The following is a 72089-nucleotide window of genomic DNA, read 5'->3' as shown; positions in this document are numbered from 1 at the left end:
AAAGAAAAACCCTTGAATTAGTAGGTGTGTCCAAACTTTTGACTGGTAGGTTCATTTGCATAGTGTAGTGGAATTTCGTTAGTCATCATGTATCTTATTTATCTCACACTGCTATCACAGGCACACACAGCATATACAGAGCCTTTTTTTGTGGGATTTCTCCTGCAGCTCCTCAGCTGGTTTCTGCTGGACTAAAACATGTGTTTTTATGAGCCCATTCATTGAGCAACAATTCTAAATGCAATGTTAAAAACAATGTTGGTGCACGACTAAAAATAGCTACTATTTTTATTTCTCCACTGGTAATTGAAGCGCGCCTCCTATTCACAATTGAATTGCAGGCAACAGGCTATCTATCAGCGAGTCACCCACCACTTTACAATGAGCTGGAGGCAGTATGCATTTTGAAAACATACAGTATTTAATTGTTTGAAACCTGAATGTTTTATTTCATATTATGATGCATGTCTTACCTTGCTTCAAAGTAGACTATAGGCAAAATCCGACCATGGAAATGTGGAGGCAATTATTTTATAAAGACTTCAGATGCAGCGCGTAAGTTTCAAGTTTGGGGAATCTAATGTATCCTACCATCGATCTGCCTGCCAGTTATGTTTTTCATATGCACGTTTTTGTGGAACAGTTTCATTTAATGTTTTCATCTCTCAAAATCATTGTCACGTGGTTAATCATAAAAATCTGAATTAAAATGATGAAAATTGTAAAGTTAAAAGTCAGCTGTGAGATCACCAGCCTCTGCCATACGAACACATTAATACATCGTGATCCATTGGCAGCTAAAGAAATGAGCGCATGAAACTCATAGGCTATAGGTCAATGCAACAGTAGACCTATAACTTCCATTGCTCTTTCACACAGATGATTGGGGATTATCGAGGGGGAGATTGTTGTAAATATTTTTCAAATAGTTTACTGTGAGGAACTATAGTTTTAATATATTGTCATTCGCAATGGATGTTAAAAAAACATTTTCCTACATTTCCGCACAGCAGGCCAGGTACTTCTATGCGTGCCCAGGCGGCCAGGTACTTCTATGCGTGCTCAGGCGGCCAGGTATTTCTATGACTGCTCAGCCGCGCACGCGCGCACGCTCCCTCAACATTATCAGGACAGAGAAACCACACACGTGCTCATTGCTCACGTGGAGCACTCCAAACAAAAGACAATGAAAAATTTTACAAATCTCATAAATGATGGTTATGAAATGAACCAAAACGTGTTTCTCACAAATGTAGCAGGTTGTGAACTCTGCCAAAAACGTTTCCACTCCGAGAATGATAATCCCGTCATTTACCATTAACGGTACATTTACTACTGGTGGCATACGTAATGGGGAATTGAAAAATGTGAAAATAAAAGGCCCAACAATTCCCAAATAGGCATAGGCTTATGAACTTGTGATTTGCAATTTTTTCAAAGAGGCTAATGATCCTCGATTCCTCTGTGGCTAAATCATGCTTTTTGGTGAAGTATTTTGAAGATTTTATTTATTTCTGTATAGACAGGAGTAATTATATAATTTTGGCAAATTTATTTCCATGTACTTTCCCTATTGGACCCACCACTATGCTATTTCTCCTTTCACCTTTCTTTCGAGTGTCCAGAAGCCAAAGACAAAATCCTAGGAATTTTAGCAACCCATCCTATTTGTTGGATCTTTAGATTCCCCCTCTTTCTACGTTTATAACATTTTGTCACATATGGAACCGCTATCAGGTGTTCTCCCGCGAATTGCATTTTGGCAAATGTTTGAAAAATACGTGTTATTGGCTGCTTCATTACATGAGTTGCATGTTCTGTTATGCATTACCATAACCTAACCTAATGTGATTTTGGTCATTCTGAGCACCGTGGGTGGACACCCTAATGGGTTATGCACCCAATGCATATGGGCTCGGTAAATTTCTCAAATGGCCGGTAAATTAAAATCTTCCCGTTCACCCTGGCGCAAAGCATAGTTCTGACATATTGAGCATCAAAGTTTTCACATTCCAGATCTCAGAAATGTTTTGTAGTGAATTCTTATTTTCATAACACATTAAGGTCCTCAACTAAAAGGGATACTTCGGGATTATGGCCCTGAATCTATTTACACAGAGTCAGAATTTGTGGAAATAATCTATGTCGATTATGAAGGAAGTTAGAGGAAGTTTCCCGAGCCACTGCTAACAAGAGTTAGCAACTTCCTTCAAACCGCACGCAGAGAAATAAAAAATGGTATCCATGAGTTAATCTGACTCTGGGGAAGTATCCTGAGTTATCCCTTTAAGGGTACCTAATGTTCAGAGTATATTTAAAAAAAAAAAAAAAAAAAAAAGTTAATCGCTATCTGACACTTCCGAATACATAAATTATACAATAACATTATTTTACCAAGATAGAACACATAATAAAATACATGAAGACAATGTTATTTGTCACATGCGCCGAATACAACTAGTGTATACTTTACCGTGAAATGCTTGCTTACGAGCCCTTCCCATTGAAAAAATAGTAACACCAGAGGAATAAAATAAAATACACAAGAATGGAGTTATGTTCAGTGAGTACCAGTACCAGATCAATGTGCAGAGGTATGAGATACACTATATATACAAAAGTATGTTGACACCGCTTCTAATTAGTGGACTCGGCTATTTCAGCCACACCCGTTGCTGACAGGTGTATAAAATCGAGCACACCGCCATGCAATCTCCATAGACAAACGTTGGCAGTAGAATGGCCTTAGTGAGTTAGCTCTGACTTTCAACGTGGCACCGTCATAGGATGCCACCTTTCCAACAAGTCAGTAAGTCAAATTTCTGCCCTGCTAGAGCTGCCCCGGTCAACTGCAAATGCTGTTATTGTGAAGTGGAAATGTCTAGGAGCAACAATGGCTCAGCCGCGAAGTGGTAGGCCACACAAGCTCACAGAACGGGACCACCGAGTGCTAAAGTGCATAGCGCGTAAAAAACGTCTATCCTCAGTTGCAACACTCACTACCTAGTTCCGAACTTCCTCTGGAAGCAATGTCAGCACAAGAACTGAGCAGCCGCACACAAGCCTAAGATCCCCATGCGCAATTCCAAGTGTCGACTGGCGTGGTGTAAAGCTTGCCGCCATTGGATTCTGGAGCAGTGGAAACGCGTTCTCAGGAGCGATGAATCACGCTTCACCATCTGTGATAGACAAATCTGGGTTTGGGAGAACGCTACCTGCCCCAATGCATAGTGCCAACTGTAAAGTTTGGTGGATGAGGAATAATGGTCTGGGGTTGTTTTTCATGGTTCGGGCTAGGCACCTTGGATCCAGGGAAGGGAAATCTTAACTCTACATTATACAATGGCATTCTAGATGATTCTGTGCTTCCAACTTTGTGGAAACAGTTTGGGGAAGGCCTTTTCCTGTTTCAACATGACAATGCCCCTGTGCACAAAACGAGGTCCATACAGAAATGGTTTATTGAGATCAGTGTGGAAGAACTTGACTGGCCTGCACAGAGCCCTGACCTCAACCCCATCAAACACCTTTGGGATTAATTGGAACGCTGACTGCCAGCCAGGCCTAATCGCCCAACACCAGTGCCCAACCTCACTAATGCTCTTGTGGATGAATGGAAGCAAGTCTCCACAGCAATGTTCCAACATCTGGTGGAAAGCTTTCCCAGAAGAGTGGAGGCAATTATAGCAGCAAAGCGGGGACCAACTCCATATTAATGCCCATGATTTTGGAATGAGATGTTCGATGAGTAGGTGTCCCCATACTTTTGGTCATGTAGTGTAGTTGAGGTTGATATGTAGAGGAAGGCAGGGTAAAGTGACTAGGTATCAGGATAAGTAATAATATGAGTAAAATAAAGAACATACTAGCAGCAACAAATGATGATAAAAAAATGTATAATGATTATTAGGATCCCCATTAGCTAACGCCAATGGCGACAGCTAGTTTTACTGGCGTCCGACAATGAAAAATGACATTACAGACAAAATACTTTACAATTGACATGAATTTAAAAACATTAACATGTAGTGTGGGTGCATCTATCAGTTACACATACATGTCAGTACATACACACAACAAGTAGGTCACATGGGGGAGAGGTGTTGTGCAGTGAGATGTTGCTGTATTTGTTTTTTGAAACCATGTTTGCTATACACTTGCACTATGTGAGATGGGAGTTTACCTTTTGTTCTGGATCTGGGGACTGTGAAAAGACCCCACCAGGGGGTCTGGTGGGGTAAGTGTGTGTGTCAGTGTTGTGTGTAAGTTGACTATGCAAACCATTTGGAATTTCCAACACATTCATATTTCTTATTCCTCAACTCTTAGCCAAGAGAGACTGGCATGCATAGTTCATTACAATGAAGAGCAAGACGTTCCGCTCTGTTCTGTGCCCGCTGCAGCTTAACCAGTGGTGTGAAGTACTTAAGTAAAAATATTTTAAAGTACTACTTAATATTTTAAAGTACTTAAGTAGTACTTTAAAGTATTTGGTGTATCTGAACTTTACCTTACTATTTACATTTTTACAACTTTTACTTTTACTTCATTAAATTCCAAAATAATATATTGTACTTTTTACTATATTTTCCCTGACACCCACAAGTACTCGTTACATTTCGAATGCTGAGCAGGACAGGAAAATTATCCAATTCACACACTTATCAAGAGCACATCTGTGGTCATCCCTACTGCCTCTGATCTTGTGGACTCACTAAACACACATGCTTCATTTGTAAATGATGTCTGAGTGTTGGAGTGTGCCCCTGGCTATCCATTAATTTAAAAAACAAGAAAATTGTGCGGTCTGATTTGCTTAATATAAGGAATGTGAAATTATTTATACTTTTACTTTTGCTACTTAAGTATAATTAAAACAAAATACTTTTAGACTTTTAATCAAGTAGTATTTTACTGGGTGACTTTCACTTTTACTTGAGGAATTTTATATTAAGGTATCTTTACTGTTACTCAAGTATGCAAATTGGGTAGCTTTTCCACCACTGAGCTTAACTAGGTCTTTATTTGCAGCACTTGACCATATGACTGGACAATAGTCAAGATAAAACTAGAGCCTGCAGGACTTGCTTTGTGGACTGTGGTGTTAAAAAAGCAGAGCATCTCTTTATTACGGACAGACCTCTCCCCATTCTTACAACCATTGAATCTATATACTTTGACCATGACAGTTTACAATCTAAGGTAACACCAAGTAATTTAGTCTCCTCAACTTGTTCAACAGCCACACCATTCATTACCAGATCCAGCTGAGGTCTAGAACTTTGTCAAGAGTTTCAATGACTTCACTAGCTGTAGTTGCTGACTCATATATGGTTGAATCATCAGCATACATGGACACACATGCTTTGTTTAATGTCAGTGGCAGGTCATTGGTAAAAATAGAAAATAGTAGAGGGCCTAGAGAGCTGCCCTGCTGTACACCACACTTTACATGTTTGACATTAGAGAAGCTTCCATTAAAGAAAACCCTCTGAGTTCTGTTAGATAGATAGCTCTGAATCCATTATTTGTCAGAGGTTGAAAAACCATAACACATAGGTTTTCTCAACAACAGGTTATGGTCAATAATATCAAAGGCGGCAATGAAATCTAACAGTACAGCTCCCACAAACTTCTTATTATCAATTTATTTCAACGAATCATCAGCCATTTGTGTCAGTGCAATACATGTTGAGTGCCCTTCTCTATAAGCATGCTGAAAGTCTGTTGTTAATTTGTTTACAGAGAAATAGCATTTGGTCAAACACAATTTTTACCAACAGTTTGCTAAGAGCTGGCAGGTCTGCTGTTAGAACCAGTAACTTACCACTCTTTGGTAGCGGAATGACTTTGGCTTCCCTCCAGGCCTGAGGACAAATACTTTCCTCTAGGCTCAGATTAAATATATGACCGATATGAGTGGCAATAGAGTCAACTACCATCCTCAGTAGCTTTCCATCTAAGTTCTCAATGCCAGGTTTGTTATTATTGATTGATAACAATACCTTTTCCACCTCTCCCACACTAACTTTACAAAATTCGAACTTTTTCTAACTTTTCTATTCATTATGTTTTTTTTTATGCATGAATGTGATTTCGCTGTTGGTATTTCCTGCTAAGTGTACCCACTTTGCCAATGAAGTAATCATTGAAATAGTTGGCAACATCAAATGGTTTTGTGAATAATAAGCCATCTGATTCTGGCCAAAATTTTATTTGATGTACTCAAGTTTTTTTCCCCATCATTCTTTATATCATTGATCTTGGCTTTATAATACAGTTTCTTCTTTTTGTTGAATTTAGTCACATCATTTTTCAATTTGCAGTATTTAGCCTGTTAGATTTACAGCCAGACTTATTACAGCCATCCTTTCCCCCATCTCTTTCAACCATGCAATTTTTCAATTCCTCATCAATCCATGGAGCCTTAACAGTTCGTTTCTTAACAGGTGCATGTTTATCAATAATTGGAAGAAGCAATTTCATAAATTCATGAAGTGCAACGTCTCAATGCTCCTTATAAATCAAATATTTTTTACATCCTCCACATAAGTCACAGCATAATATTTTGTATGATCTCTTATATTAGGCCCAGATTGTCGAACTTTGGCCTTCCTGGATATAGCCACAATATTGTGATCACTGCATCCAATGGGTAGGGATACAGCTTTAGAACAAAGTTCTACAGTATTAGTAAAAAGTTGATCAATACATGTGGATGATCTTGTTCCTGTAGTGTTTGTAAATACCCTGGTAGGTTGATTAATAATCTGAAAAAGTTTAGAGACACTGGTTACAGTGAGAAGCTTCCTCTTCAGTGTACAGCTTGATGAAAACCAGTCAATATTCAGGTCCCCAAGAAAGTAGACCTCTCTGTTTGTATCACATACACTATCAAGCATTTCACACATATTATTTAGATACTGACTGTTAGAACTTGGTGGCCTATAGCAACACCCCAAAAGAAAAGGCTTTAGATGTGCCAAGTGAACCTGCAACCACAACACTTCAATAACACTTGACATAAGATCTTCTTTAAGCATTACAGGGATTGGGCTCTGAATATATACAGCAACACCTCCCCCATAAGCAAGTCTGTGTCTTCTATAGATGTTATATACTTGTATTGCTACTGGTGTATCATCAAAGGAATTATCTAAGTGAGTCTCAGAAATGGCTAATATATGAATGTTATCTGATGTTAGCAAGTTATTGATTTCATTAACCTTATTTCTAAGGCTACGTACTGAATATTCATATGGGCTGTTTTCAACCCTTTCCTGGGTAGCTTATCAGAGATAGACATAATATGGAGTCCATTAATCAGTTGGTGTGTGTGTGTGTGTGTGCTGCGGGGTTGAAGCTACGAACCCATTCGGAGGGAGGGAGGGTGGACAATGAGCCTGTCATAGCGGATGTAAGCAATGAGTTTAAAAGTGTGTGGGTAAGGTGTATGTGTGTTTGTGTGTGTATGTGTGTGTGTGCGTATGTAGTGTGTGTGGGAGTGTCAAAGTAGTGTGTGAGTGAGTGTGTGTGTGTGTATACAGTATAGTCTAGTAAATGTACGTAGGGTCAGTGTAGATAGTTCAGGTATCATTTATTGGCTATTTAGCAGTCTGGCGGCTTGGTGGTAGAAACTGTCTCGGTGCCTGTTGGTCCGGCAGCCGATACTCCGGTACTATTTTCCGGACGGTACCAGAGTGAACAGTCTATGGCTTGGGGGTAGAAACTGTCTCGGTGCCTGTTGGTCCGACACCGTAGCTTGGGTGGCTGGAGGTCCTGGATCTCTATATCAGTTTATCAGACTAATTACTCTCATCCCTGAACAATGATGTGACAACATCATTTACTTTACGATTTCTGAGAGTGTTGTTTTTTTGTTTGCGTGCCATTATTGCTGGCTAGACTAGCCTAGACCATATTTAGAGGGAGATGGCAAAGACGTGTTCTGAATGGTCCGTCTGTATTTGTTCAGGCTTGCGATTGGATTGCAGATAGAATCTTATAACGCTAAGTTCAAATGGGTTGATGCAGATATAACTTTCTAGTTACAAATTCATTTAACTTAGATTTTTTTAAAGTACATTTTAACTTCAAAGACATATGAAGAACCATCTAAATATCAATTATATGTGACTAACTCATTCTTGACAAAAATGTCAGATAGAACCTTATAGTCCCAAGGTCTGGCGTTATTGATAACCAGAGTAACAAGTTGAATGGCGTGTTGTGTAGTTCCCGGCCAAGGCTTAGTCCATGTGTGGAACCTGACCACCAGGAGAGCTGACAGGGTTCTAGAAGGTCAATCTGGAGCCTCTGTCATCTGGCTCAACACTCTTCACTCCAGAGACACCCTCATCAGGTAACAAACTAACTACCTCTCTGACAATACCAGGCCTCAGGTCTTTTCACTATGTGGACATTGTTGAAGCAACAGGTGCCACATCAACTTAATTCTCTCTGATGAACCACCTGTAATCTCCTCATAGAGCAAGCCAGTATATTTATGTCTGTGCATTGTTTTGTCAGTCAGGGGCGGAACATGCAGGTGTGCCTGTAGGATCTGGCTGAGGGGCGCAGTGCTGTCAGACAGGCAGTATGGGGTTCTGTCACTGTTCCCTGCTAGAGACTGGGCCAGTGAGATGGCTGCTGGCCCACACTGGAGAAGGCATGGAGGAGGTGAGATGGAGGGATGTGTCATGACGTGGCCCTCTTTGGGTATAGCGTGCCTTCCTCCTCTCTCTCTCTCTCGCCTACACCCAGGCTGCTGTTATCTCAGGTCGTAAATTCCTTGAGGAGTTCTCTCCTCATGGCCAGAGTATAAGAGAGAGTGAGTTTTCATAGAGAGAACAAAGGAACTTCTTCCACCTCACAGAACTTGAGAACTGAACAATATTCATGTTCTGGAGAATGTATAAACGGTCGGTGAAGTAGCCAGCTACGAACTGGTTAGTTTTGTACAATTTTGTGAAACTCATGAGAGACAATACAGCCACATTACCATAACTCTGTTTATACAACTGAGTCTCAGTTGTGAGGCTTGCATCTAATTGTTGTATAAAATGAATGAGTAAAGATGAAACTATTTGTGAAATTATGTAATGTGATTTTAAACTGTTTAATGAAGGAAACTCCAATTCCCTTTGGAATTTAACTAAATCATTGGCCCGCCCCATGAGCACAGACATTGATCTGGCGTCATGGGACAGCCCTTTCTGCTGTTACAAATATAACCCCCACCGGGAGGAATTCCCGTCAGACCAGCTTACCTCGATAACCACGAGAGGGCTAAGGTTTCAGACCAGTACCTCATCACGGAGGGAGTTAAGGTTTGAGTAGATTGCTGAATCTTTTAACCATACGTGGTTAAACTCTGAGACTATCGATCCGACAAAATAAGAGCTACTCTTCGATACTAATTACTAGTCTGCAGCTAGAAATTATGTACCCGTGAATGCGAGGACCGACAACCACCGAAACATCTATTCTATAACATCATTGCTGAATGTTACTCTGAACTATCCATTCTAACCACGGCAGAGAGAGAGAGGGCGGACAAACTCTCCAACAGAAACAAACCTTCCAACAGAGATCACGACGACACACTGAGCGTAAATATATAAATTGATTGTAATTATTCCCGAATGAGTGAGCGTTCATGTGCAAAGGATTAGCATTTCAATTGTTATAATTATCAACTTTGTAGTGTCTTTTATCTTTCGCGCCCTTCTGTCACTTTGTCTACAATGCCCGGTTTAGCCCACTAGGACACATCCACTATCATTTCCTTGTAACTATATCTACTGTTTGTTTGTTTCTGTGATTATTTAGTTAGTAAATAAATGATTTAAGACAATTGATGTATGGATGATTCATAGTGAAGACTGGGTTTGTGCAGATAACCAACAATTTACGACATTTGGAATGAGACTAACGTGAGGTAAAGAATAATTCATTAATTAGAAGACTAATTGATCAGATATTAAAATATCTGAAAGTTATATTTGGAAAATTATAACTTTGTAATCTGAATATGTTCCTTGGTGCCCCGACTTCCTAGTTAAATACATTTACATGATTAAGTTAGTTTAATCACATAATAATAATTACAGAGAATTTATTTGATAAAAATAAGTCTTCAGTTTAATGATGCCAAAGACACGACAGATGGGAGTGGGGGAGAGAGGGAGGGGAGGGGGTGAGAAATGAAGGGGATGGAGAGAGGTGAGAGAGGGAGGGGGTGGGAGAGGGAGGGGAGGAGGTGAAAGGGAGGGGAGGAGATGAGAGAGGGAGGGGGAGGCGGTAAGAGAGGGAGATGATGTCCTGGATATTTGCTGTTTGTTCATGAGTTACAGTGCAACTTTTGATAATACACCTGTGAACACATAACAATGTAGGTTCGTGGAAGTGCTGTATTTTGTCACTCATCTCCTCATGATCTGTCTGATAGAAACTTGTGAGTAGGCATGGTTTAGAGTGCATCAGCCAATGACAGACAAATTATTACACATTTCACCTTCCCCCTTGCTTTAATGTGTGTTTGTTAGGGTATGAGACAGTAGTGGAAAGCCATAGCCCAGTCCAGTCAGTGTGCAGTGAAGCAGGGCTGGGAGGCGACAGGCAGCTTTTCAGGCACCTTCATTGCCTCCAGATTCATGTTACTCACCCTGCTCTAATGAAGCCTCACATGAAAGCAACAGGCTAGTCACTCAATCCAGCCAAACGTGCCACCACTATAGAGACAGGCTGGACGAGGCAACGGGACGCCTTCAAGCCCAACACCCTCAATAATGCCATTGTGACTACACGCAGGTACACACACACACACACACACACACACACACACACACACACACACACACACACACACACACACACACACACACACACACACACACACACACACACACACACATTCTCTCTTATCACTGTCCCGTTCTCCTGTCCCCCCACTGGCTGCCCCACAGTCAGCCATGCCTTTCCCAGGGGATCCTAATCATAGATTTAGACCCATGCCTCCACACACACAGCCACAAAGCATGGTGTAGATCTGAGCCAGAGGGGGATTGAAAGGAAGGAGCAGCACCATCAATTTAGGAGGCAGGTAGGTTTAATGTTTATCCCTCGCTGCCAGCGGATTGCTGCCATTGCAAAAGCATTAATTAATAGAGTGGGTGTTTTATTTATGGATGGGCATAAGTGTGTGTGTGCCACACAACAACACTCCACCTGAGGCACAGCGAGAGAGAGACCTCTTTGTCTGGCTAGCAGCTCAGGGGTAAACATGGCACAGATGTGGCACCCCGATAAAATACAGATTGCTTCCTTAAACAGATGTTTGTTCTGATTGGCTGGTTAGATGGGATGTGTAATCTGATTGGTCCTTTAAACAGGATATTTAATCTGATTGGTTTGTTAAACAGGATGTTTATTCTCAGCCTTAATGAGGATGTATCTCTCTCTCTCTGGATCAGTCAGAGAGACTGAGTAGTGTAGCCATAGGGATCGGCTCTCTCATTAGATTGTGTATCTAGGTAGACTGAGTAGTGTAGCCATAGGGAAGTCAGACAGAGAGAGACTCTGAGTAGCTGTAGCTAATAGGGTCTCTCTCTCGCTCGCCCTTTCCCTCATGCTAACTAACGTTCTCTCTCCCTCTCTCCCTCACACTCTCTTCCTTTTCTCTTTCTTTCTCTCTCTCTGTCTCTCTCCCTCTCTCTCTAATGAGCTTTCATTAGACTGTGTGTATTTTATCAGAGTCAGTGCCGGTGTGTCTAGGTCAGGAAAACGACACTTGCGTCAGGAGGTCAGGTCTTATTAGGATTTATTACAGACTGTAGTACAGCTCTGTCTGCCTGATGGATCAGAGCCTAGTAGTGGTTGAAAGTAGTAAGACGTAAGCCCATAAAGTGTAAAGCTGTTATGTCCTCCCATTGTGTTTTACTACATACGTTTTCTTGTAGTTTCCTGTTGTGCACTGAAACGAGGGATTCAAGTTTGAACTTGATTAATGAAAATAAAAGACACAAAAAAAATGACTGGCACCCGGCCTAAAGTTTGCCTTGCCTCTGTTCTTCACTGTTGGTTGCAAGAACGATGCCCAGCTGTAGCTTATTTTTTTCTATTTTTTTATTTAACTTTTATTTAACTAGGCAAGTCAGTTAAGAACAAGTTCTTATTTACAATGATGGACTATCCCGGCCAAACCCAGACGATGCTTCGCCATTGTGCGCCGCCCGAAGGGACTCCCAATCACGGCCGGATGTGATACAGCCTGGAATCAAACCAGGGACTGTTGTGACGCCTCTTGCACTCAGATGCAGTGCCTTAGACCACTGCGCCACTAGGGAGGCTGTGATTGTGCGTTGTGTGTGACTGGGGTCTAGGGTGGAGTAGGCATTTATAGCCTAGGTGGGATAGTTAGTTATTTAGTTTGAATGTAATAACCGTTAAAAAATGTAAATCAGCTTTTTAGTGTTTGACTGTCCCTCTTCCTACAGGTGAAGATAATTGACCTGCCCAGCAAGAGCCCAGTCAGCTCCCTCATGCCACAAGCCAAGCTGGGGATGGATATGTGTATCAAGCTATGGCAGGTTAGGAGTAGCGAATACACTTTCCTATTCTCCCAGTAGCAAGTCACCGTGTGCATCCCAAAAGGCACACTATCCCCCATATAGTGCTTTACTTTTTTCTGGTCAAAAGTAGTGCACTATAAAGGGAATAGGGTGCCATTTGGGACACATTCTAGCTTACAGCAACCTGTATCTACAGTAAGCTAACAGTACTATCCTCACCTCACTGCATGGCACTGTAATGTTCAGTCAGTTCACTTTACGGCCATAAAATAAAAAAGTTGTAGTATTTTCCCTTCCTCTCTTTCTTCCTCCTAAATGTTTCTATTTTACTGGTTATAAACAGATTGTTCGAGAGCCCTCGACAAGACGCACACATAAAAGATATGTCAACAAATAATTGCGAAGACTCCTCTTGGCGCGATGATTTATAGCTATACGTTGTCCCGGGCCATTTTTCCAGCGCCTTTTTTGATTCAGGATGTTGAGTCCCAACACTGTAATTACAATGTGTGGAAGGGCTGGGGTTCAACAGAGATATATCAGCCACCCAACCAGCCCTCGCTCTACCCGCCAGCCAGCTGTGCATCGCATCTAAAGATCCCTCGCCCTCCTCCTCTGTTTTGTAAATACTGTCAAAAGTTTTATTCCCCCCCTATTAAAGAGACCTGTAATTATTTTCACAGTTAATTCATATCTTTTGCTTTGCGGTATTTCTGCTTATGCAAGACGTTTAATGAATTGCTGCTGGTTGGTTGACGACAGTTGGTGGTTTGGGTCTGCGTGGGGAGTTTAGTGTCAACATGAATCTATGTTTGTGTGTGTGTGTATGTGTGCATGCGTGTATGTTGACCCTGGGCGGTATGGGGTGGATCACCAGACATCAATGCTAATTGTCCCTCTGTTGCCTAATACTGTTTGTTTTCTTTGGTTTCGTAGAGTTGGGTCCTTTTACTCTATCCTTTCATCTTATGTTGGAAGCCAATCCAGTTTCAGGGTTGACTGCCAGAAAACAGAACTATTCATTCTGACACTATTAATTCTGACAAGCACAAGACCCAGGTGATATTACATCATTCCAGTCTGATCATCTCATCACCAGGCAAGGAATCGTCTTGGAACTGTCACAGAGCTAGTCGGAAACTTGCTGCAATGTGTAGATGGGACCAACTTGCTGCAATGTGGTCCCGTGTGGCTCAGTTGGTAGAGCATGGCGCTTGCAACGCCAGGGTTGTGGGTTCATTCCCCACGGGGGGACCAGGATGAATATGTATGAACTTTCCAATTTGTAAGTCGCTCTGGATAAGAGCGTCTGCTAAATGACTTAAATGTTAAATGTAGATAGTGGAGATAGACGTAAAAGCTTACTCACCAAAGGGGGATGCAGAGGTGGGTTTTAAACAATGTAGGTCTGTGTTAGTTTGTGTGCATGCGAGAGGAACTGTATGTGTGTTTGTCTTCATGGGTGGAGGGGATAATGTATTAACCAAGTGTTGTGGACTACAGTAGGCTCAGCCACTTCACACATTCTGTCAATCAATCTCAAGACTGTCGCCTCGTTATACACATGATCCTTGCTGGTGCAGCCCGCTGTTTCCTCAACCTTTCACACACACGGGGGGGGGGGGGAGACACTGAGTTTTCCCTCTCTCTGTTTCTCTCCCTCTCTCTCTCCCACTTTCTCTCTCTCCCTCCCTCTCTCTCCATCTCCTCTCTCCTCTCCTCCCTATATCTTGTAACTGAGAGTGAGAGCAGGGATCCTCCATCATACTGACTGAGAGCTGAGAACAGATTTATTGCCAGCCTTTAAACGCTCACCGCTGGAAGTTTGGAAAAGGTTAAATGCCATATTAAGTAGCACTTTCTTTTGGTTTAGGCCTCCCCTATTTTAGGTTTTCGGTCTGCGTTTCTTCCCCCTCTCCCCTCCCCAGCCTTTGTCTAAAGTAAGCATGCAGAACAAGGTCTGGAAGGTAAACAAGCTCAATCTGCAATCTGATTTGCTATGAGGCTGTCAAGTGGTAGAGAAGCAGAAGGAGAAAGTGTCTCCATATGTATTCCGGAGCAGAGAGGAGGGGAGATGTGAGATGTGGGCTCGGGGAGGGATGCCGGTAGACGGTGATGTATGATGTGCAAGGCTTTTAACATGAACAGAGGCTGCGGGCCAGGAGGAAATGTTCCTATACAGATATCCATCACTCTCAGCTCATCGCCCCAGAGCCATGATGTCATGACGCTGTGCAGAGGGACTGGATGGATAGACGGGAATCGGGATGGGATTGGTTCCGTATGTGTTGATGCGGTGTGGAGCCCACCTTTCCTTTTCCCTGATCAGTCACTTCACTGTGCCTCTCCCTCTCTCTCTCCTTCTCCCTCTCTCTCTCCTTCTCCCTCTCTCTCCTTCTCCCTCTCTCTCCTTCTCCCTCTCTCTCCTTCTCCCTCTCCTTCTCTCTTTCTTGCTCTCTCCCGCTCTCTCTCTCAATTCAATTCAATTTAATTCAAAGGGCTTTATTGGCATGGGAAACATATGTTTACATTGCCAGAGCAAGTGAAACAGATAATAAACAAAAGTGAAATAAACAATCAGAAAAAAAATGTTAACATTACACTCACAAAAGTTGCAAAGGAATAAAGACATTTCAAATGTCATATTATGGCTATATACAGTAATAATGTAGATGTTGTAATGTAGATAATGTTGTAATGATGTAGAAATAGGTAAAGTACAAAAGGGAAAATAAATACAAATAAATATGAGTTGTTTTCACAATGGTGTTTGTTCTTTACTAGTTGCCCTTTTCTTGTGGCAACAGGTCAGAAATCTTGCTGCTGTGATGGCACACTGTGGTATTTCACCCAATAGATATGGAAGTTTATCAAAATTGAATTCCTTTTCAAATTCTTTGTGTGTCTGTAGTCTGAGGGAATTGTGTGTCTCTATTATGGTCTCTCTCGCTCTCTCGCTCTCTCGCTCTCTCCCCCCCTCCCTCCCACCACTGGGTTGGGACATACTGTAGTATGGGCCATGTGAGTCCTGGGACTGATTGTTGATTAGCATGTTGCGTATGGTGTGCTTATACACATGCCATACAGTAGATCGGTAGAGCATGTGTGACCTGCATTGGTTATTAGAAGAACACATTCAAAATCCCAAGACCTCTTCTTCTGGTCAAGTCTGACCCTCTACTCAGTGAGGCAAAGCTTAAGAGTGCTGAAAGAGGCCAGGCTAGGTCTGTACAGAAGACTAAGAGGTAACAATGGCCGCGTCACAAATTGCACCCAATGTATAAATGCACTGACCTGGTCAAAAGTAGTGCACTATAGCACTATATAGGGTATAGGGTGCCATTTGGGACACAGCCTAGGAGATGGGGTTGAATGGGGAATAACAGTCCCACTTTTCTTCTCACTCTCTCTGGGTACACCGTTCAGTGTTCATCTATCTTGCCAGCTGTGCTTTATATTGATTAATCTTTTCTTCAAGCATCAGTCCTACTTCAGCAGAGAGCCCTCTTTTAGAGGGGAAACAGAGGATATAATGAATTAGGTGTCTACCCAGGGTTCCCCGACCTTCGCCCTGTGACATCATCAATCAAGGAGCTCCTACACTTAACGTGAAGTGCAAGGGCTGAGGGGCAGCAGGAGGTAATGCTTAACAATCAACATAGCCCAGCCAGCAGGCAGGAAAAACGCTGATTTTCACTTGTTTTTATTTGTTTTCATAAATCTCATAATATCGTTCATTAGTGATGTGTTTATAAGGAATACATGGATCTGTCTATAATTTGTTTAAGGCTTGAAAAGAGAAATATACCGTTAAGTGAGAAGAGGACTTGGGGAGGAGGGAAAAAGTGTATTTCGGCTCTCTTGGCCCCTTACACATATGAAAAAGTGTCTCCTTCAGCCATGCCTCTATGCAGGGCACACTATCGCTAGGGGCCTGATGGTATGCTCTGCCTCTAATGGGTTCAAAGAAGAGTAAAAACAATACAAGAAGCAGCATAGATGCTATTTGAATATTTTGTTATGGTTATGGAGATACCCCCCCTCTAAACTTTTTGGGTTGCGATACCTGCCAGCATTCTATTTTTCTTTCCACTTGACTACCCTGAAGACATAATGATAGGTTGTTGTATCCCTGATTTGCATACATCAGGTGGAGGTGCATAAAGGGGCAGAGCTTGCAGACTGAGGGAGCTGTGCCTTTACTTGCCGAGAAAGATGAATGGTGGGCCTGTGGGAAGGGTTGGAGAGGGAAAGGGAGAAGAGGGGAGGATAGAAGGAGAGCAGGGGAGAGAAGCTCTCCTCCTCCCCCTCACCCCCCCAGCGGTGAGGTGATATATGGAGCCCTCTGTTTTTATCAGCTCACCTTTATGTTTTCATCCACTCAACTGATTTAGGAGCACACCATATTCCTCCATATAACACCTCTCCTCTTCCCTGTCTCAGGTAATACCGGGGATCCTTCTCAGGCAGACAGTAAAGGCATAGTAAAAGGATCATGGGGGTAGACTCTTATCTGGGTGTGCACTAGTATACTGTAGTATATATACTGACTATACAAAACATTAGGAACTTGACAGATTGACCAGGTGAAAGCTATGATCCCTTGTTGATGTCACTTGATAAATCCACTTCAATCAGTGTAGATGAGACAATTGAGACATGGATTGTGTATGTGTGCCATTCAGAGAGTGAATGGGCAAGACAAAAGATTTAAGTGCCTTTGAACGGGGTAGTAAGTGCCAGGCACCCCGGTTTGAGTGTGTCAAGAACTGCAACGCTGCTGGGTTTTTCACGCTCAACAGTTTCCCGTGTGTATCAAGAATGGTCCAGCACCCAAAGGACATCCAGCCAACTTGAAACAACTGTGGGAAGCATTAGAGTCAACATGGGCCAGCATCCCTGTGGAACGCTTTCAACACCTTGTAGAGTCCATGCCCAGACGAATTGAGGGTGTTCTGAGGGCAAAGGGGGCTGCAACTCAATATTAGGAAGGTGTTCCTAATGTTTTGTACACTCAGTGTATAGAGAATGTCTGTGAAATCAAATAAAATGTTATTTGTCACATGCTTCGTAAACAACAGGTGTAGACTAACAGTGAAATGCTTACTTACTGGCCTTTCCCAACAATGCAGAGAGAAAGAATATGAAATAATAGAAACATAATAACATGAGAAATAAATACACAATTAGTAACGATAACTTGGCTATAAACACGAGGTACCAGTACCAAGTCGATGTGCAGGGGTACGAGGTAATTGAGGTAGATATGTAATTTCTCTTCATAAAGTATTCATACCCCTTGACTTATTCCACATGTTGTGTTACAGCCTGAATTCAAATCGATTAAATAAATAAATCTCACCTATCTACACACAATACCCCATAATGACAAAGTGTTGGTCTTGGTAAGCAACTCCAGTGTATATTTGGCCTTGTGTTTTAGATTATTGTCCTGCTGAAAGGTGAATTTGTCTCCCAGTGTCTGTTGGAATGCATACAGAACCAGGTTTTCCTCTAGGATTGTGACTGTGCTTTATTCCGTTTCTTTTTATCCTAAAACAATTTCAGATGACAAGCATAACCGTAGCATGATACAGACACCAAGATGCTTGAAAATATTAAGTGTGGTACTCAGTGATGTGTTGGATTTGCCCCAAACATAATGCTTTGTATTCAGGACATAAAGTTAATTTCTTTGACACATTGTTTGCTGTTTTACTTTAGTGCCTTGTTGCAAACAGGATGCATGTTTTGGAATATTTTTTATTCTGTACAGGCTTCCTTCTTTTCACTCTGTCATTAAGGTTAGTATTGTGGAGTAACTACAATGTTGTTGATCCATCCTCAGTTTTCTCCTATCACAGTCATTAACAGTTTTCTCCTATCACAGTCATTAACAGATTTCTCGTATCACAGCCGTTAAACTGTTTTAAAGTCACCATTGGCCTCATGGTGAAATCCCTGAGCGGTTTCCTTCCTCTCCGGCAACTTAGGAAGAAGTTAGGGAGGATGCCTGTATCTTTGTAGTGACTGGGTGTAATTAATTAACTTCACCATGCTCAAATGGAAATTCAATGTCTGCTTTTTCTTTGAGGGGCATTGGAAAACCTCTCTGGTCTTTGTTGTTTAATCTCTTTTTGAAATTCACTGCTCGTCTGAGGCACCGTACAGATAAATAATTGTATATGTGGGGTACAAAGATGAGGTAGTCATTCGATTTTTTTACTCCTGAACTTATTTAGGCTTGCCATAACAAAGGGGTTGAATACTTATTGACTCAAGACATTTCAGCTTTTCATTTTTAATTCATTTTTATGAAAAAAATTATACACTGAAAAAAAGAGACTTTTCTGAGTTATGGTTTATATTAGGAAATCAGTCAATTGAAAGATACCTTAAAAAATAGTAGGGGCGTGGATCCGAAAACCAGTCAGTATCTGGTGTGACCACCATTTGCCTCATGCAGAACGACACATCTCCTTCGCATAGAGTTGATCAGGCTGTTGATTGTGGCCTGTGGAATGTTGTCCTACTCCTCTTCAATGGCTGTGCGAAGTTGCTGGATATTGGCGGGAACTACAACATGCCGGCGTACACGTCGATTCAGAGCATCCCAAACATGCTCAATGGGTGACATGTCTGGTGAGTATGCAGGCCATGATCTGGGACATTTTCAACATCCAGGAATTGTGTACAGATCCTTGCGACATGGGTGATGGTGGCGGATTAATGGCACGACAATGGGCCTCAGGATCTCGCCCCCATGGGGCACTCTGTTCACAACATTGACATCAGCAAACCGCTCGCCCATACGACGCCATCACGCTGTCTGTCATTTGCCCGGTACAGTTGTAACCAGGATTCATCAGTGAAGAGCGCACTTCTCCAGCGTGCCAGTGGCCATCGAAGGTGAGCATTTGCCCACTGAAGTCAGTTAAGACACCGAACTGCAGTCAGGTCAAGACCCTGGTGAGAGTCTATATGCAGCAGCAGCAGGTCTGATCCTACAGGGAGGGATACAGATGAGGAGTAAAGTGACGAGCACTGTAATAGTCTGTCTGCCAGGCCAGTGAGAGAGTAATGGTCCCACAGTGTCAGTGTGCTCTCATACAGATAACCCCTGCTCCTTCTGCACAGCCCTGTGGCTTCTGTAGTAACTTATCTCTCCCTCTCTCTTCATATTCCCTTTTTCTCCCCCCTCCTTCCCCTCTCACTCTTTCTCATATGCGATTTGTCCATTGCTCCTTCTCTCTCTCTCCCTTTCTCTCCCTCTCTCTCTCCCTTCCTGTCTCTCTCTTGCCTTTCTCCTCAACCCCCCCCCCCCCCCCCCTCGCTACCTGGCGCTGTGGGACGTATCACAAAGGTCCGTGCTGAGCCATGCAGCTGTCCACCATGAGCCCGTCATGTGTCTGGACTTTGACCCCGCCAGGCAGAGTGCTGTCTCTGGCTCCTCAGAGGAGGGCCTACAGAAAAAGGAGGACCTTTCAAAGACTTTGAGCGTTTGCTCTACCCTGCCTGGTGTTCCAGGTGGGCGGGGTATGCACTTTTGAGACTTTTCTGTTGGTTCCATCGCAGCAGGTAAGCTCAATCAATCACATATACAGTATTTAAAATTTGTTTAAATAGTATTTGAACCCAGGTAGGTCTGCTCTCTCCAGGCTCTCCCTGGCTCTCTTCTCTCAGTGGGAAAACATACTATCCATCATAAATCAGCATTGCAGGTCCCTGTGCTGGGCTGTCACTGCCACGCACATACAACCACGCATACGTACAGTACCTGTCTCACATACATACATACTCTCTCATACGTACCTTTCTCACATACATACATACTCTCTCATACACTCTTTCTCACATACATACATACTCTCTCATACACTCTTTCTCACATACATACATACTCTCTCATACGTACCTTTCTCACATACATACATACTCTCTCATACACTCTTTCTCACATACATACTCTCTCATACACTCTTTCTCACATACATACATACTCTCTCATACACTCTTTCTCACATACATACATACTCTCTCATACACTCTTTCTCACATACATACATACTCTCTCATACACTCTTTCTCACATACATACATACTCTCTCATACGTACCTTTCTCACATACATACATACTCTCTCACACTCTTTCTCACATACATACATACTGTCTCATACGTACCTTTCTCACATACACTCTTTCTCACATACATACATACTGTCTCATACACTCTTTCTCACATACATACATACTCTCTCATACACTCTTTCTCACATACATACATACTCTCTCATACGTACCTTTCTCACATACATACATACTCTCTCATACACTCTTTCTCACATACATACATACTCTCTCATACACTCTTTCTCACATACATACATACTCTCTCATACACTCTTTCTCACATACATACATACTCTCTCATACACTCTTTCTCACATACATACATACTCTCTCATACATTCTTTCTCACATACATACATACTCTCTCATACACTCTTTCTCACACACACAGACACACGTGTCCTCAGTCCTCAGACCAGAACCGTCCTAATGCTGTAGTCTAGCTGCTTTAGTGATGCTGAAAAAAAGAACATCTCATCACTCTTCTGCCATATATTATCTTACGTAACAACCGAGCGCATCTGAGCCGCAACACCTCATTTGACGCTATGTTTTCTGTTGATTTCATGAGCGAAAGAAACGGCCCAATATTTGACGTCTACTCCATGAATCAGTGTAGAGGGGAACCTGAGACGTGATATACTACACTCCTGTACTGTGGAGGGGTGTTATTCTTTCCAGGCCTTTTTACAAATGAACGCTTGAATTAGAAATATTTGCAAACACTCTGTTTTTTTTGCTGCAAACGCGTCTACAATAACACTAGAAAGGGTTTGATTCAATATACTGAAAATATGAGCTCTGGTTATTCGGTTTATTTTGTAGAAGTGCAAAATATTGATTTAATATGTCATTCTGGAGAATATTTTAAAAAGCGAGCTGGGGGAGATCCAACCAGGGTTTTTAAATGATCCTGAAGTGCAGTGCAGTGTGACTCCCAGACAGCCATCTCCACTTCTTCCCACAAAAGTATTTTTGTGTGGACGGCAGTATAGCAAGGCCAAGGGCTGGGGTATCTGCCTTCCGGGTGACTGCTCTGCTTGGGGCTCTGTCTTGCCTGATGAACGACCCGCGAGAGGTAATAAAAATATAAAAACTTGGAGGTCGTTAACCAAACAGAAAACACATGCAATAAAGGAACAGTCGTTCACAGTGGGAGGCTACAATAAAGGAACAGTCGTTCACAGTGGGAGGCTACAATAAAGGAACAGTCGTTCACAGTGGGAGGCTACAATAAAGGAACAGTCGTTCACAGTGGGAGGCTACAATAAAGGAACAGTCGTTCACAGTGGGAGGCTACAATAAAGAAACAGTCGTTCACAGTGGGAGGCTATAATAAAGGAACAGTCGTTCACAGTGGGAGGCTATAATAAAGGAGCAGTCGTTCACAGTGGGAGGCTACAATAAAGCAACAGGTGTTCACAGTGGGAGGCTACAATAAAGGCTGAGGAGCTGTAAGTGCCATAGGACCCCAGTCCACAAATCACCCCAAACCACCCAGTGCGATGGAATCCCCCCCACACCACCCATTGCAGTGGAATCACTCCACACCACCCAGAGGAGTGGAATCACCCTCAAACCAGCCAGTGCAGTGATCCCCCCACCCCCTAACACCACCCAGCGCAGTGGAATCACCTCCACACCACTTAATGCAGTGGAATCAATGCAGTTGAATCACCTCCACACCACCCAGCGCAGTGGAATCACCCATACACCAGCCTGTGCAGTGGAATCACCCCCACACAACCCAGTGCAGTGGAATCATCCCCACACCACGTAGTGCAGTGGAATCACCCCGACACCACCCAGAGCAGTGGAATCACCCCGACACCACTGAGAACAGTGGAATCACCCCGACACCACCCAGTGCAGTGGAATCACCCCCACACAAACAGGGCAGTGGAATCACCCCCACACCACCCATGGCAGTGGAACAGGCAGAGCTGGGGGAGGGAAGGAGTTGACTCTGAGGTGGAGGGGAAACTGAGTTTGACAGAACACAGTGGGGTGCTGTCCTGATGGTAGTTCTGCTCTGCTCTGCTCCTCAGTAGAAGTGAAGGGCTGTGAAATGAGCTTATCAACCTCAGATAAGGACAGAACTTAATTTATTACACATGGCTTCTAGAGGGCCATTATCTTCGGCTGAGCTGAGCTTTGGTAACCTTCATATCTATGACTTAGGAATGAACATTCTTTGAACTTTTTTGTAAGTTACATATTTGTGAGGATATTGGTACGTGTGTGTTTTGAACGAGTGTCATAGATATGGATTTTGTAGTGAGCCAAAGGTTGTGGCTCACTACTGACAGACACGGAGAGACGGGTTCCTCCAGTCAGATATAGATAGACAGATGGAGAGACAGACACAACAGAAACACACATACACATTACACACACTCACACACTTTTACACTCATAATTTTCTGCTGCTACTCTGTTCTTTATTTTACTCTTATTATTATCTATCCTGATGCCTAGTCACTTTACCCTGCCTTCATGTACATATCTACCTCAAATACCTTATTATTATCTATCCTGATGCCTAGTGACTTTACCCTGCCTTCATGTACATATATACCTCAAATACCTTATTATTATCTATCCTGATGCCTAGTGACTTTACCCTGCCTTCATGTACATATATACCTCAAATACCTTATTATTATCTATCCTGATGTCTAGTCACTTTACCCTGCCTTCATGTACATATCTACCTCAAATACCTTATTATTATCTATCCTGATGCCTAGTCACTTTACCCTGCCTTCATGTACATATCTACCTCAAATACCTTATTATTATCTATCCTGATGCCTAGTGACTTTACCCTGCCTTCATGTACATATATACCTCAAATACCTTATTATTATCTATCCTGATGCCTAGTGACTTTACCCTGCCTTCATGTACATATATACCTCAAATACCTTATTATTATCTATCCTGATGCCTAGTCACTTTACCCTGCCTTCATGTACATATATACCTCAAATACCTTATTATTATCTATCCTGATGCCTAGTGACTTTACCCTGCCTTCATGTACATATATACCTCAAATACCTTATTATTATCTATCCTGATGCCTAGTCACTTTACCCTGCCTTCATGTACATATCTACCTCAAATACCTTATTATTATCTATCCTGATGCCTAGTGACTTTACCCTGCCTTCATGTACATATATACCTCAAATACCTTATACCTCTGCACATTGATCTGGTACTGGTACTGACTGTATATCAAATCAAATCAAATTGTATCTGTCACATGCGCCGAATACATGCGCAACCTGTCAGGAGGCTCTCGATGGTGCAGCTGTGGAACTTTTTGAGGATCTGTGGACCCATGCGAAATCTTTTCAGTCTCCTGAGGGGAAAGAAGCATTGTCATGCCCTCTTCACTATTGTCTTGGTGTGTTTGGACCATGATAGTTTGATGGTGATGTGGACACCAAGGAACTTGAAGCTCTCAACCTGCTCCACTACAGCCCCTTGGATGAGAATGGGGGCGTGCTCGGTCCTCCTTTTTCTGTAGTCCACAATCATCTCCTTTGTCTTGATCACGTTGAGGGAGAGGTTGTTATCTTGGCACCACACTGCCAGGTCTCTGACTTCCTCCCTATAGGCTGTCTCATCGTTGTCGGTGATCAGGCCTACCACTGTTGTGTCGTCGGCAAACTTAATGATGGTATTGGAATCGTGCTTGGCCATTTAGTCTTGGGTGAACAGGGAGTACAGGAGGGGACTGAGCATGCACCCCTGAGGTGCCCCTGTGTTGAGGATCAGCCTACCCTTACCACCTGGGGGCGGCTTGTCAGGAAGTCCAGGATCCAGTTGCAGAGGGAGATGTTTAGTCCCAGGGCCCTTAGCTTAGTGATGAGCTTTGTGGGCATTATGGTGTTGAACTCTGAGCTGTAGTCAATGAATAGCATTCTCACGTAGGTGTTCCTTTTGCTCCATTCTTGTGTATTTAATTTTTTTCCTTGCGTTACTAATTCACGGCAAAGTCTACACCCGTTGTATTCGGTGCATGTGACAAATGAAAATTGTATTTCAATCTAAACCAGTTCTTTAAATATTGGCTAAACTAAGTTTTGAATTTTGTGTTCCGTATTTAGTTCAAGATAGGTTAAAACTAGGCCTGGTGTAAAATAAATATCATTAGCCTATTGCTGTCATTTTTTGGGTAGGCTTACGGTAGGAATTCGCCTTTGTTGGAAGTTGCTGAACTATAGGCCTAGCCTGTTCAAAACTTCTAACATTTTGTGAAGGTTTAAATATGCAACAAGTGGTTTGTTTCATTCTGGTGAGCCATTTTCTTTGGCCAAATGAAGTTCCAACTGTAATGTTGTGTTTCCCGCTATATAATAGAATTACTGGTAGGCTTATATGGCTACTCACACTGGGGCGGCAGGTAGCCTAGTGGTTAGAGCGTTGAGCCAGTAACCGAAAGGTTGCTGGATTGAATCCCCGAGCTGACAAGATAAAAATCTGTCGTTCTGCCCCTGAACAAGGCAGTTAACCCACTGTTCCATGGTAGGCTATCATTGTAAATAAGAATTTGTTCTTAACTGACATGCCTAGTTAAATAAAGGTTACATTTAAAAAGTAAATTAAAAAAACATTCAAAGGAAAGAACAATTTAAAATGTAATTTAATGGCGCAATATTTTAACCTGTTCATATTTTCCCTATAAACAATGACTTCACATACTTTTGCTATTACCCTACTAAAGTTAAGAAACTTTTGTGAGGGTTTTGTGTGATATGGCTTAGCTATGCAGGCCTATTAAGACAGAACGCACCGGCACTCCAACTCTGTCCGACAGTTGAGGTGAGGAAGAATGTTTCAGGCCTACTAGAGTTACTCCTTTAATCTAACAATATAATGCTTATCTTTATAAAAGGTATTCTGATAACAAAATTATGAATTAGCCTCCTTCTGTACGCCTATCTGTATAATAGCCTATCTGAAAAGGATAAAGAATGCATGTTAGTGTCAGGAACATGGCGCCGGCATATCTCTATATTTCTCTCGGCCTCTCTAGGGGTAGGCCTAAGCTTCTCTTCCTTTATATACACTACCTTTCAAAAGTTTGGGGTCACATAGAAATGTCCTTGTTTTTGAAAGAAAAGCACATTTTTTGTCCATTAAAATGACATCAAATTTATCAGAAATACAGTGTCGACATTGTTAATGTTGTAAATGACTATTGTAGCTGGAAACGGCAGATTTTTTAAATGGAATATCTACATAGGCTTACAGAGGCCCATTATCAGCAACCATCACTCCTGTGTTCCAATGGCACGTTGTGTTGGCTAATCCAAGTTTATCAATTTAAAAGGCTAATTGATCATTAGAAAACCCTTTTGCAATTATGTTAGCACAGCTGAAAACTGTTGTAAAGAAGCTATAAAACTGGCCTTCTTTAGACTAGTTGAGTATCTGGAGCATCAGCATTTGTGGGTTCAATTACAGGCTCAAAATGGCCAGAAACAAAGAACTTTCTTCTGAAACTCGTCAGTCTATTCTTGTTCTGAGAAATGAAGGCTATTCCATTCGATAAATTGTCAAGAAACTCGTACAACTCGTACAATGCTGTGTACTACTCCCTTCACAGAACAGCGCAAACTGGCTCTAACCAGAATAGAAAGAAGAGTGGGAGGCCCCGGTGCACAACTGAGCAAGAGGACAAGTACATTAGAGTGTCTAGTTTGAGAAACAGACGCTTCACAAGTCCTCAACTGGCAGCTTCATTAAATAGTACCCGCAAAACACCAGTCTCAACGTCAACAGTGAAGAGGTGACTCCGGCATGCTGGCCTGAGTCGGCATGCTGGTTTAAGTGACCTCAAACTTTTGAACGGTAGTGTATATATTTTTTATATTAATATACAGGGGATGCCTAGGCTTATGGCTTGGTGCAATGCTCTGGTTGATTTAACGCTCAAATCTCTGACAGCTGAATCGTGAGCTTGACAATTATTGTTTTAGGAAAGTAAAAACCAATAAAACAATAGGCTATGATGTTTTTTTAATGCTACACATCGAAACAAAACAAGTGGTTTAAAAAAAAAAAAGTGTCCTAGGCTGTTTTTAAGGACATGTAAGTAACTGTGGATCAATTGTCCAATATCACTAGTTCATTGATGGTGCTGGCAGTGCCCAGTTTGAGTTTTCTTTCTCTCTTTCGTCTCTCAGATCCGAACCGATACATGTCTGTTTGGGTCTGTTTTTCCACAGGCCTTTTCAGAATGGGTCTGAATGTTCTCGGGTCCATTCGGAACAGGTCTCTGATTTCTTTTAAATTAATTGATGCATATCAGGTCGGGTGGGAAAGCCACGGATCCATTTTGGAATGGGTCCAACCTTTTTGACCCGTGAAGGCCTCTAGTCTAATTCAGTTATGGCTGACTCTTGTGAGACAATGCTGGTTGAGACATGATGACAGCTCTCACAGGTGGAGCTCCACATCACTCAATCATAACAATCTCATAACCACATCCCCAACACATACCTGCATAGTGTAAGTCATTTCACATACTTTAGCTGTGCTTGAGTGAGCTTGTCCTTTGCAAGAACAATTGGAACCAATAGAAAACTCCCAAAAGTGTAAATTCCGTCCGCCTGGCATTCCAGGCAGGCTAAAGCAAACACTCATACTATTTCAAATAGTATTTGAACCCAGGTCAGCTCCTGTGTACCAGGAATACTAGTGAGGCCTACATCAATCAGCTGACAGGGAGCATAGGTCAGGTCATTACAGACCCATGCCTAATATGGGATGGGGGTGATGGACTTATGGACGGATGACTTGAATCCCTTCTCTCACATTTCATCTGAGGAATGGCCAAACCGTCCATTGTCAAAAAATATTCTGGTTCGTGTTTTTTTTTAAAGGTTTTGAAGGGGCAGGTACATTTGTAGCTCTTACTTGTCTGTCTGTTTGTCACGTCCATCTCTTCTACTGTCTCTGAGACGTGGCCCCTGACACCCTGATAGTCCTGCCAGGTGACAACAGGCTGTAATCTCCTTCACCGACCAACGCCCACAGTGTGATTTAGACCTGGGTGGGGTGTCAGAAATACTTTTGAGAGAAAAAACTCCCTTCCCCACACGGAACGGTGTGATGATGGGACGTTTCAATAGATCAGCGTGAAACTCAGAGCTCCATGCCAAGAGCTGGTCCTCCTGAGCGAGCTGCGCCGAGGAGCACAGCAGACACTCCTTTGAATTTCTGTCTCATCTGTCTGTATTGCCAAGAACAGGATCTCGACGTGTGAGTTATTATAGGACCAGACCCTTTAACCCAGGGAAAGGAAAGGCTGTTGGGACGGCACAGGTGTAGAAAAGAACAAAGCAGAGCAGGAGGTAGCCTAGTCGTGACTGACTGCTGGGATCAGTGGCATTTAGACAGCAGGCCAGGTGTGTGTGTACCCAAGCCAGGAAGGAATGCTCAAACAGAAAAATGAAGCCAAAAGATTGATTTTCATGATGATGACAATTTTATAGTATAGGGAGGAGAGGAGAGGAGGAGAGTAGGGGGTGTAATGATGGAGGCCCTATTCGAATCCCAGGATTGAGCTAATGGAGTTTATTTCTGACGGAGCTGGGGCTAATGACACTGCTAGAAGATCACTACTCTCACTGGAGGAAGTGCCTGATGTAGGACCAAGGGAGGGAGAGAGGGATGAGGGAGGTATATGTGAGAGGCAGAACCATCTAGACTAGAAAAGGTTCTGCTAGAGGACAGCCCTACAGCCATTTTCACTGCAGCATTTCTCAGATTGGAGAAAGTATAGGGAAAATAATTAGGATTACAACCTAACAGTGGATGGACACTTACTTACTTTTTGGACCAGCCATTTGGGACTACTACTTACAACTGACCCCTTAATATAATAAATACCTTTTCCTGACACAAACTATGGGAAGCAAAACAAACAAAAATAGACAGTTTAACCTGTCATTATCAGGCCCGTAATAACAACCAGATGGAGAGGAGTTCAGGCATACCAAATTCTTGAGGTAATAATGGGCTTCCATGATCCATCTATCACCCCTCACCCAGCCTCACTTTGTTGGATGGTTGGTTTTGTACATGGAGTAGTAAGTCTAGTCAGGCTAAGTTAGTTAGTATTAGCGTGATCTAAAGTCTAGTGAGAACTTGGATTAATCCTACAAGTTATCAAAGGTTATTTTTATATTTTGTATGCATGTTCGTTGGTTGTGTTTTGATCAATGACATTCCACTTCTGTAGTCTTTCCCCATTGCATTCCACTCTATCCACTGGAGTTAGGACTGGGAGTACCTGGCTTATATCTTCCACATGCTGCACTGAACGCCTCTTGATTTTCCCGTACGGAACAGGAGCACGCAGATAAATTCTTAGCCGTCTCGTCCTGCACGAGGCCATTAGTCTCCGAGGACACAGCTTATGAAGTCAATTTTACGCTGTCCAGTTTGATTCCTTCTTCCAGGGCCAGATGTGGACGTCCCATCCAAACACACCAGTGTTACGCTGTGTAGTCAAAGAACTAGGAAGAGCACGTACGTTCCCCCTCTTGGAATGTCAGAGGCAGTAGGCACATAGATATTGATCTAAGTGCCATCCGTTATAATGTGTCACAATGTTGCCCCTTTACAGAGATGAATTCAGAGAATGGAGTGGAGAGTAATCTGGAGCAGGCAGCCGTTACAACTGTGTATTTTTCGGTCTCTTCTGCTGTTGACCAGACCTTTCAATGCACATGTAATTCATCAGAGGTTCTTAAAGAAACACCATTCATGTTATTTAGAGACTGTAAATTCCTGACCCATTACCTTTAGCAGCCAGCCTACAATGTAATACCCACATTGGTGTGCATTGCTGTGCTTTCCTTGTGTTGACCAGTGTGTGTGTGTGCGTGTGTGCCTGCGTGTGCGTGCGTTAGTGAATAAGACTCTCTGAGAGTGTATGGTTTATGAATAATTCTTATGGCCGCTCTTCCTTGCTTGCTCTCTTTGTGGCCTTTGCTGTTCAACCCGTAGCCCTGGTGAATCCTGGGATCTCGCAGCTGTGTATCCGGGGGGACAGTAAGATTGCGGCGTCGGCTGTCTGGGACCTCCGTGTCCAGGCGTTTGGCTGGATGAATCTCCGGTCTCTGGCTGTGCTCCAGCACCACCCAGACATGGTGCTCAGCCTGGCCCTTCTCAGACCACCAGGACTTCAAGGACCAAGGCATCAGCATCTGGTCCATAATAAACCAGAGCTCAGATTCAGACATTGGGTGAACCACTGGGCTCTGTGTATTCTGTGGGAACCCCAACTCTGTGACTGACTCTATGTACTGTATGTCTCATACTACACGCTTAGAAAAAAGGGTTCCAAAAGGGTTATTTTGAGTTCCATGTAGAACCCTCTTTGGAAAGGGTTCTACATGGAACCCAAAAAGTTTCTACATGGAACCAAAACGGTTCTACCTGGAACTGAAAAGGGATATTCAAAGGGTTCTCTTATGGGGACAGCCGAAGAACCCTTTTTTTCTATGAGTGTATGGAGGGAGTCCTCTCCTCAGTAATCATGCGAACTGTTTTACAGTTAAGACTCCTTATACTCTCCCCAGTCTGTATCTGAAATAATAATAATTTAATAATTTGGTGGGTACTTATATTTGTCCTATTTCACACTTGTCCATGTATTAATACCAATGTGCAAATTGGAAATGTGTTTTTTTGCATATGCCAACTCTCCCTGAGACAGCAAAGTACTGTACTTACTACAGGTGGATTGTGTGGATTACTGGGCAGGATCTTCTGGCTCGGAGTGTGAAGACATTTCCGATCATGGCCTTACCTTCCTGGAAGTACCACCTCTAGAGATTTCCCCTCTCCAATAGTTTATTTCTACATAGCCAAGATGGATCAGGTCAGGATGAGGTCTTTGTGCTTCCAAACAAAAGCTGTAAATAACTCAAGATGGCGGGTTAGTTCTTCTGCTTACAATTCATTGAGACTCAACTTGAGGAATTTTAACACATTATTTTGTCAAATCCAACTGTTTTATTGTGTTTACTAATCTGGTACGAGATTTGCTTGAGCGGACTTGAATTTGAAGGTATAAATCGCACATAAAGTGCTGTGTAATCCAGTGTTGTGGTTCTAGCAGTCAAACAGGGTTAACCACAGGACTGGGACAGAGGAAACAAAGCTGTTTGTTAAGTAGAGCCACTGAACAAGTGGCCCTCAACAATAGGGACCTGTCGGGATATGGACTAAAGTTAGAGGTTAGACTTTTATTCTCAGTTTGGTCTTAAATGTCTATCTGTTTCTCTTCTTTGTAAATGTAGTATGTTGCCTATCTATAGGGGAAATTATTGGTGTGTCAAATTCAAATATTTAGAAACATTTTTTATGTAAGTAAATGCTATGCTTTTTTCTGTTTTATTTCCTGGTAGACCTAATAAATATGTATTTTTCTGTACATCCACAAAGCATTATGTATCACTGCACTGTAGAATCTAAACTAGTCCTCCTTGGTCAGGGTAATTGAGAAGCCGCCATACTTGTTGTCAAACGACCAGAGAAAACAGAGAAGTCTTGTTTTTTTACCGGGTTTAAATGGTGTCTAATAATATCCCAGTGAGTCAATGAGCAGCATGGGATCTCACGTGTTACATGGCCGTGCTGCAGACACCGCTAGGACTTCAAATAGACGTTCACACAGACGCTCTGCTTCATAAAGCCCCCTCTCCTGGGATGACCTAGACAGGAGTAGCTCGTCAGACTACAGGAAAAGGCCAGAGAAATCAAAGGCTCCAGACGTTCATAATAGCAGCGAGCTATTCCTCTTTTCCAAGTAAGAGGAAAGAGCAACCCGTTCATTACATGAAACTAACTCCCCTGTGGCGTGCTCAGTCCTTGTCTTCCCTCCACTCTGCTCTGACTTCTCTCTCCGTACCTTTGTCCGTGACCTCTACAGGTCTCTCCATACCTTTGTCTGTGACCTCTGCTGCGACTTCTTCAATCTCTAATAGCTTCCTACTTCTCCTCTAGACTTTGAACAAACAACAGAAGTGGCATGGGGCGGCTTCCGTCCATTCTCTGATAAATCAAATGCTGCTTCATTGCTGCAGATGTGTGCTGAATGGAGGAGCGACCAACAAGCTAAGGGAGGGAGGAGGGGAGGGGGCCGTCGTAAATCACCTCATAATAGATTATTTAGGAAGTCAATAAATGGAGAAAGGAGAGGACCCCACAACAGGGCCGACGGCCGGACGCACAATAATACCTTAGAAATAATTTGCACTGACTACCCACACATCCAACCCTTATACTCAAACTTACTTGTACACACACACATACACACACACACACACACACACACACACACACACAAGCACACACACTCAGAACTCGTACACACACTGCTGTTCTATTATATACTATTGATTCCACTGCCCACTTTATATTTGTAAATCCAGTCCATTATTACGATGCATACTACCTCTTCTATCACTTCTTCTACTTGTTATTTTTGACTAGACTCTTTTCATTGTTATTATTGATTCATGTTCTGCATTGTTGAGGGAGCTAGCACCTTTTATACCTGCTGTAAACTGTGTATGTGGCACACATTTAGTATTTATTTGATATTTTTATTTATTGACCTGGCCTCACTTATCACTTAGCTGTGTCCATCATGGCCTTGGAGGGCAAGGGTCAGCGGGTCATTGTGACTGGATATTTTCTCTGCTCAGTCCAGAGTCTTGAGCTTAGTTTAGGCCTCTGCTATTACAGCACAGGGCTGAATAGACCTTGGCGGATTAATGGTGGGTTGTATTACTGGTTGTTGATGATGACGTGAGATCAACTGATCTTGAATGTTTATAAAATAGAAAATGAATAGGGCTATGATTGTAAGAAAATAATCATTCTCTGCCTGAGAGTAGGTAAAATGCTATGCTTTGTGGGCCAAGCTGTTTTTATTTCTCGTATGCACACTAATATGAATGTATCACGGATCTCGCTCTCTCTCTAGTGATGATGGGGTTTTATATTCACCATAAAATGTCCATCAGTGATGGCAAATGGAACATAAACTGTAGTACCTTCGCTTGCTGAAAAGCTTTGAGAAAATAAACGACTCCAGTAGGGAAACGATTCCAGTAGATCTACCTTGGCTTATTTTCAATATCTGTCCCCAGATATGCCAAGCTACCTGGGTGTGGCAGGAGAAATGTACACAAAGGTAGAACAAACTGAGCACCGCTCTGATAGGCCTGTCACAACAGATGGGCCTGATGCAGATGTATGTCAAACCATGCCTCTGGTTGCATTATCATTCATTATCCTGAGACTCCTCATACCTCAATCTGTGTGCATAGCTAGGCTGTACAGAAATACCACAGAATTTCACTCTTATCAAGTTGTATTTGTCTGTCTGATTGGGGTTAGGCTATTTTCCACATACCCACTCATGATATTAGATAGTGGGGCAACACTGGAAATCATGTCACTAGAAATCGTGTTTACTTGAGCTGAATGTGCAGAAAAATAATTAACATCTATTGCCCTAATTTTAGAAATGTAACATAAAAAAAGACAAGCATCATGGTGATAACCACTGTGACAAACTTGTATGCATTTGCTTTTCTTTCAAAATAGTTTTAGTTTCTGCTACATTTTGGTATCTTTTTCTGTAAAAAACTGCAAATCATAAACTCAACCCCTAAAACATGAACATTATTGGTGGGCTGCTGTTTTCCATGCAGTATTTAATTACACTTGTTCTACTGTTTGGTTCCTCTAGCAGGCTTACTTTCTGTTGGGTAGTGGCATATTTACGGTGGGGCATGAATATAGGCTACGCGTAAATGAAATGGATATCAATAGAGTGCATAATCAACGATAATATTTATTAGGAGTTGTGCTAATTTCGACCCGAAATGTACTCGCGTAAAATCGTACATTTCTTGTGCCACGCACAATCTGTCATCCCTGAAGGTCATTTCGGATTTAGTCGGAACTCTCATCTCACGCATATTTAAAAAAAATATTGTCTGATATAGCCTACTGCGCATCAGCGGTCACATAAATAATCATATTGTTGTGAGATTCCTTTGTTGTGTGAAAGAAGCGGTAATTATCCGTCAGTTGGATGACCATGGACCCCTGTTCTGTCCTCACCTGGCGAACAGACAGTCGGTGAGTGGCGCAGGTTCGGCGACCACTGGCCCCACATCAAGGCGAAACGCTGCGAGGATAAACACAGCTGGGTCGACCTAACGGAAGAGTCCTGGGTCTCAGTGTCCTCGACTTCCTGATGGACCACTTGTCATTACGCCCAGCCGGGGTTCAGCTCACGCGATGAGAGACTCAATTCTCCTGACTGCTACGTCCTGTCCAGGTCACACAGGAACAAACCAGGAATATGGGGATGTAGGGAAATGTGTACTTATGTGTTTTTCAAATGCAAAAAAAACGTTAATGTGTATAATAAATATAATAATGTCATTATTGTTGGTATTATTGGTCAGATGTTATAACATTTGTTTCTATATTGAATAATAGTGTAATAGGCAAACTTTTCGTGACTTTCTTTGCTTTCAAATTTCCCCTATACTCGAACTTGTATCGTTGAGTTCATGTATATCTTTCAATGTAAATGTTATAATTATGTATATGCCTACTTTACATTATTTTAGTTATCGAAGAATGTTTTCAAATTATATTATTTTGTAGAAATGTAATGTTAGACATAAAAACTTCGAATCGAAAGTAGCTTATTGTTTTTCCAATGCTCATTTGATAATCAGTTTATCCATGTATTGAAATGTAGGCTACATCTTAGTTGTGTTAAAGGGATGGAAATATGTAGTCCTAGTTCTTCTAACCTATACGGTAAAATGATATAGTCAGTCTTTGGGGAAAAACAATTATTCGCCTCAAAGGAGAGCAGTTCCTAGGAGAAACACATATTCCATGTATTCCTGAATGCCATATGTTCATGCCTCTGATGTTGGTGTTAGTAGCCTACCCCAAACAGAAATTATACGATCAATTGGTCGCCAGTAAAATGAGTGGAAACATTATTTAACCTTTGATACCTTCACAAGTCATTACAGGCAGGGGTCAACCTCAACCTGCACGCGGGCGTCCTTTTCCTCTACCTTGGGACCCTTCCGCAGCTGCATGCGTTTGAAGAGAAAAATGCATAGGCCTAATTTAAATGAATAATGACGTTTCCTATTGTATCATGGCATTCTCGACTCCCAGGTCCCCAAACAGCATGATGTTTTAGCAGGAATTATCCTTGACAACAAGGCATCCCTCATAGGACTTCAAATATAGACAGCTCTGCACGGAGTGAGGATTTCTGTTTTCAGATGTTTACCCTTTTTAGCTAAAAATATCTCACGACTGTCCGTTCCATTTAATGTGAGGAGTTATATCCTTTGAGGGGAAATGTTTTTAGTGTTTTCTTCTTGTCTGTGTGGAAGAGATGAGGGGGTCTTTTTCTGGGAAGTCAAGTGGTTGGTTGTATGACCATGGTCATTATAAAGCCGTTCCTGCTCTTGATATTGTAGATGCTTGTAAGGTAATATTTTTGTGGGTGCTGATACTTGTCATATTGGCTATTTCACACATGTACAACACGTGTGTATGCATTTCGGGGCGGCAGAGTAGCCTAGTGGTTAGAGCGTTAGTAATCGAAAGGTTGCAAGTTCGAATCCCCGAGCTGACAAGGTACAAATCTGTCGTTCTGCCCCTGAACAAGGCACTGTTCCTAGGCCGTCATTGAAAATAAGAATTTGTTCTTAACTGACCTGCCTAGTTAAATAAAGGTTTAAAAAAATTGTGAATTGGAAATGTTTTTTTTTGCATATCCTAACTCTACCTGAAACACCCACATAGAGTGGGGTCACAGCCAGGGTCTGCCATTATCAACGGCGATCCTGGAGCAATTAGGGTTAAAGGCAGGATGCCCTGCGTTGGCCGGGAATCGAACCCTGGTCAATAATAAGTTTGAATCGCTAGGGCAATATTTTGTTTTCTCATAATTTAATTGTTGCAATGGCACAAATTGACTTATATCTTTGTCTGGACCAATTGATAAATCTGTCAGCAAAACTATTTTATAGCCTACACTTAAAAAAAAAAAAATGTGATCATAAAAACATAAAATGTCAAAATACTGATTGATAGGTTGCTGAAAACCCCCCACCTACAAATAGCATATCCACAGGGAAAATAGTTAGATTTTGTTTCAGAAAAATAAATAAGGTTTGATTTAATAGAATGGGATGGATAGAATGTATTGATTGAGTATCAGATGTTGTTGCTATTGGCAGATTATTTACTAGGTTGCTCAATAGCGTGCCCAGTTGTCAGGGGGAAAAATCTGTTCATGCTATTCAGTTATTTGCCTACACACACACAATTAATGGGTTTGGTCTTTCCATGTGTGTGTTTACTTTTTGAAGTATGATCCTAGACATCTGCCAAATTACTGTGCAACTATGTGTGTGTTTAGCATGATTCCTCTATGCAACACACCATTTAATAATTCTGTAGTTCCAGGTGTGGATGCTGACATTTGAACTGTAGCATATCAGTGCACAACCTAATGTTTAGACAGGTTCCTAGTCCTCTTTCTCACATATACACTGACTCAACACTATCAACCAACTGGGTAAATCCGGCTTGAGAAAACAGAACAATGCAATCAATGAGGCAAGGTCTTTCCTGGCCCTATGATAGCACACAGGGATCTGAATGGAGAACTGGGAGAAAGATGCTTTATGAATTAAAAGTAAAGAATTTAATATTTATTTTACAGTTACAGAACAGTCATTCTGCTTCTTTATTGACTTTGAATTGTTGCAAGTCAGTGCCATGGTGCAAGCTTCTCAGGGCGGCATTTCAAGATGGTTAAAAAATATTTTTTTCTTCTCAAAAACAATTAGGTGTTTCAACACCTATCCAATGAGCTCAACATGCAAATGTCTGGTCTATCTATGGAAGCTTGATTGACTATATAACATATGGCTTTTCTGAAAGCAAAAATAACAAAAAGTGCATCCAACACAAAAAAAAGAATCAATTCCAGTCCGAATATAATGCGTCATCCATGTTTTAAGAGAAGGCCCTGGTAAGCTGTTTCCTCTGTAAGCTGGCTCACTGCCTGCGCCGCTCTACCACGCAGGCAAAAAGGTGCCCTCATGTAGAGCTATTGCTGTCAAAGTTCAGAGGTCAAGAAAGACCCCTGCTCGGTCTCAGAGGGCCAGTCTGTACTTCCTGCCAAGATACGTTTCCCTTAAATAAATACGGTAGTTTTTGTCTCTCTGAGGGAATGGGGTATCCAGCAACCGGGTGTGCCGCACAACCTCCCAACCTTCTAACCTCCTGACGTTGCATCAGCCATGAAGACAGAGTTGTGTTGTTGTCCCTCCACCCCTGCGTGTTTCCTTTTCCACAGTACTAGCTAGCTAGTAGCCGAAGCCCAGGTGTGTGGGCCGTGGCTGCCGGCTACAGCTATACAGTCATTATCTGGGACCGTAGTCATAGTTAGCGGGGGCACTAGTTGTGGAGTACATGTTAGCTGTGGCTGGGTTCATGTGGTGGTGGTACGTGTGTCCTCTGATGCCGGGTAAGGGGTAGGGCGACGGCCGGGTCTTAGCCCCCAGGTAGTGTTCGTAGGATGTGGGGTACTTGTAGGGGTGGTGGTGCAGGGTGTCTTGGGCCAGTGGGTGGCCGTCCGGGATGCGCAGGTCGTGGGGAGGGCTTGGCCGGCCACTGGTGAGGGGGACGGCGTGGAGGCCTCCTTGGACGGGGAGGGCAGGGCTGAGGACACGTGACATCAGCTGGTGGGCGGGGTCAGCGTGTATCGGCGTGCCATTGGGGTCCCGGTCGTAGTCCCGCCTAGTGTCCTCTAAAGGCAACAACAAACAAAAGCAGACAGTCAGAGATAGGCTGACTGTAAAGTAGGCACATTAGCCAAGCATTAGCATAACAAAGGCATTTTTTTTTTGTGCAATCTACATTGTGAAAGCTACATTTACTGTAGGTGATCTCTGTTCAATATTTTATATGGATATTAGCTAATGAAAGATATAATTTACTCGTATTTCAGTTATAGCATTGCTAAATTGAGATTAAATGTGTACTTTGTTCTAAAAGATAACAATTCCTGGATTCAATAACTCTCTCGGTGAAAGTAATGAACTATATTCCTCATCTGAGACAAAGGGAGGACTACAGACCTTTCTCTGAGCCGTTCTGAAGTGGGGGAGAAGACATTGGATTCCTTGTTCTGGCAAAGGCACTCATAATTGGCAGAGAGCCTGGCCTGTGATTCCTGGGCCTGGAGCAGAGAGAATAGATTTAGTTACACTGACTGTACCTACTCTTTTAATGTGTGTCAAAAATACCAATATCTTAATTATGTAATAAGGTAGAGAAGGCAGATAACAGAGCCACAAGACATAACATGAGTAAATCACATTTAAATATGTTTGTGTCACATTTGCTGTAAATAGGCTATTACATATTTCTTATTCACTGGTTCCATTCAGACAATTTGATGCACTTTTGTAAAAATGTATCCAGTTCATCGTCATTGATGAATGGAGTAAATTGAGTTTCAAAGTGTGTGTTCTCTCACCAGTCCTCCGGATCACAGTCCCTGAAGCCCTTTGCGAAAGGATTACTGGCGATTTTTAGCTGCGTTATCTACAAGGAAAAGGACAAAGTCAAGCAAACATTCATGTCAAAGTGGAAAGTCCAACAGAACAACACATCATTACGTGACATATACACGCTTGTTCCAGGCTTTGGGTTTAGGCTATGATTAAACATGTGAACGTGTAATATGCATGAAATACATAGTAGCCTAGGCCTCCTATACTCGACACGAAAAAATAGAGTGGAACGTGTCTCTGACTATGGCGAGATAGATCTACTAACTAGTGAGGCTCAAAGCATTTACCGTTACGTTGACTTAAAGAACGACACTATAGCGACCCCTTTCTCCTTTTATCGAAACGTAGCTTATACCAATATATTATAACCAACATAAAGGTAGGCATTTATCAACAAACAAATGGAAAACGTAGTTTGGATAATTGCCTACAGTTTAACAAGTTTTGTGACTTTGACACTGAATTGAAATGTCAGCTGAACATGTCATTTTTTATATTTGATGAGACCAATAGTTTTGCACATCCGTGAATGAAGTTATGTGGTCATGAATATCCGGAATGAGTTGAACAACAAACTTAAAGCCCCTCGGTGCGCGTTGGAGACCCGTTAGAGACCGAGAGGTCAAACAGATAACACAGAGCAGGAAAGACAGAGGAAAAAAAGAGAGTAACTGGACAGCTGTGCAGGGGCATCAGTGCACACAGACAACTTTCAGGCGCAACAATATAATGTCAACGAATTATGTTCAGCTATTTGATACAATAAAAATATAAAAAAAGTAAACGGGGATCAAAGCAAGAACCAGTTGCTCCATAAAAGGAATGATGCAACGTCAAATAGCTATTTTTACATTTCTTAAATTTGGTTTACATTTAAAGATGGTTAGTTTAATCCTGAATGTGTTTCACATAAATGTGGATTTTTTGGAAAGTTTTTGTATGTAGCCTAATTTTGTCATAATGCATTATAGTCGGGTTTACTAGCAGTAGGCCTACATGGTGTTCATTTGTGCCCTGTTGGAAATATGTAATGGTCAAATCATGCACACATTAATAAAAACATCTAGGATTCGTTTGTCAATCGAATTATTTTTCATGCAAATTATTAGGCTATTACTTACTAGGCTACTACTATGAGTTTTACTTCATTATTAGAAATAGAGGCAAACAGGCTGGGTCCACGTATATCGTGCTGTTTTATGCCTTCTGCTTTACACTTTGACTTATTCAGTTAGACTTTGTAAATAGCCCCATGGTGCAAAAACACTGCATAAAGTTCGTGAGTTTGTGAAAACACAAAAACACACTACAACAAGCATCTATTATCATGCTATGATTTTATCATATAGGCCTAATGTGTGTTATTATATCTGCATAGCATGTAAAGGGAGAGATTCTTACCCTGTGGTTCTGGTACGCTGTGACCGCCGTGAACCGTGTTTCCTCAAAAACAAAGGTCTTATAATTCTCCTCGGCATACTTCTCACTGTCTTTGCGTGGGTCCACGTAGACGACGTGGAATCTCGGCTGGTATCTGTGCATTGAGTTCAGAATGATCTGCAGCGGGAGCGAGGAAAAGGTTAGGCCTATTGGAACAAAACTGACTTGTAAAATGAACTCAAAAAGCTCAATGGGCATTTGTGTTTTCATAATCCCCCGATGGCTAATCAACGCAGGGGTTAGTTAATAAGCACAATCATCTTGAAAGTCAACACATTTGACGCACTAACCATTTTACGCACGATGAAATTGATCAAATTATGCATGGATTAAAATGATGTAAAATCAATCAAAAATAATAAGACATAATTTCCCAGATCTATTCAACAGGAATGAGTAACCTGGAAAAAGTATAGGTGTAGGTAAAGACATTTGAAAAAAGTAACTCTGTCCGTGGAAACATTTTGGCACACAAGACAAACGAATGTGCAGGTGCTTTATAAATATAAATATTGTACTCTCTTTCAAGTCATTTGAAAGCAGATGCAAGCAGTGCAAATAAATACTTTTTTTGTAAACTAAGGTCTTCGTTACAATACTTACATGTCCATTGTCATCCAGTAAATTGTTAGTGAGTTTTAGTTTATCGAATGAGACTATCTGCTTCATCCACTGTGCGCCCTTGGCGGGAGAGTCTGGGTGGTAGTGAACTCTCCCGGGAGTAGCAGGGTCAGCTTTACCCGCCACCAGCCACGAGGAGCTGTGAAAAGCATACCTACGACAGGAAGAAAGGAGCAACATTTTAATTGATGTTTCATAGGCCTACGTTCTGTTTTTCAATTGAATTCCTTGTCTCGGGCATATACTTTGAGTTGGATACACGCTCATTGGAACATATGCCATAGCCTATACATTCACTGCAGCGAAAGTAGACTGGCACAAAATATTTTCCAAGAAAAGTATAGTTTTATCTTGTTAATTTGGTAAATAAAATGTACCTGTATCGTTTGTCGTCGACTGGTAGGAAATCCATTAGCAGCATGTAGTCTGCCATAGGATCCATTCCAAATATTTTCACTTGAAATGTTGGAAACATTCGCCTGACAGAAGAAAACACATGATACATTTACATGGGTTTTCTTTGAATTGGCTCTATCATTGTCTATTGGTTCATCTGCAAGTGTTTGTCACTGGGGTTTACTTGCGTGGGATTTGGGAGATTGTGGCAAATCCCCGTCAGAAAATAAATGATATGTTGTGATATACTTCGTGATATTATTTTAGAATACAACATTTAGCCTTTTTTCAACAGTCGAAAACATTATCTCACCCGCAGCCACAACAATAGTATTGTTATAGGGTAAGCATTTTGCATTCGGCCTATATTTTGTTGCTGTAGGCCTCATGTTATGACGCCTTCCAAGGAAGAAGGAGGCCCAGGATTGTAGTTTTTGTGTATGAAGTGATTCAATGCATGAATAAACAATGTTAGAGTATGGTTACATTTTTGCTTATCGCAAATTACGCTTAGCTTTATTTAACACTGTACAGGGTCTTGCGAAAGTATTCACCCCCTTCACATGTTTCCTATTTTGTTGCCTTACAACCTGGAATTAAAATGGATTTTTGGGGGGTTTGTATCATTTGACTTACACAGCATGCCTACCACTTTGAAGATGCAATATATTGTTTATTGCGAAACAAACAAGAAATTAGACAAAAAAACTGAAAACTTGAGCATGCATAACTATTCACCCCCCCAAAGCCAATACTTTGTAGAGCCACCTTTTGCAGCAATTACAGCTTCAAGTTTCTTGGGGTATGTCTCTATAAGCTAGGCACATCTAGCCACTGGAATTTTTGCCCATTCTTCAAGGCAAAACTGCTCCAGCTCCTTCAAGTTGGATGGGTTCCACTGGTATACAGCAATCTTTAAGTCACACCACAGATTCTCAATTGGATTGAGGTCTGGGCTTTGACTAAGCCATTCCAAGACATTTAACTGTTTCCCCTTAAACCACTCAAGTGTTGCTTTAGCAGTATGCTTAAGGTCCATCCCAGTCTCAAATCTCTGGAAGACTGAAACAGGTTTCCCTCAAGAATTTCCCTGTATTTATCGCCATGCATCATTCCTTCAATTCCGACCAGTTTCCCAGTCCCTGCCGATGAAAAACATCCCCACAGCACGATGCTGTCACCACCATGCTTCACTGTGGGGATGATGTTCTCGGGATGATGAGAGGTGTTGGGTTTGCCCCAGACATAGTGTTTTCCTTGATTGCCAAAAAGCTAAATTTCTGTCTCATCTGACCAGAGTACCTTCTTCCATATGTTTGGGGAGTCTCCCACATGCCTTTTGGCGAACACCAAACCTGTTTGCTTATTTTTTTCTTCAAGCAATGGATTTTTTTCTGGCCACTCTTCCGTAAAGCCCAGCTCTGTGGAGTGTACGGCTTAGTGGTCCTATGGACAGATACTCCAATCTCCGCTGTGGAGCTTAGCAACTCCTTCAGGGTTATCTTTGGTCTCTTTGTTGCCTCTCTGATTAATGCCCTTCTTGCCTGGTCCATAAGTTTTGGTGGGCGGCCCTCTCTTGGCAGAGTTGTTGTGGTGCCATATTCTTTCCATTTTTTAATAATGGATTTAATGGTGCTCTGTGGGATGTTCAACGTTTCTGATATTTTTTTATAACCCAACCCTGATCTTTACCTCTCCACAACTTTGTCCCTGACCTGTTTGGAGAGCACCTTGGTCTTCATGGTACCGCTTGCATGGTGGTGCCCCTTGCTTGGTGGTGTTGTAGACTCTGGGGCCTTTCAGAACAGGTGTATGTATAGTGAGATCATCTGACAGATCATGTGATCATATTTAACTAATTATGTGACTTCTGAAGGTAATTGGTTGCACCAGATCTTATTTAGGGGCTTCATAGCAAATGGGGTGAATACATATGCACGCACCACTTTTCCGTTTATTATTTTTAAGAATTTTTTGAAACAAGTAATTTTTTTTAGTTTCACTTCACCAATTTGGACTGTTTTGTGTATGTCCATTACATGAAATCCTCCAAAAAATCTATTTAAATTACAGGTTGTAATGCAACAAAATAGGAAAAACGCCAAGGGGGATGAATACTTTTGCAAGGCACTTGCATTTCTCTTCTGCCCTTTGATGAATTCTAATCACACACACACGTTGTTGCATCAAGGGACAATTCTTTTTCTTCACCCTATCTTTCATAAATTGGCCTACTCTCTCTTTCTCTCTCCCCTCATGCACACACTTGCAGACGGGGTGGGGTGTCTCATATACCGTAAAACGTTTTATTGTATGTGAAGTAATCTGCCAAACCAGTGAAAGTGATCCTAAAATCCTTGCTCAATTAACGTCAGTGTCTATTCAAGGCTGCAGTTGTGGATAGGTGAGGCTAAAGTAGCTTTTAAAGTGCCCTCCCTCAGATCCTGTGTTGCTCAATGTCTCTGGAATGACAGATGTTGTTCTGCTGTCACCCTATAACACAGAGCAGGTCAACTGAGCATTCGTAAATGCCATCTCTTATGGACCTCAAATCCTAAAATAAATATTGAATAATATAACGCAGTTATTCATAGTATGGCAAGTGGGACTAAATTGTCCAGTAACAAATGCCTACGACATTGCATAAATAATGCCTATAGTCATATTGCGAAATTCACCAATATGCTTTTTGACTGCTATTAATATTTATGCTATCAAATGCTATCAAATATTGTTTTATTGCTCTGTTGCCTACGAGAAAGCATGTAAATATCAAGGTCATATTATGCAGAGAAAGAAATAGGCATAGGCCTGTAATTTTACTAATACGTGGATTGTTTACAGTAGCAAGCTATTTCAATGCAAAACTTTCTAGCTTTGGAAGAGCGCTAAATTTTGCATTTTGAGAGGGTATTAAAAGGAAAGGGGTGCATAACCGTAACAGTCGAATAAATAGCTATAGCTCAAAAGTTGGATATTCGTCAAATCCTTCATGATTGATGTATTGTAACAGGCCCGAAGTGTGATTACTGAAGTCCGATTTGGGAATAGTTGGCTGTTTTCGCTGCATAACATTTAGAAGTTGTTCCTTTGCAGGTTTAGAAGAAGTGACTGCTAAATGCTCACTTTTGTTCATTAAACTGGTAGCATAGCTAGCATACAGAAATCGGTGGTGGTAGTCAGTCGTTTTAACTGTAATACAGTTGATTGGTGATGATGGGGTTGGCATCCATACAAGCATTACTACCTCGAGTTCCATTGACATCTTTACCGCATCGTTGCCATTGCCCGAAAAATGCGAATTCTGGAACGTTCTTTTTAGTTCTCTATCTGTTTTAACAATCTCATGTATTATCCCCTAAATGCCTTAGCTATGGTGTTATTACTCTGTATAAGATAGGAAAGCACAAGTTTAACCGTTGTGAGGTGGGCCTTTATGTCAAGGAAAGCATGACTCACACAGGGGAAACAGAAGGGCCTTTACGCATACAATTATCCCCTAAAAACGCATGCGTAAAATGTTGGATGAATATCAACGCCCTTTCGAATATCGTCATTTTATTCAGTCAGAAATAATAAGCTTTCTCTGCCCACACGTGTAGGCCGTTTTAAATGTTTGCGGTGAAATAGCCTACTCTTCATTGTATCCACTACTCCAAATTAAATAAAAATGCTTAATTTCAGAGAATGTTTAACATAAAAACTGCAGGCACAATATTTGATTCGGTTACAGTCTGACTAGAAATTATATTTAACACAACAGGATATTCCTTTAATAGGCCTAGTTTTTTAGTGAATATTTTATCTAAATATTATAGTAAAATAGCATGAGCTAAGAGATGTTTTCAATAGATCGATAAGCTTGTATATTGCTGCGTAATTTCTATTGCAACATCACACCAACATCAATTTGTAATTGAGTAAATACACACCAACTTTAAATATTTTCTCCCAACGTATCTCATGATTTAGGCCTACTTTGTGTGTGTAAGCTCTCATGGCATACATTTGAAATAGGAAACTAAATATTTGTTCACAACATGATGCACCCTAACCCAGTGAAGCATGCATGTCTCATGGTGTAACTCCCACTCACCTTCCAGCCTTAGTAACGATCATTTCCGTTCCCAGGTGATTAAATTCATCCCATAAAGCTTTCATCTCCAACTGAACGTTAATGTTGGCCACCTTAGGGTTCTTTTTCACCAGAGACTTGCTGTTCGGTGTGGAACTGGGGGACGACGAGGAACAGTTGGAAGACCCGGTGTCGCTCTGCTGGGCCTGTGCGGGGTTCGACCCCGAGTAGTTGTAGCTGTGTTGAGCGGCCGGGCATGGCTCAAAGTGGGTTTCATGTTGGCTGTAGGGGTCCCCGGGAGACGGAGAGAGATGGTAACTCCCCGGTGCGTTGAGGCTGCTTAGGCTGCTGGTCGTGAAGGCTGCAACATCGCAAAAATGGGACAGCTGCGTCAGCCACGGACTGGATATTGCTGAAATCATTCCAAACGTTGGATTTTACTATATGCTTTGCACACTGAAAGCAGTTGTAGTCTTGAGTTATTTTTTTCAAAGTCAAACAGCCTTTATAGATTTTCGAATAGTTTTAAAATAGTTTCCGTTTCGTGCGTCTATTAGTATTTTCTGCGTCCATTAATCCTCGCTGTTGCATCCTATGCTGTAATAAACTACAGCCTAAATCCTAAAATGCCTTTTGCCTTTAGTGAATTCGCTCGCAACGTTTCTCGCAAAACGTTAAATAGTGAGGGAAAAAAAACATTTAGAACTTTTATTTTGCTGCGTCCCTAATTATAATTCCCAATACTGACCAAAAATGTTTTTGTAGAACTATAACCCTGTAACCCATACACGTAAATTGTTTTTCGAGGGATTGTGTTCAAAAGTATTCCAGGCTGCCTCCGCTTTGCTGCGCTACTGCGGTATGCTAGACTGCAATCCAGACTTCTCTCTTATCTCTCTACAGGGCCTCCCCTTCACGATAAAACCGGTTCTTATTTCTATTTAGATAAGGAACTGCAGGTAATGTGCCTTTCCTCGCCTTGTGACGAGACTGATTGACAGTGAAGTGCGCCCCTTTTAATGGGCTTTCCGGCACCCATTTACTTTTGGATAAGGGTATCGCCCACATCGTCCTCCTGTAACAATAGACGGGCTAGCTGGCACAGTGAAGGGTCAACTTTTTTACGAGGTAAACAAACACGTATATGCATGAACAAACAAACGCAACATTATTTTGGGGTTAATGTATCTTGAATTATTATTATATGCCAAATGGAACTGGGATAAGGGACCCAATTCCACTGTGTTTGATATAGGCCTATTGTCAACTTTTTACCATTAATACGCACTGGTGACCCATGAACCCCCGCCCCTAAATTCTCATTCCTTATTTTCAAAATGTGTTCTCGTTCTCTTCTCTGATGGTAGTAGCTTATGTAAGTACTGAAATCACTATTTTGACAAGCTTCTGCAGTTCTGTAAAGATATCATTCGCCTATGAACACAGTTTTTTTCCGAAGTTATGATTAGTTTAAGTTATGAATAACTTCCTATTGTCATATGCATCATATTTTTCGCGGAATTTCCCTATAGTATATACTGGATGTGACTTTTCGGGAATATTTTTATATGAACTTACCTTTACATTGTAGCCTAGTCTAGCATCAACATTGTTTTATTGATAGAGTTACACTAACTCAAACATCTGGATGCTCAATTTTAGTATATTGCAGGAACAAGATCACATCTGTATGCAACACCAACATAAACAACAACAACAACCTGAGATGAGCAACAAACAAACTTGAAACAAGCAAATATTTACAAGGTTATTGTCAAGACCGCGCTCGTACCTTCCATTTCTCTGGTGACAGTGCTGTAGTGCATTTTAAACGAAGTGTAACAGTTGTGCTGGTTTTGCTTGTCCAGTCCAGTGCGGTGTTTGTCAAATCTTGCGTTTCCTGCTTGCTCCGCAGCTGAAATCAGAGAGGCTATACTGAAAGCATTTGCTTTTGGAGAGAGGGGACCGCTGTCGTCCATAGGCGAGAAAGCAGGTCGAGAAATCGGTCTCTCCTCTGCTTCCTTTACGCCCTATTCCAGAAAACAGAAGGCTAGACACAATGCGCAGGAACATACGCTGCAATAGTTTTACATTTCTCCTCTAACATTCGTTGATATTCAGTGACCTTTTGGCGACGTAGTTTAGGTAACTCCGCTGTTTTTAAAGCAAAGTATTTCCACTGAATCTTTTTGAAGATATGGTCAACATTTAAAACTTTTCCCTTGCACGAATTCAATTGATATGCCCAAACACGTTTATGTTGTTGTATCAAAACCTCGTTCATCCGCAGAGAGCTCTTCCCTTCTCCCCCATTCGGCGGCTGGGTGATGTCATAAGAGTTCGCTAGTCTGCCTTGAGGAGAAGCTACCGCAGAGAGAGAATGTCAAAAGTGAGAGCTCCACGCCTCCCTTGTAGGGCTCGAAAAAAAGTGTGCACGCTTTGACTGGATGTTTTATTTGAATAAGATCTGGTCAATCATGTGCCAAATTTGAATCCACTTTGGGAAAAAAGTATAACGTCATTGCGGATGTCCGGCTTGAAAGTGTTGCAATTATACAGTAAATTATATTATTGGGTCCTTTGGTTGTGCAATGATAGCGCGCGTAATTTCCAAATACCTTGGGCATGGGGGCCGTTGTTGTCCTGAGCTTCTTTGTCAAATGAACTAGGCATTGTTGTTGCGTCTATTCTTCTGGAGGTAGGATTAATGTATTAATTTATGGTTATGGTGTTCCCATAATTTCCCAATTGTATGTATTGCCTAATTGGTGCAATGGCTGCACCAACCAATACACTATGACCTCACTTAATACCTGAATACTATTGATCTCACGATCAGACATTAGTTAGACATTTGTTTAACCCATATGGATTATAGCATTTTATTTTTCGTAAACTAAATTATTGTCTAGCCTATTTTTTTCCTGCCAATTGTAATCGCAACGTGTACAGCTATATTCCATCGTATGATAGTTAGTTTGTGGTTGGCTGGCCATATTGGGTTTTGTAGTCAGTAAACAAAGTTCAGCGCAAGTGTTGCAGAATAATGACTGGGGCTACTGCCCTGTGAGCCTGCTATAATGCAAGTAGAGCTGCCTCGTGCGCTTTGCTAGACACTTGACCTTTATCTTGCGTTTACAGTATCTCTTATCAGTTTACCAAGCTTCATAATGAATTAATAGTAACAAAAGTTTTGTTTGGTTGAGCTACTGCGATAGCAACCGGGATTGAGTCTAATTTACATTTAGGCTATTGAATAATGCGCTGCTGCAGCGGGCTAATGGGATAATTTAGTGAGCTGCACAGCTGTTGTCTTTGCAGATTAGACCTATTTGTTTAGGATGTTTTCTTAATGCAATCAAACATAAATCAACTACTGTGGTAATCTGTTGTTTTTAAGTGTAGAATTGTACATAATTATTTGGATCATTTATATAATTTAGCCTATATCTTTAGCCAACAGAATTACCTCATGCAATAACATTGAAAGGGAACACATTTATTTGACCTTAGCCAGCAATCCCTGATTATTTATCCTTTAATTAATACAGCATCTAAGCAAAGGCCATATACACTTAAGTCGTATGTTGTTATACAGTAGCATCTTAAAATGCTTAACCAAGTGTGAAGGCCAAATAGGTCCACATCATTTCTTGATAGGATATAATACAAGGACATGTATTAATACTTTATTGCCATGTCGTCTATCGGCCTAAGTGTTCACTGTGCTATTTTGATATTTCAAGAAAATGCAAGACTAACATTGTTTTATTATCTTGAAGATTAAGTAATCCACCTAAAGAATAGGTTATTTTTATCAGATGATGCCATTGATACCAGCTCACTTCATCATTGCCATGTCGGAAGCGTCCTTTCTTTGTAAATACTCAGGTGATAACAGACAAAATACAGAACCTGATCAAATAGGAAGACTCTTTAGGAATTCGCTTGAAGGCCTTGGCGCACATGCGGGAGGCGACTGAAAACACCTATTCAACAAGCTTTGCACGAATAAGCTATGAATTAGCAGACACATAACATTTCCTAAATAATAAGAGTAATGGTTTATACTCTCATGGAGTAATGGTTTTTAAAAATACATACAGTATGTTCATTACTTAAATGAATGGACAGCCTAAACATATTATGTTTCCTATTGTGTTTCCTGACATGAGTGTTTTATCTTCACCTATAAATACAATTATACATTTTAGACTAGCCTATAGCTAGGTATACGTTCACGTTGCAAATAAGAGAAAATAGCAGTAGCTCAAAGAATTGGTGGACATAGGCTATTGCCATATTGGCCATATTCGTAGTAATTATAACGGCATTATTTCCTGACCATTTGAAGCCCATATCTTACATTTATTTAAAGCCTGGTTAGTTTGGTGGGACACTCCACAGCGCTGGTAAAGTTACCTGTTGTGACTCTCGCTGGCTCCTCACTCTACACCAGGGCCATGTTCAGTTGCCAAACGTTCTTGGAGTTTCAGATATAAATGCCATGAATAGAGCCGACGTGATTCCTTATTCTACAACAGAGGCATATTTGTTATGCAAAGTATATTCCAAACTGAACGTTCCAAAACGTTGCGTCCTGCTGAACGCGCCCGTGGTGTTCCTGTTGCAACTTTGCATAGTTTACAGTGGTAGGTCTACCTCTGAAGTTTTTACCGTTCTTTTGCGCGCACTGAGAAACATCCGGTCATAGTTACTAGTTTTAATGGTGCCTTTAACCTAGTTTATGCCTTGTCTCGGTTAATGTGTCTAAACATTTATTAAGCCTTTGTTTGTTTATTTGTGAATGTATTCAAAAGTGTTCTTCTTATTAGATTTCCCTGGTTAGTTAGTTTGCATGATTTAGGCTGTTAAAATCGTGTTATCAGCATCCATCGTCAGAAGATACAGATATACATCAACACTTGCATGTCTTAGGCTACAGGGGCGGCATAGACCAGTTAGCCTGTACATGATGGAAAACACAATGACTGTTTCTGTATTTATTTGTATCTTTAATATTTCAGTTAGGCCTATTTAAATGGACCATAGCAGACAATATTTATCTGTCGTTATTCCGATGTAGTCTATAAGCGTTAATGAGGCCCACCCAAACATTAGCCCAGCAATAATGACGTGGAGGCCTAATTTAGAGTTATTGCCTGATTTAAGGTAAATTGTGTTTAATTTACGCAGTAGCTTAATGTAACTTATTTCGTCCTGCTGTATGTTAGTTTGCCGATTCGTTGAGAAATACTCGATAGGTTATTCCCTTATTTGGATGTTGACGCATCGGAAGAGGCCTCGGTGGATCTTGTCCAAATCCGGGGCATCATCTCCATCAGTGACGCAGATATTCCGTCTGGATAAGGAGCAGCGAGCGGGGACAGCAGTGCCATTGACCTTCAAATGCAGGAAACCGGGGACAAAGGAAGTGTCCCATCTCACTGTTTGTAGTTCTCTTGGTTTTTATGTTGTTTCAAGAAGGAATGCCATAGGCCTATTATTGTTCACATGTTTCATATGTAGTCAAGAGTGTAACTATTAACATTTGAAATGCAATTTTGTGATCAATGTTTGACATTCAACAGCTTTCATGGTCCTCCGTTTGCAATTGACCCTTTAGACCTGTGCTTTTGAATATACAGTACCTTAATCCATAGATTACCCGTTTTCATTCCTTCATATTCTACTTTCTGCCCGATCAATGGCATTTTCTAAACCTAACCCATCAAGCTAGCGATATAGGTAGTGATGTCCTTTTCTTATTGTTAAAGAAACGTTTTCACGTTAGTCTTATACTTCCATAAAGCGGAACACACTTTCATTAAGTAGCCTAGGTTATATGGCCCGAAAACGTCGTGTATAATTCAATGTTTTAGGGGGTAAAGCATGCATCAAGTTTCCAGGCGCAATATTTGTAATTATAATTTTTTTTAAATGTAACCTTTATTTAATTAGGCAAGTCAGTTAAGAACACATTCTTATTTACAGTGACGGCCTACCGGGGATCAGTGGGTTAACTGCCTTGTTCAGCGGCAGAACGACAGATTTTTACTTTGCCATCTCAGGGTTTCGATCCAGCAAACTTTCGGTTACTGGCCCAAGCTCTAACCACTAGGCTACCTACCTGTGGCACCAGTGCACACCGGTGGTTTGTTTAACCTTTTTTTATTTATCGTGCCCAATAATGTTTAATTAGGAATTTAAAAAAGGCTTATGCACTTTTTTGGGCATGCGATATTGCAACACAGTCTCACATTCAATTCGCGCATATATGTACAAAATGTATTTCAGCAGATTTCGTGCGTTTTTGTGCATTTTTGGGGTGTTTTGGGGTGGTTCAATTCGTTTGAAAATACACGAATTTCCGTGCTACTTAATTCGTGCGAAAATACACGAATTTCTGTGCTACTTAATTCGTGCGAAAAGACACGAATTTAACCAGTAGGCGACACAAGCCGTTGCAACAACCATGTAGACGCGATAATTTGTCTTTCATTTTTGTTCTTCTTAATGGCTAATTCAACGTCATGAATATACAGAAATGTTGTCTTTGTTTAACCATGTTTTAAAATGTGTCGTTGTATGCCTATATGTACTGTTTTAGACTTGCTGAACAGAATTTGAGAAAAGACACACATTTAAGTGCGACTTAATTCGTGGGAAATATTGTTTTATTAATGCCAATGCTGTTTTCTGTGCTTGATTTCGCTTAATACTTTGGATACTGGTGCACTTGTAATCAGAACGCCTTTTTGTCATGTAGGCAACCATACACGATTTTCTTCATTTCATATTTCGTGGAGCCTAAATTACACCATTTTCTTCATAATGCATGTATTACATGTGAATGTAAAATAATGAATTATGTTGGCTTACACTTATGGCCTTTCCAAGGCCTTTCCATGCCTTGAGGGAACATTTTAGCACTCGCCATATGGTTAGTGAGAAACGCCACTTGCAAATGTAAGGTCCCTTACTAGACGTCCTGCAACGTTTCTAAAATTCGTGGACGGCGTCGGGCCGTGCGCGGGGGAGAGATCTTTCAGGAAGTCATCAAACTAAATCTCTCGGACGTTCGGTTTCCGTTTTATAAAAATAACAAATTTTGGTCATTTTTCCGCAGTCTCGGAAATTCCCACCAGAGGGAAAATAAATAATATTGCAAATGCACAAGCACATTGCAAATGCATGTGGCCTTTTCTCCTAAACGGAAAATATTTAGAAGACGTAATGGACAGTTGGCCCCGAACAAGATGGCGTCGAGGCCTCAACGCTTTTTGAGTTATGGCCATTTTTCTGGGATTAAAGGTCAAAAACGCAAAGTAGGGTGCTAATTTGACCGCTTCACGTCAAAGTACATAAGCATACGGTGTCAGGAAAAAAAGAACCAGCCATTTATCTATCGTAATTTAAGAGAAATCGTACATTGACAAATTGGTCATGTTCACAAAAAGGAGTTAAAAAAAAAAAGAAAGTTACAGATCCAGTTGCAGTGTGTTCAGACGAACATTTTTTAAGTGGGTCTCGAAGCTCTGCCAGAATTCTGTGATTTTATGTGATTTTATGAAATAACACACACTCATTTAACCCTCTGTAAATAAGTCAGTTCTTAACATAAAGACTTAAACCTCAACATTATATAAGAACCTACCCCAAGGAGGATATGTGTTCACTTTCAGCTTCCTATGTCAACCGGAAGTACCTTCAAATGGTGCCATAGGGTCAGTTTCGAAGGGTTAAAAAGGTCAGATCTGCCTCCCGGGTGGCACAGTGGTCTAGGGCACTGCATCGCAGTGCTAGCTGCGCCACCAGAGTCTCTGGGTTTGCGCCCAGGCTCTGCCGCAGCCGGCCGCGACCGGGAGGTCCGTTGGCCTAGCGTCGTCCGGGTTAGGGAGGGTTTGGCCGGTAGGGATATCCTTGTCTCATCGCGCTCCAGCGACTTTTGTGGCGGGCCGGGGGCAGTGCGCGCTAGCCAAGGGGGCCATGTGCACGGTGTTTCCTCCGACACATTTGTGCGGCTGGCTTCCGGGTTGGAGGCGCGCTGTGTTAAGAAGCAGTGCGGCTTGGTTGGGTTGTGCTTCGGAGGACGCGTGGCTTTCGACCTTCGTCTCTCCTGAGCCCATACGGGAGTTGTAGCGATGAGACAAGATAGTAATTACTAGCGATTGGATACCACGAAGAAAAGGGGATAAAAGGATGGAGTGAAAAAGTACGGTGCTTAAAGACACACAAAGCCTGCAATGGCATTGCCATTATCTCCAGGCCGTGCCGAGTTCAACGAGATGCCCCGCTTGACCGTAGCTAGCTCGGTCTGAGTGCAGCGACAGGGACAAGAAGAAGGACCCAAATGACCCTTTGACCTCAATTTCATATTCTTTTGCTTTTGGGAGACAGAGAGAGAACCGTTAAGGTTAGAAGCACAATTTGACCTCAGGAACGTTCCTAAGGTCCTCCCGATCTGTGCAAGCCTAACATTGACCGTGTGGCATTAACCCTTAATAGTTAAAAGAAGGTGTTTACATCAAACAGTTTACAATGACATGTCTCCCCATAGGAATACATTGCCTGCTCCCCTAAATTCAACCTGAAGCCTATGTGGGTTAATAATGCCTTATGAACCTGTCTTCGATGACAATCCATCAGGCCACTATGAGGTCTACCTGTGTCGATTCTAAGCTTCCTGGAGCAACCGGAAGTGGTTAAATCACCCTAAAAGTGTTTGCCATACCCAACCTGCAGTTTGAGAGAAATAGTGCATTCAACCCTATGTAAATCAGTGAGTTCTTAACGTATAGACTTAAAACTCAGGATTCTGTAAAAGCCCACTCCAATGAGGATATGTGTTTACTTTCAGCTTCCTGTGCCAACCGGAAGTGCCATAATTGGTGTCAAAAGGGCTGTTTCGAAGGGTTAAAAAAGTCAAATCTTTCCAAAACTTAATATATGTGAATAGGAAACCCTCATGAACTGTAAATCAGTCATTCATCCCATCAGATTTCAAGGAAAAATGTACACACCCACACAGAAAGGATGGAGTGACACACTGAGGGGCTTAGAGGCAGACAGTGCCTGCAATAGTTACTTTTGTTTGAACTTTTAAAGAACCGTCAGACCTAGAGTTCTGAAACTTTACAAACCTGTTCTAGAGCTCAGGTCGATTAAGCACGGTGAGTTATGTGGCTCTAGAAGGTTCTCGGACCGATAAAAAGCCTCGGTGCATTTGCATTGACTTCAATTCATTTTGAGCATTACAAAATGGTGACATTTAGAAAAGTCCCAGAGTTGCACGACTAGGTGCATTGAAACCGGCTCGGCCCATAGAGACGGACCCCGACATTTCTGTCCGATAGCTCATTCAAGGACCCCGTAGCAAGGCATGGAAAAAAGTGGAATTTCAGCACCAATTAAGGTTTTGCTCGGGCACCGAATGACCTATCGAGCCGAAACTTGGGATTCGAGGTCGCCTCACATAGGGCTAAAAATAATGTGAAAACTGGACCCGCAGCTAGAACATAACTACCTATTATTTGTTTTATTATGGTTTAAATGGAAGGCGCTGTGAATTTTGGGCCTGCTCTGAAATATGTGATAGTTGGCTTCTAAACGAGTTGGAAAAAGTGAGTTTGGAGTCAGATGGTATCAGTTTGGTGTCTGAAAATATCTAATTGGCTGATGGACACTGACTTGCTAGTTGACTTTTGTGCATTTGCAATATGTTTCAACAGTGAAAAACCACCAAAATAGCATTCTGAAATTACCACTAAAAATGACATCACCATAGCCGTGCCGAGTTCAACGAGATGCCCCGCTTGACCGTAGCTTGCTCGGTCTGAGCGCAGCGACAGTGACAAGAAGATGACCCTTGACCTACATTTCAAGTCTTTTGCTTTTGGGAGACAGAGAGAGAACTGTTAAGGTTTAGAAGCACAATTTGACCTCAGGAACGTTCCTAAGGTCTCTGTGCAAGCCTAACCTTGACCGTGTGGCATTAACCCTTAACAGTTAAAAGAAGGTGTTTACATCAAACAGTTTACAATGACATCTCACCCCATAGGAACACATTGCCTGCACCCCTAAATTCAACCTGAAGCCTATGTGGGTTATGAATGTCTTATGAACCTGTCTTCAATGACAATCCATCAAGCCACTATGAGGTCTACCTGTGTTGATTCTAAGCTTCCTGGAGCAACTGGAAGTGATAAAATCACCCTAAAAGTGTTTTGCCATACCCAACCAGCAGTTTGTGATATATAGTGCATTCAACCCTGTGTAAATCAGTCAGTTCTTAACGTATAGACTTAAAACTCAGGATTCTGTAAAAGCATACCCCGATCAGGATATGTATTTACTTATAGCTTCCTGTGCCAACCGGAAGTGCCTTAAAATGGGGTCATAGGTGCTGTTTCGAAGGTTTAAAAAGGTCAGATCTTTCCAAAACTTTAAATGTGTGAATCGGTCAACCCTCATGAACTGTAAATCAGTAATTTCGCTAAACAGATGTCAAAGAAAAGCTCTCTCTCACACACACACACACACACACACACACACACACACACACACACACACACACACACACACACACACACACACACACACACACACACACACACACACACACACACACACACACACACACACACACAGCAAGGACGGAGTGAAAAAGTATGGTGCTTAAAGACACACAGAGCCTTAAATGCTTTTAGGGGGGATCCAGACTTCCATACCCGCTCTGGGAGCGCTATACTACCGCCCCAAATCAATGGGTGCTGGCCTGAGTGATTTATGGAGGTTTTCAAAAAATATTCTGTTTTTTCTTCTGGAAAATATTTTATGTTTTTTCTTCTCGAGTCAATGGCCTGAGTGATTTATGGAGGTTTTCAAAAAATATTCTAAGTCCAAACTTTTCGTGCACCTGGTATTTTTTTGGGGTTACCAGGCGTCATTTTTCAAAACGGTTGAAATTGCTTTTAGGGGGCATCCAGAGTGTCACATGACCGGATGAGGTAACTATTCTTGTTCTTCTTGTAACTTTCCGGTAGGCTAGAAGCTTTCCGGTGTTTTGCTGCTCGACACAGGTTGACGCAGGTATTGCACTTGATTTATCGTTATCGTAACCGTAGGTGTAGCCAAGTGGAAATACGAAAGCTTTCTAGCTATTTCGCACTGACGGTAATTTGAACACAAGAACGTTTCTAGTGAAAAGGTGCTACACTCAGAGCCATGTATTTACACTCAGCCACCCTAGCCTTATTACGGGTTAACGTTTTGGTAATTTTGGTTGGCCAACAAAATGTAAGACTACAATGACTGCATACGTTTCCCCAAATATTATACGAAAAAATTTTTTTTTGTTATTGATGGACAAATGCAAGGCTGCCATTGTATTTTCAGTTACATTCTGTTCAATAAAAATGGTTTACACGTTTATTTTTTAAGAAATACATGGAACTACAACCGAATAAAACACCATTAACCATCATGCATTGCTTACATTCATTCTATACTGAAAAGTCTGTTCAGAAAAATCGAAAACAGTACATATAGGCATAAAACCACAATGTTTTAATAGGGATTAAATAAAGACAATATATATATAACCTCTTATGGTTATATGGTTAAAAAAAAGACAAAATATCTATATATTCATAACGTAAAATAAATAAATACAGGCGATCGCGTCTATGGTTGTTGCAACGGCTTATGTCGCCTACTGGTTAAATTCGTGTCTTTTCGCACGAATTAAGTAGCACAGAAATTCGTGTATTTTCGCACAAATTAAGTAGCACAGAAATTCGTGTATTTTCAAACGAATTGAACCACCCCAAAACACCCCAAAAATGCACAAAAACGCACGAAATCTGCTGAAATACATTTTGTACATATATGCGCGAATTGAATGTGAGGCTGGGCTGGATATTGTGTACTATATAGGCTTTTGAATGATTTGTGTTTTGCATATAAGGCTATATTTCTTTTGAACAGTTCGATTTGGAATATAGCATACCATTTTTTTAGTATAAGTCTCTGCAACAAAAGAATAACATTTGTAGCCTGCCGTTGGGTTTTACGTTATTTGTATTAGATGTTAAATATACGAGTAGGCCTATAGCCTACAATATTATAATATACATTACAAGTATATTATTGTTGTTGTTCAGAAGTGATTATTATAGCCTGTCTATTCATTCTTATTGCTGTTTGTTGACTTCGTTGTGCATGTTGTTTTTCTCGCTGTCAAAAGTTTGAAGTTGCCTGTTGATATATTTGGTAAGTCTTGTGTGGTCCGATACTCTGTGCTAAATATTGTTCTGTTGTGGTAACATGACAAATCGCAAAAACAAGAGCTCCAGCCCATGCCTCATTGAATAACTTAGGACACAGTATCTGTTTAGGCATGCTCTCTGCTATCTGTGTGTGTTATCAAACGTCTAGGTGCGATGTGGATTTGGCTTAGACACTTCGGCATGCTTGCCTCAGTACAATAATACTCGATTACATTTTTGGACAAACTGGTCCATGTCTGTAAAAATAATTTACAAAATCTCTAACACACCACGCGTAAGCCTTTTAGTGGTTGCTTTTTAGGATCGTGTTCTATAGAAATTAAAAATGAATTTCATAATTTCTGACCGTAATACAGCTTCAACGACTTTCTGACAGATATTTTCAATTTCTACAAAACCTTCAAGAGCAAAAGGTTCGATGTTAATTAGAACCTCAAATCAATTAACAGACGATAAATTAAGTGGTGTCCAAGGATCATAAAACAATATTTTTAACATTCATATAGCGTGACTGAAAGGTTTGGGACCGACCAGCACGCTTCATATATAAAATTCTTTCCTATGTAAATATTGGTCTAAATCCTTGAATAAGACAGGGAGGAAGTCAACTAGTTGACCGCTGACAGTTGACTTGCTGAATAGCTGCTGTCCAGTCTCTCCACGGACATTTGGAAGTAATAAACAGCCAATAGTGCACATATAACAAGTCTTATAAAATGCCATTTAGACCATTTCACTTGAAGAAATTATTGGCCTCCTCATTGATTAGCTTCCTAAGTGGCTGACTGTCTGCATTCGATTACATTCGCATGAGAGGATTTAATTTAAAGTTTCATTAACCAGCCATCAAAACATTTAATTGGATAATGTTTAAGTTTTTTCTGTGATGAATATAGGCTAATAGCCTGCATTAATACAGTTATTTAATTTTCATTTACTTTAGTTCATAACTATTTGTTCAGATTTCGATTCAGATACATCACATTAATAAATAACTAGCGGTCTAAACTGAGATTATATCGAATAATTAAAAATGACATGCATAATTAATAATATATTTTGTAATGTGCCGTTTCTTTTGTGCATGTGGGGAGCTATGAATCATTTTCCATCACGATAATTATATTGATGCAACAAATTAATGTTGTCACATTGGATAACAAATTATAGTAAGCCCCATGCACCCTCTTATCAGAAAAGTATTCATTTGACAAATTAACACGAATTCGATAAGGCAACATAATGAACTAAACGTATAGAATACATAGGCTAACCCCTGATTACCTAGGTTAACGTGCAGAAACAACAAGGCATAAAGAACTAGAGCAAATTGGTTTCAAGTCTTGTATCAGAATGCCGGCCCGGGCATCAGGTGTTTTTAAATCTAGGCCTACATATGGCGATGAACTTTCCAGCCTGAGACCACCCGATGACCAGCCATACAGTTGCTTGCTTCAGTGTAGACTCGTTAGGGATAATCGCTTTGAAAGGCACTTTGACTGCAGTGCACTTTAACTTGCAGTATTTTCAATTCCTTGCAAGATGCAATTAATACCTACTTCTGATCACCACTTTTTTCCTCCCTTGGGTGAAGACAATATCGCATAGGCTATTTGTGAATGGTAAGTTGTTGGACTTTCTGTGAGATTTAGATGACAATTGCATGTGACCGAATATGCGACCAAAGTTGAAGACATAAAATTAATAGCTTTTGGAAAATTTACAGTAAAACACGTTTCCCTTTTGGCTTGAAAATCTACCTTTCCTGTTCAACCCTTTTTATTTTTGGTCATCTTTGAACACGGATATGGGCATAAAAACACAATGGACACGAACACAATGGACAGATCTCTGACCATCATCCCCCAGTGTCCATACCAGGGAAAATTCCAACACTGCAAAAACCTCGATTTTCTCACGCAAACAAATCACAGCAGGATTTGGAACCAGTGATTGTTCATTTGTGGAGAGCGATATGATTTATTATTTAGTAGCCTATATTGCTATTTACGTGGTAGGCTAATATTCATTCTAACTTCTGCAAATTGAGTTTGACTGTTCATATTTATTTTAATCACTTATATATGTTAATAGGTTTGACCGGTAGGTTGGAAAGAGAACGAGGTGCTTTGCACATTTAGAACTGAGAATTGCCCAGAGGCCTTGATGAAAGAACCAAAGGATGCCAGCACATATTGCTAAAAACATCATATGGTGCACCTGAGAGGAAATTTAACTAAAATATATATCAACATTTTCTTTATCCGGGAATTGACCAAAAGTGAGGCCTATGTTCTTGAATGTTGGGCATAATTTGTGCAGTTCATACAGGATATGTATAAAGTACACCCACATTGTCATATTAAGAGCTAATAATACATTGACAGAGCAACTGAAAAGCTTCATCCCTGTACGTACTCTCTCTCTGTCTGGACTCAAGTCTTTGTGCAGGGTTATTGTGCAGGGTGATGTGCTTGTGTAGAAATGGGGAATTTCAATCACAGCATTTTTCCTCTTTTTCAATCGGATGACATTTTGTTTGTTTTTAGAGGGTAATGTGAAATCTTCATAAAGTAATAATATAATAACATGCATTCACAATCAAACTGTGAAAATAGTACTACAAGATGAACTGTCTGGTATGATGACTGAAAGCTAATGATGTATCCTGGTATCCCGTCTTAGTGTGTTAAACCAACCTGAAGACATTAAGCTATCAAGACCCCGGGTATAAGCGCCACAGTATAATTTAAAGTACACCAAGTTAGACCAAATCACTTCCTCTACCTGGCTATGTAAAAACAGTCAGTGGGAAAGCCATATTTACTCCCTCTCCCCTCTCTGTTTTTCTCTCTCTCTTTCGTTTTCTCCCTGTGAAGATTTGTGCCACCACTGTGTTTGTTTATTGGGAGGGAAGGTCTTCTCCACATGTCTTTACATAGTTAACAAATATAGGCCTGACAGCTGCCAACTGTACCCTTCAACACGTCTGAGCAGCCTGGCCAGCCAGTGCTCTCATCAGTCCCTATGCACCTCACCTTAGCCCTGATTCAGCCCTGCAGCCCTACCTGCCAACACTGAGGCACAGAGACTAGATTGGGGCAGAGACCGACTGAGTGGCAGCCATTAGCCCACATTGAAGATTTTAACAAATGTAATCACAGTCTCCCCTAAAACCACTACAGTCGTTCAGAGTGTGTGAGAACTAATGTGGAGATGTGGCAGTGCTTTTTACTGTGTCCCACTGGAATGGTGTGTTATGTCTGTGTTATTAAGTGGTTATTGCAATGAATAGTCTTGTTCGAATGAAGATACGCCTATCATGTTTGTCGATGTATGTTTGTAGATTGTCTTGTAGTTTTCATAGAAAAGGTAATACTGAGTTCAATCTTTATGAATGTTATCATGGGGTTCGTTAAGCAGATTTCGCAGAGAGAGAAAGAAAGAGAGTGAGAAAGAGAGAGAGCAAAACAGCCTGGAATGTCTGAAGGAGCAGAGGGCAGATCAGATCCCTTTTCAAAATCACTTCTTCTCTTTCCCTCTTTTAGCTTTTGAAAAGTACCCTTTTCCTATCTGTGACGTCATCACCTCACCTCTCCCCGCCTCCAATTGGCCTGCCTGTAAATAGCTTGCATTCCTGGCATAAAGAACTGATGATATGGACCTGAGGCCTCAGTGATCTCCCAAATTAATGAAGACCTTTCTTCCTCCTGACCTGCAGGATCTGGGTTCTTTGTATCTCTAATACGTCTTACTTCAGGTATCTGCTAGCATGCTAGATTATGCTTTTTATAAATCTGCCACTGCCTGCTTTCTTCTTCTCAGTTAGGCCAATGAGCTTAAATAGGCTCCCCCCTCCATCCCTGATACCCCCTTCACTCAGTATTTATTTGAATTTGAGAAGGCCTGTTTCTGGTGGAAGGGGTCTTAGACACTATAGGAGCTCATCCACACCTCGCTGCCCCCCTCCCCTCCCAGGTCTCTGCTACCGCGGCAGGCTGCATGTTCACTCCTCACTAGTCATGGCCTTTACTTTCATCAACTTGAACCAGAGCCTCCACAGACCCCAGTCAAAGGCCATTACAGACAGGCCCGTGATGAGTGTGTGTGTATCAGCACAGTGTTTCCCCCTCCTGAATTCCTCCTTAGGAGCCCCTGCAACAGAGATTAAGAATGCTGTTTTATTATTATTTTAACTAGGCAAGTCAGTTAAGAACTAAATATTATTTACAATGACAGCCTAAGAACAGTGGGTTAACTGCCTCGTTCAGGGGCAGAACGACAGATTTTTACCTTGTCAGCTCAGGGATTCGATCTAGCAACCTTTCAGTTACTGGCCTAACTCTCTAACCACTAGGCTACCTGCCTCCCCTGGTGTCATGTCCAACTCAGTGCGGTTGTTAAATTCTGTTCCATTAAGTTCCTGAATGCAGCTGAGTGACTTCTTCCTTTTAAGCCGGTCCAGTCTCTAAATGCACCTTTCAGGAGCTGGAATCCAACCATCAGCTCCTTTTTCTTTTCCTCCTCCCCACCGCCCCACCGCCCCAACGCCCGGTCCCATAGGTTGTCCAGAGGAAAAGGCCTACCTCGGGGAGGGTAACATGATGACTACTCCAAATCCCATGAATGTGAAACACTGGTGATTTAGTGTGATTTTAAAGTGCCGTTTTTGTTCTGTGACGGTGGGATGAGATCCCCGCGCACCCCACACTGAGCCCAGACAGTGAAACTGGTGATCAGAAGGGTAGAGATTCAGTCTCTGGAATGCTCACCCCCCTATAACACACAGGCCTGTACTGGAAACGCATAGTGGAGGAGACAGGAAAATTAGCTACAATATGGATTTTTGTTTAGGCATAGCCTTCTGGGAGGCGAGAGAGAGGGGAAATATTATTGCTGCTTCCTGTGCTCCTCTTCCACCACACCGCTGCCTTCCCCAGATGAAGAGCAGGAAGTCACATGGGCCCTACACACAATGTGGAGAATGGGGCCAATCCGATTCCGAAGCCCCAGGAATTCCCTTCCATAACTTGGCCCAGGGTCACCTGATAACGGACACGTTTTAATAATAATTTGGTGTGTGCTTATATTTGTTCTATTTCATACATGTACAACTGTGTATTAATATGCATGTGTGAATTGAAAATGTGTTTTTTGCATATCCCAACCCGAGACACCCTTGGAGAGTGGAGTCACAGCCAGGGTCTGCCATTATCAACAGTGACCCTGGAGCAATTAGGGTTAAATGCTTTGCTCAAGGGAACATCAACAGATTCTTCACCTTGTTGGCTCCGGGATTCAAATTAGCGACCTTTTGGTTACTGGTCCAACACGCTAACCACTAGGCTACCTGACATCCTGCAATTTCTCCCCGGCCTCTTCCCCTTCACCACTGCCTGCATTCAGAGAGTCTCCACAGCACAGTATACTGTACCTGTGCTATGGACTCAGCTCCATGGTAAAGAAGAGGGGATATTTGATGTTATGTAGCCTGCTCAGATCTGTTGCTGCCTTAGACCCAGTCTCGGATGGTGATCCAGGTCACAGATCCTACTGTGTGCAGCCTGTCACTTTGCGGCTCAGGGAATCCGTTGAAACCTCAGCTCGTTGGGCTCAACCAATGGGAGAGCAGCGTGGGTTGCCTGATACTGATTACAGTGATTCATCATCTCAGGCCATCCCCACCACCACATGTTGTTTTGATCTCTTTCTCGCCAGCGTGGTGACAGTGAGAGATGAGGGACCATGTGGCCAGGCCCGGGCCGGTCGGCACACAGCCATGGAAACCTGTCTGCCTGCACCACCACTAGCAGCCCAGGGCTGGGCCCAAGCTCAGGGCCTGTCTTATTCATTATGATTTAAAAAGTAAAACTGATCCTAGCTAAGCACTCCTACTCTGAAACATTTAGTGTATATGGGCCCAGAGCTCCATACCTAGCCCAGCGCCAGGGACCCCACCTCAGAGCTCCAGTCCCAGCCTTAGCCCTATATCTCAGTGGGGTGTGGGTGTCTTAGGCCAACTGGCTAATTGCAGACCCAGTGCAGTGTAACATTAGGTGATGGGAGGATTATGGCATGTTGCCTTGTGTTCACTTGGGGGCTAAACTGACACTCTCTCACCCCTGACCGGACAGTTATAGAAACCTCTCTAGTTGGCCGGGGTCTGGGGGTCTGGTACAGATAATGGGGGGACTACGTGGCCTTGGTTGCATCCCAAATGGTACCATATTTCCTTCATAGTGCACTACCTTTGACCTGAGTCCTATGGGCCCTTGTCAAAAGTAGTGTACTATATGCCATTTGGGATGCAACCCTGGTCAGGCAGGCAGAGGCAGACCACATGACTGCATGGCTCCTAACTCTAACACAAGCAGGACTGTTGTGTTCGTGATGTCAAACACTTCCTCCATTTGCATCCATTAGCCTGTTGTCGTGGCAGCGGGGAACATTTGCGCCGAGAAGGAAAAGAAAGGATCCAGATTACATGTCCTGTTTTTAATGAAAGAGTTCCCTCGGCTCAGCTGTTAGATTTACAAACACTAAAATACTCTGTTCATAAAATGATCAATTTGTTGTTACTTTTGTGTGTAAAATGAATAAAGATTAAAATGAAATGAAATTAACTGAGTTGTTAAACAGTATTCTAATATTTACTGAATACACATTAATTAATATATTTCAAGAAATATACATATTATACATTGTCTATTACTTGCTTTCATCACTTTCATATATATATATATATATAAATGTATTTATCAAAACAAAATCTATAATGTTTATCATTTATCAATAATATCTATTTAGCAAAATTGTCCTTCATTAGAACTTATTTGAACAGAAATGTGATCCAGCACTAATGTTATTTAGGAACACAATCATTGTACATTTCTTGGGTTATTTTCAATCACATTAATACATTTCAACTATCCACATCTTCTTCTAATGATGCATTTACTTCATCATTTGAGGGATAATGTTATGTATTCATTTGTCAACTTTTGTGAGATAAATGTTTTGAAAACGTGAACTACAAACAATTACTACTATTTGAAATGTTGGTTAAAACTGGATGACAAATATAATTATTTTTGACCTGTCCCAAAATGAATGAAGATAATTATTAAAGCTCTGCTATTACAACATGTGTGTTTGTATGTTTGAAAGTAATTTAGAACTCATTAAAATTGATCAAAATGTACTTTCAGATATAAGTAACCTACTGCATACAGTATGTATACATAGATAATTAATATCGTTACTCTGTCTGCTCTTTGTAGGTCTTCATACAGTATGTTACTGTCTACTGTCTATGGTCTTCACACAGTATGTTACTGTCTACAGTCTACAGTCTTCATACAGTATGTTACTGTCTACTGTCTACAGGCTTTCATGCAGTCTCAACCTTTAAGTCTTTAATGAAGACTCATCTCTTCAGTAAGTCCTATGATTGAGTGTAGTCTGGTCCAGGAGTGTGAAGGTGAACGGAGAGGCACTGGAGCTACGAACCGCCCTTGCTGTCTCTGCCTGGCCGGTTCCCCTCTTTCCACTGGAATTCTCTGCCTCTAACCCTATTACAGGGGCTGAGTCACTGGCTTACTGGTGCTCTTCCATGCCGTCCCTAGGAGGGGTGCGTCATTTGAGTGGGTTGAGTCACTGACGTGATCTTCCTGTTCGGGTTGGCGCCCCCCTTGGGTTGTGCCATGGCGGAGATCTTTGTGGGCTATACTCGGCCTTGTCTCAGGATGGTAAGTTGGTGGTTGAAGGTATCCCTCTAGTGGTGTGGGGGCTGTGCTTTGGCAAAGTGGGTGGGGTTTATCCTGCCTGTTTGGCCCTGTCCGGGAGTATCGTCAGATGGGGCCACAGTGTCTCCCGACCCCTCCTGTCTCAGCCTCCAGTATTTAAGCTGCAGTAGTTTATGTGTTGGGGGGCTAGGGTCAGTCTGTTATATCTGGAGTATTTCTCCTGTCTTATCCGGTGTCCTGTGTGAATTTAAGTATGCTCTCTAATTCTCTCTCTTTCTCTCCTTTTCTCTCTTTCTTTCTTTCTCTCTTTCTCTCTTTCTCTCTCTCTTTCTTTTTTTCTTTCTCTCTCATGGAGGACCTGAGCCCTAGGACCATGCCTCAGGACTACCTGGCCTGATGACTCCTTGCTGTCCCCACTCCACCTGGCCGTGCTGCTGCTCCAGTGTCAGCTGTTCTGCCTGTGGCTATGGAACCCTGACCTGTTCACCGGACGTGCTACCTGTCCCAGACCTGCTGTTTTCAACTCTCAAGAGACAGCAGGAGCGGTAGAGATACTCTGAATGATCGGCTATGAAAAGCCAACTGACATTTACTCCTGAGGTGCTGACTTGTTGCACCCTCGACAACTACTGTGATTATTATTATTTGACCATGCTGGTCATCTATGAACATTTGAACATCTTGGCCATATTCTGTTATAATCTCCTCCCGGCACAGCCAGAAGAGGACTGGCCACCCATCATAGCCTGGTTCCTCTCTAGGTTTCTTCCTAGGTTCTGGCCTATCAAGGTAGTTTTTCCTAGCCACCGTGCTTCTACACCTGTATTGCTTGCTGTTTGGGGTTTTAGGCTGGGTTTCTGTACAGCACTTTGTCACATCAGCTGATGTAAGAAGGGCTTTATAAAAACATTTGATTGATTGATACTACCTACAGTCTACAGGCCTTCATACAGTATGTTACTGTCTACTGTCTACAGGCTTCATACAGTATGTTACTGTCTACAGTCTACAGGCTTCATACAGTATGTTACTGTCTACAGGCCTTCATACAGTATGTTACTGTCTACAGTCTACAGGCTTCAAACAGTATGTTACTGTCTACATTCTACAGAACTTCATACAGTATGTTACTGTCTACTGTCTACAGGCCTTCAAACAGTATGTTACTGTCTACAGGCTTCATACAGTATGTTACTGTCTACAGGCTTTCATACAGTATGTTACTGTCCACAGGCCTTCATACAGTATGTTACTGTCTACAGGCTTTCATACAGTATGTTACTGTCTACTATCTACAGGCTTCAAACAGTATGTTACTGTCTACATTCTACAGAACTTCATACAGTATGTTACTGTCTACTGTCTACAGGCCTTCAAACAGTATGTTACTGTCTACATTCTACAGAACTTCATACAGTATGTTACTGTCTACTGTCTACAGGCTTCATACAGTATGTTACTGTCTACAGTCTACATGCTTCATACAGTATGTTACTGTCTACTGTATACAGGCTTCATACAGTATGTTACTGTCTACAGTCTACATGCTTCATTCAGTATGTTACTGTCTACAGTCTACAGGCCTTCATACAGTATGTTACTGTCTACAGTCTACAGGCTTCATACAGTATGTTACTGTCTACTGTCTACAGGCCTTCATACAGTATGTTACTGTCTACAGTCTACAGGCTTCATACAGTATGTTACTGTCTACTGTCTACAGGCCTTCATACAGTATGTTACTGTCTACAGGCTTCATACAGTATGTTACTGTCTCCTTTCTACAGTCTACAGGCCTTCATTTAGTATGTTACTATCTACAAGCCTTCATACAGTATGTTACTGTCTACAGGCTTCATACAGTATGTTACTGTCTCCTTTCTACAGTCTACAGGCCTTCATACAGTATGTTACAATCTACAGGCCTTCATACAGTATGTTACTGTCTACAGTCTTTATACAGTCTGTTACAGTCTACAGGCCTTCATACAGTATGTTACTGTCTACTGTGTACAGTCCTTCATACAGTATGTTACTGTCTACTGTCTACAGGCCTTCATACAGTATGTTACTGTCTACAGTCTACAGTCCTTCATACAGTATGTTACTGTCTACAGCCTACAGGCTTCATACAGTATGTTACTGTCTACAGTCTACAGGCTTCATACTGTATGTTACTTTCTAAGGTCTACAGGCCTTCATACAGTATGTTACTGTCTACAGGCTTCATACTGTATGTTATTCTCTAAGGTCTACAGGCCTTCATACAGTATATTACTGTCTACTGTCTACAGGCTTCATATAGTATGTTACTGTCTACTGTGTACAGTCCTTCATACAGTATGTTACTGTCTACTGTCTACAGGCCTTCATACAGTATGTTACTGTCTACAGTCTACAGTCCTTCATACAGTATGTTACTGTCTACAGTCTACAGGCTTCATACAGTATGTTACTGTCTACAGTCTACAGGCTTCATACTGTATGTTACTTTCTAAGGTCTACAGGCCTTCATACAGTATGTTACTGTCTACAGGCTTCATACTGTATGTTATTCTCTAAGGTCTACAGGCCTTCATACAGTATATTACTGTCTACAGTCTACAGGCTTCATACTGTATGTTACTTTCTAAGGTCTACAGGCCTTCATACAGTATGTTACTGTCTACAGGCTTCATACTGTATGTTATTCTCTAAGGTCTACAGGCCTTCATACAGTATATTACTGTCTACTGTCTACAGGCTTCTTACAGTATGTTACTGTTTACTGTCTACAGGTCTTCATGCAGTATGTTACCGTCTACAGTCTACAGGCCTTCATACAGTATATTACTGTCTACAGTCTACAGGCTTCATACTGTATGTTACTTTCTAAGGTCTACAGGCCTTCATACAGTATGTTACTGTCTACAGGCTTCATACTGTATGTTATTCTCTAAGATCTACAGGCCTTCATACAGTATATTACTGTCTACTGTCTACAGGCTTCTTACAGTATGTTACTGTCTACAGTCTACAGGCTTCATACAGTATGTTACTGTCTACAGGCCTTCATACAGTATGTTACTGTCTACAGTCTACAGGCTTCATACAGTATGTTACTGTCTACAGGCCTTCATACAGTATGTTACTGTCTACAGTCTACAGGTCTTCATACAGTATGTTACTGTCTACAGTCTACAGGCTTCATTCAGTATGTTACTGTCTACTGTCTACAGGCCTTCATACAGTATGTTACTGTCTACAGTCTACAGGCTTCATACAGTATGTTACTGTCTACAGGCCTTCATACAGTATGTTACTGTCTACAGTCTACAGGCTTCATTCAGTATGTTACTGTCTACTGTCTACAGGCCTTCATATAGTATGTTACTGTCTACAGGCTTCATACAGTATGTTACTGTCTACAGGCTTCATTCAGTATGTTACTGTCTACTGTCTACAGGCCTTCAAACAGTATGTTACTGTCTACATTCTACAGAACTTCATACAGTATGTTACTGTCTACTGTCTACAGGCTTCATACAGTATGTTACTGTCTACAGTCTACATGCTTCATTCAGTATGTTACTGTCTACAGTCTACAGGCCTTCATACAGTATGTTACTGTCTACAGTCTACAGGCTTCATACAGTATGTTACTGTCTACTGTCTACAGGCCTTCATACAGTATGTTACTGTCTACAGTCTACAGGCTTCATACAGTATGTTACTGTCTACTGTCTACAGGCCTTCATACAGTATGTTACTGTCTACAGGCTTCATACAGTATGTTACTGTCTCCTTTCTACAGTCTACAGGCCTTCATTTAGTATGTTACTATCTACAAGCCTTCATACAGTATGTTACTGTCTACAGGCTTCATACAGTATGTTACTGTCTCCTTTCTACAGTCTACAGGCCTTCATACAGTATGTTACAATCTACAGGCCTTCATACAGTATGTTACTGTCTACAGTCTTTATACAGTCTGTTACAGTCTACAGGCCTTCATACAGTATGTTACTGTCTACTGTGTACAGTCCTTCATACAGTATGTTACTGTCTACTGTCTACAGGCCTTCATACAGTATGTTACTGTCTACAGTCTACAGTCCTTCATACAGTATGTTACTGTCTACAGTCTACAGGCTTCATACTGTATGTTACTTTCTAAGGTCTACAGGCCTTCATACAGTATGTTACTGTCTACAGGCTTCATACTGTATGTTATTCTCTAAGGTCTACAGGCCTTCATACAGTATATTACTGTCTACTGTCTACAGGCTTCATATAGTATGTTACTGTCTACTGTGTACAGTCCTTCATACAGTATGTTACTGTCTACTGTCTACAGGCCTTCATACAGTATGTTACTGTCTACAGTCTACAGTCCTTCATACAGTATGTTACTGTCTACAGTCTACAGGCTTCATACAGTATGTTACTGTCTACAGTCTACAGGCTTCATACTGTATGTTACTTTCTAAGGTCTACAGGCCTTCATACAGTATGTTACTGTCTACAGGCTTCATACTGTATGTTATTCTCTAAGGTCTACAGGCCTTCATACAGTATATTACTGTCTACTGTCTACAGGCTTCTTACAGTATGTTACTGTTTACTGTCTACAGGTCTTCATGCAGTATGTTACCGTCTACATTCTACAGGCCTTCATACAGTATATTACTGTCTACAGTCTACAGGCTTCATACTGTATGTTACTTTCTAAGGTCTACAGGCCTTCATACAGTATGTTACTGTCTACAGGCTTCATACTGTATGTTATTCTCTAAGATCTACAGGCCTTCATACAGTATATTACTGTCTACTGTCTACAGGCTTCTTACAGTATGTTACTGTCTACAGTCTACAGGCTTCATACAGTATGTTACTGTCTACAGGCCTTCATACAGTATGTTACTGTCTACAGTCTACAGGCTTCATACAGTATGTTACTGTCTACAGGCCTTCATACAGTATGTTACTGTCTACAGTCTACAGGTCTTCATACAGTATGTTACTGTCTACAGTCTACAGGCTTCATTCAGTATGTTACTGTCTACTGTCTACAGGCCTTCATACAGTATGTTACAATCTACAGGCCTTCATAAAGTATGTTACTGTCTACAGTCTTTATACAGTCTGTTACAGTCTACAGGCCTTCATACAGTATGTTACTGTCTACTGTGTACAGTCCTTCATACAGTATGTTACTGTCTACTGTCTACAGGCCTTCATACAGTATGTTACTGTCTACAGTCTACAGTCCTTCATACAGTATGTTACTGTCTACAGTCTACAGGCTTCATACAGTATGTTACTGTCTACAGTCTACAGGCTTCATACTGTATGTTACTTTCTAAGGTCTACAGGCCTTCATACAGTATGTTACTGTCTACAGGCTTCATACTGTATGTTATTCTCTAAGGTCTACAGGCCTTCATACAGTATATTACTGTCTACTGTCTACAGGCTTCATATAGTATGTTACTGTCTACTGTGTACAGTCCTTCATACAGTATGTTACTGTCTACTGTCTACAGGCCTTCATACAGTATGTTACTGTCTACAGTCTACAGTCCTTCATACAGTATGTTACTGTCTACAGTCTACAGGCTTCATACAGTATGTTACTGTCTACAGTCTACAGGCTTCATACTGTATGTTACTTTCTAAGGTCTACAGGCCTTCATACAGTATGTTACTGTCTACAGGCTTCATACTGTATGTTATTCTCTAAGGTCTACAGGCCTTCATACAGTATATTACTGTCTACAGTCTACAGGCTTCATACTGTATGTTACTTTCTAAGGTCTACAGGCCTTCATACAGTATGTTACTGTCTACAGGCTTCATACTGTATGTTATTCTCTAAGGTCTACAGGCCTTCATACAGTATATTACTGTCTACTGTCTACAGGCTTCTTACAGTATGTTACTGTTTACTGTCTACAGGCTTCATACTGTATGTTACTTTCTAAGGTCTACAGGCCTTCATACAGTATGTTACTGTCTACAGGCTTCATACTGTATGTTATTCTCTAATATCTACAGGCCTTCATACAGTATATTACTGTCTACTGTCTACAGGCTTCTTACAGTATGTTACTGTCTACAGTCTACAGGCTTCATACAGTATGTTACTGTCTACAGGCCTTCATACAGTATGTTACTGTCTACAGTCTACAGGCTTCATACAGTATGTTACTGTCTACAGGCCTTCATACAGTATGTTACTGTCTACAGTCTACAGGTCTTCATACAGTATGTTACTGTCTACAGTCTACAGGCTTCATTCAGTATGTTACTGTCTACTGTCTACAGGCCTTCATACAGTATGTTACTGTCTACAGTCTACAGGCTTCATACAGTATGTTACTGTCTACAGGCCTTCATACAGTATGTTACTGTCTACAGTCTACAGGCTTCATTCAGTATGTTACTGTCTACTGTCTACAGGCCTTCATATAGTATGTTACTGTCTACAGGCTTCATACAGTATGTTACTGTCTACAGGCTTCATTCAGTATGTTACTGTCTACAGTCTACAGGCTTCATACAGTATGTTACTGTCTACAGGCTTCATACAGTATGTTACTGTCTACAGGCTTCATTCAGTATGTTACTGTCTACAGTCTACAGGCTTCATTCAGTATGTTACTGTCTACAGGCTTCATTCAGTATGTTACTGTCTACAGTCTACAGGCTTCATACAGTATGTTACTGTCTACAGGCCTTCATACAGTATGTTACTGTCTCCTTTCTACAGGCTTCATACAGTATGTTACTGTCTACAGGCTTCATTCAGTATGTTACTGTCTACAGTCTACAGGCTTCATTCAGTATGTTACTGTCTACAGGCTTCATACAGTATGTTACTGTCTACAGGCTTCATTCAGTATGTTACTGTCTACAGGCCTTCATACAGTATGTTACTGTCTACAGTCTACAGGTCTTCATACAGTATGTTACTGTCTACAGGCTTCATACAGTATGTTACTGTCTACAGGCTTCATTCAGTATGTTACTGTCTACAGGCTTCATTCAGTATGTTACTGTCTACAGTCTACAGGCTTCATACAGTATGTTACTGTCTACAGGCTTCATTCAGTATGTTACTGTCTACAGGCTTCATACAGTATGTTACTGTCT

General features: G+C 41.5%; 1 protein-coding gene and 1 pseudogene across 2 annotated transcripts; one reads left to right on the top strand and one right to left on the bottom strand.

Annotated features, from left to right (window-relative positions):
- Nucleotides 1-7840: 7840 nt before the first annotated feature.
- LOC139545831 (guanine nucleotide-binding protein subunit beta-like protein 1) lies at nt 7841-12629 on the top strand (annotated as a pseudogene).
- A 23857-nt stretch (nt 12630-36486) lies between these two features.
- On the bottom strand, nt 36487-47359 carry LOC139545195 (T-box transcription factor TBX1-like). Of its 2 annotated transcripts, none has more exons than XM_071352698.1 (8): nt 46713-47359; nt 44942-45332; nt 40827-40928; nt 40432-40603; nt 39790-39945; nt 38352-38419; nt 37951-38051; nt 36487-37619 (listed from the first exon to the last, which is right to left on the bottom strand). In XM_071352698.1, the coding sequence occupies exons 1-8, from the start codon at nt 46897-46899 to the stop codon at nt 37234-37236; spliced, it is 1563 nt and encodes a 520-aa protein (XP_071208799.1). In that variant the 5' UTR covers nt 46900-47359; the 3' UTR covers nt 36487-37233. The 2 variants fall into 2 exon arrangements, with proteins under 2 accessions (XP_071208799.1, XP_071208800.1); XM_071352699.1 differs by having other exon boundaries at nt 44942-45281.
- Between the last annotated feature and the right edge of the window lie 24730 nt (nt 47360-72089).

The sequence above is a fragment of the Salvelinus alpinus genome, chromosome 19 (assembly GCF_045679555.1).
Source record: "Salvelinus alpinus chromosome 19, SLU_Salpinus.1, whole genome shotgun sequence".
In the NCBI taxonomy this organism is placed as follows: Eukaryota; Metazoa; Chordata; class Actinopteri; order Salmoniformes; family Salmonidae; genus Salvelinus; species Salvelinus alpinus.
Note: the sequence above shows the minus strand (reverse complement) of the source record. Positions and strands in the feature narration are given on the sequence as shown.

Bases quoted from the DNA above. Each gene is read 5' to 3' on its own strand.
- LOC139545195 (XM_071352698.1), bottom strand. From the start codon at position 46,899: ATGGACGACAGCGGTCCCCTCTCTCCAAAAGCAAATGCTTTCAGTATA. The intron at 40,929-44,941 runs GTGAGTGGGAGT...TTCTTCTGTCAG, and splicing joins ATCGTTACTAAGGCTGGAAG to GCGAATGTTTCCAACATTTC. The intron at 37,620-37,950 runs GTCTGTAGTCCT...TGTTGCCTTTAG, and splicing joins TCAGAACGGCTCAGAGAAAG to AGGACACTAGGCGGGACTAC.